Raw genomic sequence first — 72,089 nt, forward strand, 5'->3', positions numbered from 1 at the left:
CATAGCAATGAACTGCAAGTATAACAAAAATCATTAGCAGTACACCAAACCTGAGAAAGACTTATAGTTATTTGAAAAATGATAAAAAGAAAAAAGAAACATTGAAAAGAAGAAGATGAATGCTGTTTCAGTTCACGTCGAAAGGAACGTACTTGATACCCACCCACAACAATCTTGAAGTCATCTTCTAGAGATCTTTTAATGTACTTTTGAAAATTAAACTTACTTCCTGGTGCTAAATGGACCTGCAACAAGAGGAAATCAATAAGCAAAAGAACTATAATTTGATTGTAAGAAGCCTTGAATTTGTGAACCTCACCGAGATGAAACCATGGCGCATGGTCAAGTAGTCAGCTTTCCGAACTGACCTAAAAAATTGCCGAAAAAAGCACACCTGAAAATATTGGGAAACTAGTTAGAGAAGATGAAATAATAGTTCGTGCAATGGTCGTATTACAACATTTCATGGTCGTTACATTATGTTAGATTACATTATCACCAACTAATTCCACCGTATAAGTAATTGCGCAAAAACTTTAATTTAATAAACTAACCTAGTGGACTGGAACACACAAATATGATTTCCAAGCCTACAACAAGATGCCTAAAAGTGATATATGCACAACCATTCTGTTTACCCGAAAAACGGATAGAGTTGAATTTATACGTAGTTCTAAGGATACGTGATATAACTTGGTACAAATTGAAAAAATAAATAGAAATATATTGAATATTGACTGTAAAAAAGGAATGAAATACAAACTCAAATTGAGTAGAGAATGATTTATAAACGAACAAGATGAATCAATGTCCAAAGCCCAAAAAAGAATAATCTTTACTATATGTGTGTAAATCTCAATAATTTTTGAAATGTGAGAGTGTATTGATGTCTAAATGTTCAATGTGTGTTACACAAATGATAGTCACCCTTAATATAGTGGAGGAATCCTACTTTGGATATAATTAAAAATGCATAGTGGGGGTCCCATGATAGAATATTTAATTAGCTTTTTCTTGATTTCTGCCGAGAATTTCTCCGCTAGTGCGGCTACAACGGCTCTTTGTCTCTTGGCTCAATCTTGGTCGGTATTGTTATTGATCGGTCTCTGGATCTCGAGCTCGATATTGACTCGAGTTCGGTATCGATCGATCTATGGATCTTGAGCTCGATAACACCACTTCTCATCATAGCTCGATATCGACTCGAGCTCGATATTAACTTGAGCTCGGTATTGATCGGTTCATAAAACTTGGGCTCGATAACCCGACTTCGAATCACATCTCGATATTATAATGATGACCCACGGTCCATCATGTTCCAACGATTGTAGATGAAATTCCTCTCTCAAAATCGCCCACTCTCGAACCTAGGGTTAAAAAATATCAAAAAATAAAGCAAAAACCCGAATTACATAGCTGAAAACAAGCTGCAGATGTCGCATTTGCGATCCAGGGTTCGCAAATGCCAAGATTTCTTCGCAATTGCGAAGATGAACAGTGCAAAAAATTTCGCAATTACGATGAATTGTTCGCAATTGCGAACTGAACAGTACCTCGCCAGAAACCAGCAATCTTTCCTGATACGGAAATAGGCATAACTCTCTCATATGATGTTCGAATTCGACGATTCTTTTGGATATGGCTCCCTAATTACAATACATATATAATGCTTTAATCCAAACTAAATTTGGACCTCATTTGCTTAATGTGGTACCATTTATGCTTGAAGAAACGACGTCGAAACATAAAAAACAAGCACAACACAACCTAAACCTATCCGAAACTCACCCAAGCCCCTCGGGATCCCGTACGAACATACCAATAAGTCTCAAAACATAATACGGACCTGCTCGAGGCCTTAAATCCCACATAACAATATCAAAACTATGAATCACACCTCAAGTCAAGCTTAATGAACTAATGAACTTTCAAAATTCAAAACTAACGGCGAACAAGCCTAAACACTTGGGAATGATCTCAAATTTTGCACACAAGTCATAAATGATAGTACGGATCTATTCTAACTTCCGGAACCAGGATCCGATATGACATCAATAAAGTCAACTCTCGGCTAAACTTTTTAAAATCTTCCATTTTTTCGAGCTTTCGCCAATACATGCTGAAACGACTAACGTACCTCCAAATCAACATCCGGATACGCTCCTAAGACCAAAATTACCATACAACACTATTGGAATCACCAGAACACCATTTCAGAGTCTTCTACACAAAAGTCAAACTCATGTCAACTCTTTTCACTTTAAAACAATAATGTTTCTTCAAAATTGATCCCAAATCACCCGAAAACCAAACTCGACCGCACACGCAAGTCATAATACATTATACGAAGCTTTCCGAGGCCTTAAGTCGCTGAACGGGATGCTAATTCTCAAAACGTTCCATCGGGTCATTAAAATATTTGTTATACTAGTCTTAGAGTACGCGCATTGCGCGTGTATTTCATATCAATACATTAAAATTTTAGAAAAGTTACATTGATATTATTCACAAAAGTTCTGAATGATAAAAAAAAAATTAAAAATCCAAATTCCTGAGAAAAATCTTGAACGTTAATCACATTTATCTAACTCAATAAATGAATGTCTTTGCTCTACAAATACCTTTTTATTTTGACTTTCGTTAGGGATAGATTTAGGTTCTCACATCATCCTTTCTAGGTATATTTGATCATTATCATGATAAAGAGACTATACATGCTAATAAATATTGTTATTCTCCTTAGCTCGATAATAATGGGTAATATTAGTTTGCCACATATTTCCAATTTGATATTTATTTGCGATTACATGCGATATCTATCCGCTAGATAGATCTATCGACTCCATGAGATACTATCAAACTCTATGACAACACTTTTGAAAATATTTTATTTACATTCTTAAAAACGAATAGCATAAAATAACTAACATTTTTAACATTACCAACCTTAATTTTTTTAAATAATTTTAGCAATCTAAAAGTGTTCGAACCAATGCTTTATTTATGTGCTAGTTGATCTAATTAGACATTAGAAGTATATTGGTTTTTCCCCAATAACCGAATACGTTTACTTTAAATTTTCTTATCTCGGTATTTTAAAGCGGAAGACTTCTAATGTCACACAGATTATTGTTGTTTCGGGTGAAATAATAATTCCTAAAATTATAAATTCTTGAGAAAATTAACTTACTCTATTTATAGAAGTAATCTTACTGTGTTAATATTCCTAAATATTATGAGTTCCTATATAGTTCAAATAAAAAAGATTTAATAGTCAAAATTTTAGTTAATTTTAACGTTCTAAATATTAGAAAATGCTAATGAAATAATGATTTTGTCCAATCTGAAATTTACTTTTAATGATAAAAAGGTCGATCAATTTTGCATTGAAATTTTATGTTTTTATAATAGTCTAAATTGATTGAAGAAGAAAAAAAACTAAAAGAAAAGTGAAACATTATTTTCCTATAAATTTAGTAGTTTTTTAATTTTAGTCTCACATTATTTATCACATAATTAAAATAAATTAATATAGTTTATTGCAAATACTAAGAAAAGTAAAATTATACTTCAAAAAAAGAAGAAGAAATTATCCATTAATGTTAAAAAAATATTTTGTTCATCGTGAAACAATTGGAGTACCATTAGGATATCACTTGATTGCCAAAACTACTTCAAAAGAATGTCTATAACTTTTGTCTCCAAACGGCTGAATTTTTAAATGTTTATTTAAGGAAAGAATTTTAATCGATCTAAAGTAATAAATATCTAATTTAAATAAGAAAAGATTTAATAACCAAATTTTAAGGAATTTCTAAGTTCAAAATATTAGAAAAATAATTAAATGACTATTTTATATAGTGAGAACTTTATTTTTAAAGGGCAAAAAAGGCGAACGACATTTCGCTAAGGGCCTTCATGCTTTTAATATAGTATATATATAGATATAGATAGATTAACTTTTAAGTTTTGATAATTACTTCATTTAAAATTTAATCTAACTTTGTAATTACACTTGTGCAACCAAACAATATGCTTGTAATTATACTGTAATTATGTTATGACAAACAAACATGTCGTCTTAATTACTATATTGTATAATTACTAGGTTGTGTAATTAATACCCTAGCAATTACACGAATTCCAATTACCATATAGCTTTCCAAACAAACCCTAAAGTCTAATAGCTTTTTAAATTGTGGCTAAACGCTAATAGTAGGGGAAGAAAATGGGGGTAAAATTAAAAAATAGACAAATTTACAACTCGTAATTGAAAAATAGCTATAGTTTCAAAAGTAATCGAAATTTAGCCACTTTTCATGTAAAGATAAATCTAAACGAAAACACTATTTAAAATCCAAAAAATATTCCAGCATAATATACTGGATTTGCGAATTTTTTACATGTGAACTTCCAGCATAATGTACTGGGCTTCCAGTATAATATACTGGAGTTCCAGCATAATATGCTGGAAGTTCATACACACGTGCTCCAATCTCCAGCATATAATGCTGGAACTTTCCGTGTGCTGGAGTTCCAGCATAATATGCTGAAAGTTCATACAAAGGTGCATCAATATCCAATATATTATGCTGGAACTTTTCAAATTACAGCAAAATAATGACTATTTTTCAATGACTTTACAAACTCTGACTATCTTTCCATTAAAACTGGCACAGAAAATGCTAATTACCAATTTTGTTCCAAGCCCAAATAATGATACGCCTCGGCCCAAAAATTGAAGATTAAGGCATATAAATCCCAACCCTCCAAAATCCAAGTATCTCTCTGCCGTTACTTCACAAGTTTTAGGTTTGACAAGAAATGGTGCGAGCGTACAAAGTTAAAGGGGAAAAGAGGAAAAAGAAAGGAGAGAATTATGATAAGGAAGAAATAGAGGAAGCTTTGGAAGAGGAGTCAGCAAAAAGAGCGAGAACAGAACACACCGAAGCAGACACTGAGGCAGCTGAACGAGTTGTAGATTTACTGGCTGGTATTCCGGTTGTTTCAACTGATCGAAGCACCAAACCTGGTATTATTTTCATCATCGAAAGAGCTTCCCTGGAAATTGCTAAAATTGGAAAGGTCTGTCTTTTGTTTGTTCAATTTTGGATTTGATTACACAGGCTTTGAATGTCGCTTGTAGCTTATTCAGCTTTATATGCTCTTACAGTTCATCTTATTAATTATCTTTAGCATCGCATATGTCATCCTTTGCTTTGTCTTTGTCTGTGTATAAAGGAAGTAGAAGTTACCCATATTGTGTAATGATATCTTCCTCTTGTTGATGCAGACTTACCAACTTCTGAACTCAGATGAGCATTCCAACTTTCTGAAGAAGAACAATCGAAACCCTTCTGATTATCGACCTGATATTGCTCATCAGGTTAGTTGACTTTTGAACTCCAGGCGTATCTTGTTGCTCAATACTCCCTATAGTATGAACACTATGATGTTCCTGTAGACTTCAGATTTAAGTGTGTCATTTGAGACAATTTGCATGTGCAAGAAGTTGATGTGTCAAAACGTTTGTCAACTTTTGGCTGGTATTGAGTCCTGCAAGTGAATGTATGTCATGAGTAGAGACTTGATATGTTAGAATGAGTGAACTAAGTTGGTCAATTTGTCCAGCCAAAGCTAAAACAAGCAAGCTGAGATACCATGAACTTTGTACTCAGTTCTGTGTGAATTTGCTCAGGAGCTCAATTAGTTGACATCAAAACATGCTCCTTTTGTTCCAATTTGTTTGACGGTATTTTATTAGGCAGATGTAAAAATAAAATGACACATAAGCTAAATATGTGTAAGATGCCAAACGTATACTTTTTTTTTTTTGATTTGCACCGGGTGTCCAAGTCTCTTTGAGACCCGACTAATCCCGGGGGTGCACAGGCCCTCGGCAAGGAGTTTCCCGCAAGTGCACCACGGTTAATTCAGGTTTTACCCAGTCCGATGGCCCTCAAAAATTGTTTGCACCCAGTGGGTTTCGAACTTGAGACCTTGAAAGGGAGCAAACCCCAAGGCTCAAGTCAATTGCCACCAGGCCAACCCCTGAGGGTTCCAAACGTATACTTATCATAAAACTATTTGTTTGTGTCTAGTGGGACCTCCGTACCAGTCATGTCAGTTGCGAAAAAAGAATGTAAAACATTTAGCATAAAATTGGTAAATGTATCATTAGATGGTTTCTGAATATGGGAAGTTGCCAATATTTTTGGGACATACAAAAGTGGAAGAGTTTCAAACAAGTTGGAAGGAATATTCAATTAAAGAATCATATAAATGATGTTTTCTGATCCAAGTTCAAGTTGAGTCTGAGTAACCTGTGATTATTCAGTGCCCTAGTTACTAAAAAAGAATAATGATAAGGAAAGAGATATCTGGTAGTTACAGAATTTCCGGATATGAGATGTGTACAAACAATTCTACAAAGATTGTTTTTTCATATTTGGACTGAATTTGTTTATGCCTAATAGAGTCAGAGAGGTCTATGAAGCACGGGGTCTCAGGAGAGTTGATTAAGACATCAAGCATATCTAGCTTATGGCGCCTGCTTATATTTTTTGGTGTATTTGGATTGAAAGAAACCACAAATGTTATGATGGTATTCAACTTCTAGGAGCTCCCTAAAAGCTAAATGTTTGGTTAACCTTTTTAGTTGGGTGAATCTTTGCCCTGTAATTTGTCAGCTCGTTACCCTTACGATAGTTTTTGTGTTTGTAGCTGACATTTTTCCCTCTTTTATAATATTTGCATCTTCTTGATGCCTTTTAATGACATTTTCCTACCTTATTAGAAAAACAAATTTTACAAAGATGATTTCTTTCAAACTCTACAAAGATGAGTTCTTTTATTCACCCAGTCATTTATACAAGTGGGGACATCATGTGTGCTCCAAAAGTAAATGATAAACAACAAAATCATTTTCATTTGCACTATGGATCTCTCTTTTCCTTCCAAAACTCTCCAGTTTCTTCCTCTGGCAATTTTTGTTTATCAGAATGGAATCTTTACATAGTTACGCAAAACCTTTTCCAGTTCTCCATCCTCTGACAAATGCCATATTCCCAAGCGTCATGCATATGCCTTTCCGAAGTCTAACTTGCTGAAAAGGCAAGATCTTGCTTATTCACTCTAGAGTCCACTTATTCAATTCTATAATCTACTTTGCAATTAGGGCAGCATCTTATATATGCCGTCCATCTACAATTGGTATTTTGTGTCCAAGAGATCAAAAAGAAAATTCTACTGAAGAGTTTAGAGAACATAACGGAGTTGGGACTATGGATAAGTGGGTAAACGTGTTTTTCGCTTATGTGCCCAACCAACACTTAACAATTAAATTTCAGCCACTGTTAAGTGTTAAAAAGGAGGGGGAAAAAATATGAACTCGGATGCCTTCTCAACCCACCACCCCCCGGTTCTGTGCAACTCAGGCTCTTTCTCTTTATACTGATTGTTTGATTTATACATTTGAAAATATCAACTGTCGGATGTTGTCTTGTCTGTAAGCTTTATTTCTTTCTAAAGCCTCTCCGTTACCTTACATGAAAAGATGCAGTTATGGATTGGTTTGGCTGTGAATTTCCCTTCCATTTTTGCTCGGTGTTAGTTCTTTAGGGTGAGTTCGTCAGTTGATCTTGCCTCTATTCTACTTCTTTCTGGTTCAGATTCTGACTGTTTATTGTAACTGGGAGCATAGATGAAATTGCAGTGGAGAGCTGTTGCTTCCTCTTTAACCTTCTACTGATCCACTTTCTGTTAGATCCTTCTAGCGGAAGGGAGAAAGCAGGAAGAAGATCAGATGTAGCTATATTTGCTTGATCCCACCTCGGGACTTGTAGGATCTAAACATTTTAATTGATGCCCAAGCATCCTTTGTGAAAGTGCTTTCTTGCCGTATCCTCCCTCCATTTGGGACAGTAATTACTGCTTCCATCTGTTTCCAGTCTGTAGTACGTAAGCAAAATAAGTTCTAGTTCCAAAGCTAATGAAAGAAAGGAATTGGTGTTCACAAACTTCATTTGCAATTAATTATCGCAAAAAGTTCATGTTTATTTTATGAGGCAATGCAATTAGTTAAAAATCCTAGTTCGTCTTTTTCCGAAAATATTTATATAAGTTCTTCTTTCCTTTCACAGGCAATGCTTTCAATTTTAGATAGCCGAGTGAATAAAGCTGGGAGATTAAAAGCTTTGTATGTGAAGACCGAGAAAGGTGTCCTATTTGAAGTAAAACCTCATGTTCGTATCCCTAGGACGTTTAAACGATTTGCTGGCGTTATGTGTAAGTCAAATTACCTTGAGCAAATTTTTTTCACCCATCTCTTTTCATGCTTATTACAACAACAAAAACAACAACCACCCAGTATAATCCCACTAGTGGGGTCTGGGGAGGGTAGTGTGTACGCAGACCTTACCCTACTCTGGGGTAGAGGCTGTTTCCGATAGACCCTCGGCTCTCCAAGAACTCCCCACCTTGCTCTTGTGGTGACTCGAACTCACAACCTCTTGGTTGTAAGTGGAGGGTGTTCACTACTAGAGCAACCCACTCTTGTCGATTCATGCTTATTACCATCTCTGATTTGTCTAATTTTGCTGTTTTCTGATGTTGCTTCATATTCAGTGCAGCTGCTACAAAAGCTGAGCATAACTGCTGTTGGTAAGCGAGAGAAACTGTTACGTGTTATAAAAAACCCTGTTTCAAAGTACCTACCCATTGACTGTCGGAAGATAGGTGAATAATTTATCTATTTTAGTTCCTTCCTTTTCTAATGGAATGTTCTTGACAATTGACTAATACCCCACTTCTCTTATGCATCAGGCTTCTCTCATAGTTCTGAGAAGCTGGTGGATATTCAGGAATATGTTAATGGCATCAACAAGGACATGAACCTTGTTTTTGTGGTATGTTCTAGTGTAATTTTCTATAGACAACTTCCTTTTGTGTGAAGTTATAGTTTTCTGGATATTTGACATATGCAGGTTGGGGCAATGGCCCACGGGAAAATTGATAAAGATTATGTCGAAGATTATCTATCGAGTAAGCTAATCTTCCTCTTTTCTTGTAATATTTTGTCCAATAACAATTAGAGTGCTATTTTGTGTTTTTTCTGCCTTTGTCTTGATTTGCATGGCTAGTGTTTAACGTGTAGGAATGCGAACATCCGTTACTTGTGTCTGTGTGCTCAAGTTCTGACACTAGGGTACTATTGATCTTCCTTGAGAGTAGAAGTACTTCTTGAGAGCCACTTATTACTTTGGCAAATGAAAATTAAATTGGCTGCGGCTGCTGTAGAATGTAGATATGGTTGGAATGTCACATAATCTTTGATTTTGTGATGTTATTCTAGTGTATTCCATACAAAATGTATTGTAAAGTGAGAGATTGTTCTCTCCCTATGAGTTGTTTGGTTCAGTGTCACATGTCAACTCTGAAGCAATACAGGTTCTAAACTGCATCTTAACCTACTTGACCATCCTCAGAATATGAGAGGCGGAGTGTTGGCCGGTCAAGACATCCCATGTCTAGAAGATGAATGTGGCGGAGATGAGGATGTTGAGGTGGATGTACGGGCATACCGGGTTAGATAAAATTAGAAATGAAGTTATTCGGGACAAGGTGGGTGTGACCCCTGTGGAGGACAAGATGCAGGAGGCGAGACTTAGATGGTTCGGGCTTGTGAAGAGGAGAGGCATTGATGCTCCAGTGAGGAGGTATGAGAGGCTGGCATGGGAGGGCCAACAGAGAGGTAGAGGCAGGCCGAAGAAGTATTGGGGAGAGGTGATTGGGCAAGATATGACGTTGCTCCAGCTCACTAAGTACATGACCATGGATAGGAAGGTGTGGAGGTTGAGAATTAAGGTAAAGGGTTAGGTGGTCGAGTTTTGTCCTTGTTTGTAACAGTAGCTTTGATACACCACTTGGTGCCTTCCATGTTTTTTTCCGTATCCCTAGTCTTATGTTACTACTTTTTGTTGTCTTGTGTTTTGATTTTCTGATTGCATTACCTTTTGCTAGTTTCGTATTTTTGCTTTGGTTGTCGGATCGGTTTGCTTGTTATTGCCCCTCCTCTCTCCCTTTCTTGAGCCAAGGGTCTTCCGGAAATAGTCTCTCTGCCCTTTTAAAGGCAGGGGCAAGGTTTGTGTACACTCTACTCTCTCCAGACCCATTTGTGGGACTACACTGGGTATGTTGTTATTGTTGTTGTTGTTGTTATTATACATATAAGTGACGAGTTATAGTCTAGGCTCCTTCATTTCTACCTACCCTCTGGAAGCGACGTATGTGTGCATATTCTATGTAAATGCTAAACTCGGTCCATACTGTTTCTTCTATGGGAAAATGATCATCATCGCAAATTATTGCATTTTTTCTGCAGCTGAACCTCATCTCTAATTTATCTTGCAGTTTCTGATTATCCATTGAGTGCTGCATACTGCATATCCATGATCACAAATGCTGTGGAGCGCAAATGGAAGATTTTGTAGACTTGTACCTTACCCTGGTTTTTGTTGCAACATGTGCTTTCTAGAATGCTATCCTTGTTTGTTTTCTTTCTTATATGTTTTCCTGGTTGGATAATCTATTATTATGTAAAATATTTAAGAAGTGTTAAATGGTTCTCTTCTACATTTGGAATGCCCTTTGCTCGTTTACAATCAATTTGAAACGGCCATCATCTTCTCATTGTCATTCTGTGTTGGATTTTTTTTTTTTTTTGTGCGACAATCAAGCAATCTCAGAAATTTCCAGATTGGGAAATTCTAACACCTTGTGGAGGTTCTGTTTTTCTTTTATAGCCTTAATGAACCAGGGTTATGAAAAACTTAAAGTTGGAAAGAACCCTTGAGCTTTTATAATGACAATGGCGCATATTTTTTGAGATGAAAGAACGCCGTTTCAGACCTTACTTGCTAGATTTCCCCTTTTCTGGAAAAAAATGATAATGAAGGCATGACTGCAGTATAGTTTAACTGGTTGTACGAAGTTAGCGGGTTGAAATCTTTGCGAGTTTATGTAGGTTTGCCCTGCTACTACACCGTTTACCACCTCTAATTCTTTTTTGAAGTGTCTATTTAGACTCCCAATTGGAATCAATCGGATTAATTTATCCAAAAAATCCTATTATGGGTAGGCAGCCTTCAATCCCACGAGACGTATCATATCTAAGTTTACAATGGAGAGAGCTGTAATCAATTTGATCCATTTGCCGCCAGTGGAGTAAAGGTAGTATGTAAGTACACTATGAGGAGACCTTCCTTAATGCTGGTAAGATAGTAAGGACATGAGATTTAAGCCCTCACAAGTATACGTCACTTTTCTTTTAATAATAATACAAATGAAGTTTACAAAATTGAGCATCAAACTGGAATTTGGGGCAAAAAAGCTAGTTTCTCTGCAACGTTGCCCAGAAAAACAGGGTAACGGCCAATCTCCGGCCCAAGTTACAGCATTTCAAGATTAATATACGTTCCCCTTCTTTCTTTCCTTTCTATGTGACATGAGTTATCTCTGCTCATTGTCTCAATCAAGGACCTGTAAGTAGGTCAGGATTCGTGGACCGCGACCTGCCATCGTTGTGAGGCATTTCTTCTGGAATGTCCACACTAGCAACAATGTTGGCTGTTTGACTAGAGGACGATGGCTCTACATTAGACATTTCTATTCTTGATTGGTGACCACCTTTCGTGCTCGGGGAAGTTTCAGGTGAGTCCCCTGGACTCCCTAATTTTCTCGTTTCGACTGGTCCAGGCTTTGTAGGTTTCTTCTTTTTTGCATTCTTATGCCAATTCATCAGTGCCTTGGAAGTTTGATCATCAAATATAGATCTTTTCATAGTTGATCCCATCTGAAAATTCCAAAAAAGAAAGAAAATGAAGCATTTAACATGTTTTTGAGTTTATTTTGTAATGAAATAAGTAACTTTTAGCTACCTGGGTAACTAGTGCATACAGCGGAAGTGTAATGTAACTGCACATAATTTGAACACCTAACCTGACAAGCAACTCTTTTATCAGCTAGAGTAAGAGTGTATGGTAAAGGAACTTCAACTAATTGGTTGCTTTTGGAACTTAACACAATGAAGATAAGTACTTGTTCATTACCCTATAGCAACTCGCAATAAGGCGAGATAAAAATTATCATGAAAGCAGGAATGAAGCCCGAATTCATACTGCAGAAAATGGAATATCATCATGTTACACCACAAATGACAAGAAAAAAAAAATGGAACTGAATTTTTTTCCCGAGGAAAGTGTCCTTACCGATATCCAAAGGAAATAAGTGATCTCGAAAGCATTCTGCAAAACATTAAGGAAAAAAAATTTAGCTTGATATTTGCTTCCAAGAGTCATCTTTTGAAAGGTGGAAGGTGAGCCTTAGCGTAATTGGTAAAGTTGCTGCCATGTGGCCAGAAGGTCAAGGGTTCGAGCCGTGAAAACAGCGTCTTGCATAAATGCAAGGTAAAACTGCGTACAATAGACCCTTGTGGTCCGGCTCTTCCCCGGACCCCGCGCATAGCTGGAGCTGGCTGCCCTTTTATTTGCTTCCAATGGTCATCTTTTGAAAGCAAGATCTCGGACAAAAGCATTGCCCACATGGAAGATCACCAAGATTAAGCTTCCAGATATAGAAAACTATATTCTTTTATGTATATTATTTACGAAAAACATCATGAAAATGTTTTAACAGAAAAGATTAAGCTCTGTACTATATCTCTACTACTTTTAGAACCTAAATTCATTGGAAAACCCAACTTGGTCTCGCAATAATGTTGAAGTCTAAAACTGCTCTGCAGTCTCCCAACTTCCTCCAACAGTCCAGACTACATTCATGCTCTCATATTTTTAGCCTCTTAATCTCTCTCTCTCACTTGTTTTACTTGGAGTTATATACAACTCATTAATGTTATTTTTCAAAGATGCACAGACAGCAGACGTTAGATATAGGAGGTGGGGCGGAGTACCTGAAAGAGGGTGAGATGGACAAGATGAAGAATAAGCTTTGGTTTGCCAAACCAAAAATGTCTGTCTGAAACTTGGACAAGAGGTATGCCTTGGACTACAGCATGTCTTTCTTGAATTTCAAGAGCCATCTGAGCTATAATTGCTTGAAGCTTTGTCCCAACTGCTAATATTATCTTTAACCAATCCAGTGGTTAGTTCTCTCTTCATTTTAAAACAAAGTAGAATGCAACAAGTAATCAAATAATGATAAGGGTTTCTTACAACTAGAGGCAATATGGACAGCCAAAACATAGCTTGCCATCCTGAAACAGAATATATTTGTATTGGAAATTAAAACTAATATAATTCTTCTGATTGGAATTACTTTCAAGAGACAATATGTCTTAATAGAAACAATTGAGGTCACTAGAATTACCATGAACATTCATCAGAAGATAAACAACTGCAGAAAACCATAGCAATGAACTGGAAGTATAACAAAGATAAATCATTAGCAGCACATCAAAACCAGAGAAAGACTTTAAGTTATGTATACAATGAAAAAAAAAAAAGTAACACTGAAAAGAAGAAGATGAATGTTGTTTCAGTTCACGTCGAAAGGAACGTACTTGATACCCACAACAATCTTGAAGTCATCTTCTAGAGATCTTTTAATGTACTTTTGAAAATTAAACTTACTTCCTGGTGCTAAATGGACCTGCAACAAGAGGAAATCAATAAGCAAAAGAACTATAATTTGATTGTAAGAAGCCTTGTATTTGTGAACCTCACCGAGATGAAACCATGGCGCATGGTCAAGTAGTCAGCTTTCCGAACTGACCTAAAAAATTGCCGAAAAAAGCACACCTGAAAATATTGGGAAACTAGTTAGAGAAGATGAAATAATAGTTCGTTCAATGGTCATATTACAACATTTCACTCGTTACATTATGTTAGATTACTGTATCACCAACTAATTCCACCGTATAAGTAATTGCACAGAAACTTTAATTTAATAAACTAACCTAGTGGACTGGAACACACAAATATGATTTCCATGCCTACAACAAGATGCCTAAAAGTGATATATGCACAACCATTCTTTTAAGAAAATCACACTAGGAATATCAAGTTCATTATAGAACTAACTCACTAAAGCTTTAAACTGAAAAACAATAGGCTTTTACTATCACAAACAAACCTATCGAATGCCCCCATTTATAACATATTGATAAATATGCAAAAAAGAAAAAGGCGGGTGGTTTAGTTTTTCTTACACTGTAGAAAAGGATAGGGGTAGTCCCAAAACTGGTATTATCCCTAACAAATGATGTCTCTTTGGTAAGCCTGAATCTTGAGGAATCTGCATTGAAAGGACATATAAGAAAGAAAAGAAATACAGGTGAAGAATTAACGATTAAATCCCTATTGGTTTTAATGTGAAATGTAAAATATCCTACAAAGGAAGAGTTCTTAGATCACTTTCGCCTGGATGGTTAGACTTAACATAATCCAACAATTGTATAGGATAGCAAGGGGCATGGGGGAATGGCATTCAATGACAATAGTGAACAGCAAAAATTGAAGCTAATCATTGCATGATTGGAGCAAATGTATGTAACAGGAATAGCAAGATTGAATCGGAAATTGTTTATACTTTTAAAAGGTTATAAGTCATTCACCTCATCTAATGCAATATATATTCTTAAGCAAGACGTTTTCAATAGTTTTATATCGGTAAATGATTCACCAAGAAAATGCATTGTTGGAGAATATCTTATGTCATGCCACACTGAGCCCAAGGGGAAATAAATGTAATAAGGAAGAGAAATGCTAGACGAGAGAAGAAGAGTGATGGAAAGAAGAACACTTTATTAGAGAGAATTCCTTGTAACTCAATAGATTGTCAAGTGACAAGTATAAGGGGGTACATATAGGTGCCAATAGAATGTTGTAAGCTCACTTCTGCAACTGATTTTCACAATTACACACACACACACACACACACTGAACTTTACCGTATCGGAAACACAGGATTCATGCACCTACGTAACATAAGAGTCATGCAACTAATAACATAGATATCCTAAGAGTCACATGGATTACGCCAAACAGGCACCTAGTAGTTCTAGAATTTCAAGATTAAAATTTCCTAACACCCCCTTAAAAATCTTCAAACTTAACTGATTTTACAAAATATCTGTAATTTGGTTGGGTCTACTTCACCTCCCTTGGAAACATTAAAGATACCAGAACAGGGATATGTATATATTTCAATAGGATAGGTTCTAATGATTTGTACTCCTTGGTGTGGAAACTGTTTTTTTTTTTTTTTCAGTAGACAGGGTAATCCTTTATTTCTTCTAATTGTTCTTTAGATATCTTAAACTCACCCTTGCACTCAGTTACTTCTAGATCTAGCTTTAGCATCTCAGCCTCCATTTTTGCCAATAAATAGTTCCTTTAGTTCACATCTTGGCTCCAAGTTCAGATTTTAAATGGGCACTATTGTGAGTTCATCACTAAGTGCTGCAAGCATTCCATTCCAAGAAAATCATCCATCAGATTTATCTCCATAGATGCTTCTAAGTCTCTCATATGAGGTTTTTCACGTTTATGTTTATTCATCCAGACAAGCAGTAAAAGTTGTACCGGTCATGATTGTTTGTCCCCAAACTACTCATGTCGCGGCTACTAATCGCTATTGCAAATAACCGTTCTTAAATATCTAACAAACTATCAGTGAAAGATTCAACGTAAACCAAGGAAGTATCATTAGACTTGTGAGTAAATTTCACGGGTGCCATTCAACTTTGTGTTCATTACACAAGTCATTTCTTCTTCTTTTTGTTAGGTAAAAATCATTCAACTTTGTGTTCATTACCTAAAAGTCACTTTTCTTTCTTTTGTTACACAAAAATTATTTTACCTTTCTCTATTTATCATAAAAGTCATCTTGGCCATATTTTATATAATACTTTTACTTGAAAAGTCTATTATGTCCTTGACACTATAAATTCTCTCATTTATATATAATACCTTTTATATTATATACTACATAATATATTTTTACCTAGGTATTTTATTTATAATTAAAATAACTTTAATTTATTTATTATTTTTATAATATATCTATACATTTAATTTTTCCATGGCACTCAATTTGTTTAATCATATTCAAACATGAACATGTTTTAAATATAAAAATAATAAAAAACTATTTATTTTTTAATATTTATTTAAAATAATAAAAACAGATTTGTTTAACAAATGATAGTTTTTTTATAGTCAATAAAATTTTTAAAAGAAGTTTCAAAAATATTTGTGTTTAATATTAAGTTTTTTAAAGCTTTATCTGTTAATATTATTTATTTGAAAGTATTAATCTGATGTGTAATTTTGCTAAATGTGGGTATTTTATTTATTATATTAATGGGTATGACTTGGCTGATAAATCAATGAGCTTTGTTTTTTTAATTTTCATTAAACATATTTCATTAAGCATGATTAAGAACGTGGACTTGAGATTTGTTCACGGTAATGTTACTGACAAATTTAATAATGCTACTTATATATCTTCAAAATTAATATTAAAGAAAAAAATTAAATTTACAAATATAGTATAAAAATAATAAATGAAATAATATTAAGTTATTTTAATTATAAGTAAAATATCTGGGTAAAAGTATATTATATGGCATATAATATAGAAGGTACTACATAAATGGAAGGATTTATAATGTCAAGGGCATAATAGACTTTTCAGGTAAAATATTTGTAAAATCTGGCCAAAGTGATTATTGTGATAACTGGAGCATAGTAAAATGATTTTGGTGTAACAAAAGAAAGAAAAATGACTTTTGGGTAATGAACACAAAGTTGAATGACTTTTAGTAACAAAAGAAAGAAAAGTGACTTTTGGGTAATGAACACAAAGATAAATGACCACCCATAAAATTTACTCGGCTTGTGCTTTAACTGGTAGAATAAATGCCTTGAGCTTAGAGCATTCTACTTCAAGCTTAGCCAACATATTGATATATACTCTCAGGGTGTTGCTTGTTAGCCACTTCAGCAGCATGAGTGCCCAAATCCCACTCACATGTCTCGGATATGGAATCAAGCCCGAGCTTTAGAAGTGAGCTTTGTATCTCTACACAATCAATCTTACCTTGACACTCCAAGTACAAATCCTCCTTTTCTTGTGTTGCAGCTTTCTAAGTAACCTTCAAATCGACAACTTCAAAGTTGTATTTTCTTTTTTTGGGATGTCGCATGCAAGGACAAGGTATAGTGACATGTCGAGGGCAAGGCATTGGCCTATGACACTAGGCCGCATGCAACAACAATGTCGCAACTAGAGGTTTTTCGAGGTGTTGCGTGGGATGAGGACAAGGCCTAGTGACATGATGAGGGCAGGACATTGGCATATGACGCTAGGCCGCATACAACGACAATGTCGTAACTAGATGTTTTTCGGGGTGTCACATGCAAGGCCAAGGCCTAATGACATGTCGAGGGGGAAAGGCATTGGCTTATGATGCTAGGCCGCATTCAACGATAATGCCCCGTGACTTTAGGCAGCATGTGCCATACCAATGACTGACTTCTTGCTTGATGCTACTCTCAGAATACCACAGACTAAAAGTATCCTTATCGTCCTTCTTGGGTGCTAGCAACAAAGTTGTCTCTTTATTCTTGTGATCAACAAGATTGGGTCTCTTCAATATTACTACGACAGTCTTAGGAGTGATAACCAAATTTATGACAACTAAAGCATTCAATCTGAGATTTGTCATACCTCTGTTTCCCTCTGCTTCTTGCTAGTAACCACGACCTCTTCCTCTTCCCGTTCATGACCACGACCTCTAAATGATTATTAGGTTTTCTCCTCATTGTTGGATTTGTTACCATTATATCTTCCTCTTCGACAACAATAGTACGTTTATCCATATCCTCTATTGATCTTTTTCACCTCGATCATCCTTCAAAGTTGCTCGTCAAAGAACGAAGGATGTTCATGAATGTTTTCTACTTTATCTGATCCATATCTTTTCAATTTATTTCAAAAGGCCGTCATCCTTGAACAATAATCCAAAATTGAATTGAATTCTTAAAGCTTCAAAATACCCCTTAAAGATTGAAGCCTTACCTTCTTCACCTTGTCCACTCATTAAAGATAATTTTGCAAAACCTCCCAAGTTTCCTCTGAGGTGGTTGTATTGGCCGCCTTCTCAAACATAGTATCACCCAAATATTGATGGATGAGACTTGAGAGTGAGACTTGTTGATTCTTTTTTCTTGTCTTTTCCAAAATATCCTTCTCATATTGAGGCCAAATGTCCTCATTATCGGGCTTCTCAAGCCCCAGTTCAACTATTTTCTGCACAGCCAAGTATTGCTTTCATGCAAAGACACCAAATTTTCATAATTCTCTTTGTGACTCCGCGGAATTAGAAACCAAGTGGTCCATCTCTCTATTTTGTTCAGCACTCTTGTTTCTATTCCGAGGACTTTTGGCTCTACACTACTTTGTTACAGGAAGAGAACTGCTAGAGGAGAATACTTTGTTAGTGAGAGAACTCTTTGCAACTCACTTGATTGCCAAATGACAAGGACAAAGGGGTATTCATAGGTTTATAGGCGTCTCTTCTCAGCTTACTTCTTACAAACCATTTTCACATATATACACAAATTATGAACTTGATCACATTAAAAACACAAAATCCACACTTAAATAACATAAGAATCATGCACCCACATAGATATCCTAAAAATTACACGAATATCATAGAACACGACACCTAGTAGTTCTAGAATTTCAAGATTAGTTTTTCCTAACAATAAGCTACCTCATCAACTATCTAGTGCCTGCATAAAACTAGGGCATAGAAGAAACAAAAAGAATTTAGATCATGATAATTTCACGCCATACCATTGGATGCTTCATAATCATGCTCAACTTCCTTTTCCCATTCTTTCCACTCTCGAATCTGCATACCACAATGATAAAGTTTAGTCTCTGAATAATGCTCAAGCATTTAGTACATGAGCGGAAGTGAAATTAACATTGTGAAGGTGTCTCAGGGTTGGGAAACCAGTCTTGATTCTCAAACAAAGTTTCAACCACAGGAAGCAACGATATTTTTGATAGACCTAAAACGGTAAAACTTTGTGCTCGTTACACTGAAAGTGCGGGAAAACTCTCACCTTTAATCTTCCAAGAAGCATAGTAATGGCACTGTAAATAACGTGGAACACGGCCAAAAAGAATATGAAGATGTGTAGCTGATGCAAACCATTGAGGGATATTAGTGGAACGTGACCCTGTCAATGTGATTACTGTTAGCCTGTATATTTTCTGAGGAACATTTATTTAAGCAATCTAAGCAAAAAGGAAAATGAGTTAATTATAAGTCCATAACCTTCTTGGTTTAATCAATGATAACCCAGTATACTTCAGTATCAAAATAAATTTGGTAACAACTTACTGATGATTTATAGAAGCAGATAACGGAGTAGAAGAAAATGAGAAGGATGTTAGCATGTTACTACTAAGCAGATGAAATTTAGTAGTCAAGTTAGTTAAATCATGCAAAAGGTACGTCACTAGGTGTGCCGGTTAATGAATTGTCGGAGTTTAAATTCCAACATAGACCAAAAAAGGTAGGTGATTTTTTTTCATTTGCCTAGGCATTTGCGGGTAGAATCACCCGGTATTTGGGCAAATATCACTCGATAATCGAGGTGCACAAAAAGAAGAATTAACTTAAGTGTAAAAAAGATTTCACAATCAGGCTACCTAAAAAATAATTACAGGTAATCGTATGTATGAGATTTGTAACCTAGAAAATAAGGTAACTTACCTGTTACCGGTGGCGAAGTTAGAAATTTACCAAATGGTATTCAAATTTGAAAGAAGTAAAAAAACAAACCCAACAAAGAGTGTTCAATATGTGTTATATACCTCTAAAACGTAATATTTTACCTATATACACAGTGCAGGTTTTCGACGAAGGGTGATCAACTGACCACCCTTATAACCATGTAGCTTCGCCACTGCTTGTTACAACAAACTAAATTACATTGATGGTATAATTACTTACACTATTAGTGAATACACAACAATTGCACCCGAATGCCAAGAAGTTGTATTCGACTATATAAATCTTGAGTATCTATATCGCTCTATATACTATAAGTTTTAATCCAAGAAAAGGTACTCACAGGCTTACAGGCTCTGGCAGGACTATCAGCTGCTAATATCCTAAAATGGTCCCATAGAAGCCTTCGATGATGTTCTCCTGTATCGGTATGACCATGTCCATGTCCATGTCCGTGTCCGTGCTGAGCAGGACAAGGCAACATAGTGTTTGCAACCCTTACAGGTATGCATATTTTGGAAATGTAGTTTTGTCCGAACGTCAGAAGCAACGATATAAAACCCAGAACCATAAGCTCTACAACAAGATTAAAAACCATTAATAATGAGGGAATCATTAATTAGTTAAACCCCTCCTAATTTCTTGATTGTAAAAATTTGGTAAGTTAATTATTACAAAAACCCTTACCACCCTTAATCTTCTCCAGCGCTTCCACCAACGCGCTCTTTCGTCTTCTCTCAAATGTCTGCATTTCAAAATAACAAACAATGTAACATATCATATATCAATTGCTAGAGAATCAACTTCTATGTGATATGAATGTATTCAAAACTATTAGCTCGATGTATGACCTCATTATTTTCTGCTAAAGGACAACATTTTATACTTCTCTCAATGTATTTCTTTAAAACTTATCTTTTTGAGAATTCTATGACCATAACATGGAAGGGAAATTCAAGAAAGAATTACATAATAAATTTGGAATATAAAATTGTACATGTAAGGGAAAAAAGGATTTTATATATAAATCACCTCTCCAACAGCATGAAGAACCTTTTCCAATAAAATGGAAATAAGAACAATAACTGCACAGACCAAAGCCACAGCCCATGTGGGTGTTTGATCCAACTCCCTTGCACCAGGATCGGCTCCTCCTGCCATTTTTTCTTATTATTATTAATGTTATTATTATAAATAAGTTGTTTCTCTTAACTAATTTCCCCCTTCAAACCACTTTCTGAATAGATCTCATGGGGAAAAAACTAGCTCTGAATTTTCAGAGAAAAAAATACATGGAATGGGAACCAAAAATGCAATTACATTTGGTTGAGCCTAGTAACATGGACCGGTTCAGTGAGGAGGAAAATAACAGAACTGAACCGGGATAGTATTAATTATGGAAGGAGACAAATGTGGGGAATCTTGCATTGGTAGTTGGAATTGAAAGGATGGTTTTGTGCAGAAATTTGGACACAATTTCTTGTACATGTTAACGAGAGTATTAGTAGGGATTTAGTTAGATTTTGAACCATAATAGTACCAAGTGTCGCAGAAAATGTAAAAACCAAAAAATGGCATGAAGGAATGATTTTTTTTTTTTATAATTGTAGGTACGGACCAACTTATATGTATCTCAATTAATTTCAAAGTTATATGGTAACTTTGTCCATAATTTTAAATGGAAAAAAATAAGATTTAAATACGAGATTTCATGGTTCTCAACTCGTTTCATTTACCATTAGGTTAAGAGCCCGTTTGGCCAAGCTGCCAAAAACTGCTTATTTTAAAAAGTATTTTTGTTCAAATATACTTTTTGAAAAAGTACTTTTGCAAAATATCATTTTGTTTTTGGCCAATTCGTTTGAGTAGTGCTTTTTGCAAGCTCATTGTGTTTGGCCAATATTTTAAAAAGGCATTTTTAAGTATCAAATTACGAAAAAGAACATTAAAAGTTTAATTTGCAATTAGTATTATTTAGAAAATAAATATAAAATACAGTTATTCAAAACAATAACATTGAGTGTTTGGTATTGCTTATTGTTTATATGATAATTTAAATATAGCAAAATACACTATTAATTATAAATTTAAAATATACTCTTAGGAATAAGAGAAAGAGAATAAAAATATGATTGAAATAAAAAAGAGAAAAAATATGTAGTAGAAATAAAAAAGAAAAAGGAAAAAGAAAAGAAAAATATTAAATTAATGAGAGATAATTTGAAAAATATAAATTTATTGTAAGGTCATTTTTGTCTTGAATAAATTAACTTCTGTTTCTGCTTCTTGGAAGAAGCTAGAATCTGTAGCTTCTCCTCCAAAAGCAGAAAAACTGTTTTTTGCTGTTACTCAAAAGTATTTTTTTTATTTTGGCCAAACACCATAAAATTTTCAAGAAATACTTTTTTTCACTTAAAAAAATACTTCTGACTTTCTAGAAGGTTGGCCAAATAGGCTCTAAGACTCGGGGGTGCATGAAGGTACGAATTTCAATACAACTTCTCTAGTTTCTTTTTTTTTTTTCAGAAAAAAAAATCCTTTTCTTTTGATTTCTATTATTATTAAAGAAATTCTTGGAGCTCCAAGTGAGTAAAGTTTTTATTAATAAATTGAACATCTTTTTCTACATATAATAAGAGGAAGTCCTTGGTACGACGAAGGTTATTCCGGTAATTGCAGCGTGTGTAAAAAACAAGCCTAACTACGTTATACACGTCGTTGCTCATTTCATATTGTTAAATTTATGGTGTCAATTGATGGTTCCACTATTATGTGGACAGACCCACGTCACAAATTGGCTTTTGTGAATTTCTTAAGCATTTTATTTCTATTTTCATTATTCACTCTCTCTCTCTCTCTCTCTCTCTCTCTCTCTCTCGTTGTGCTTCTTCTTCAGCTTTTCTCTGTTTGCTCTTTTCTCTTTTTATGGTGGGTTCTTCTTCTTCTCTATTTCCTTTTTGTTTACTTTTAGTGTTTTAATCGTTTGGTTTCTTTTAATTTTTCTGTTCCTCCCTCTTTTACCAGTTGTATTAATTCTTTTCCCTCTTTTCTTTTGCTCATTTTTTTTGTTTTGAACGGAAATGCTGATGTATATGTGCTTGGCTTGTCATTGTAGTATAGTTCATGTGTTTCTTAGTCTTCTCTTTCTCAGAGTTTGTCTATTTTGTTGGTGTGAGTTCTCTGTTTTCGGAGTTATTTTGTGTAATCTTTTCTTTGTTATTGCAATTTCTTTATTTGTACCGTGTGTATATGAATGTTAGTTCCCTATTCTTTTTTTTTTAATAATTGTTAGATTTTTTACATGCATGTTAGTATTTGTTCCTGATTTTTACATGCATTATATCATTTTGATGAATTTTGTTACCAACAACTTATTTGAAGTGGACTATGCATCCGAGGTGTTTGATGATATGTTTGCAAGAGGTGAATCTGGACTTCAGTTTATGTTAGGTTTCTCTACTCATGATTATGTGCTGCTTTCACGATAGATGAAAATTACATTTCATTTGATTTAGTTACTCGCGTCCTTTATTAACTTGTGAAATAATCCCTGTTGGACAGGAAAGTCCATGAAGATATGTACTTGCTCAGTATCATTCTGAATCAACAAATTAGAAGGATTTCAACACAGGTACCTTTAATCTCATGGTTGCAGGAAATTATATTGTATTTTGTTTGGCTACTGGCGTTCAGCTCAAATTCAGGAGCTCAGGTATGTACTTTTGTGACATTTAAAACTAAAAAGACGGTGCATACTTACATTGGGCCTTGTAGTTTGAAATTTTAAGGGTTTCTTTTACCAGCTTGCGTGATAAGAAACTTATTTTCAGGACTCAAGGTATATACTTTTATTACATTTATAACTTAAAACACGGCGCAACACTTATATGAGGTCTTGTAGTTTGAGATTTAATGGGTCTCTCTTTCCTAGCCTGCGCAATGAAAAAGCATGTATATCACTTGGTTTAGTAGTTTGTGTTAGCATTTTCGCTATGTAGTTTCTCATTTCATTATTATTAGAACTTGATTCAGCAAATAAAACCGAAGATGTCAAGTGCCCTGAGGAATGCCCTTGCATAGGCATAAGGACCGGTACATTGAGTGTCTTAGAAATCTTTTTCCTTTCATTTTGTTATACCTTTCCATTGCAATCTCAAATAAAGTTGATAAGTTGGTCTCTTTTTGGTTCTTTTTTTAATTGTTTTTGATGATATTGGTCTCATTTGGACCAGGTTATGCCCTTAATCTAATGATATGTTTTTCCCCATTTTAGTTATAGTTGAAATTGAATTTCTTGGGATGGTTTTTTCTTTTGGGTTGATGGTGAGTGATTTTATACACCGAAGACTAATACATTGGAGTAATTTCATATGGGTGTTGACAACAATGGAAGCCCTAGAAGTTTGTACATATTCCATAAGTTATTGTTCACTCTTAAAAGTCATTTCTTCCGACCACCACTATATCTGATAATGTTATATTTTTGGTTCCATTGTGGGGTAGTTTTCCAGCTTTGAAATAAGTGAATTGTGTTAGCTCTTACTTAAAGTGAAAAAGTCATCTTTATTACAGGACATGTACAACCATACCAATGAAAGATATGGACTAAATTATTTACGTATTATGCATTCAAATTAGTTTGTCTGAACTAAAGAGATTTATCATTTGTAAATAGCCTTAGTCAACTGCAACTGATGTATTTCAATATATGTACTCTATCAAGTAGGCTGGGAATCCTAATGAGCTGGGAATCCTAATGAGTAAAAGTAAGGTAAAAGAAGCTGGGAACCCTCCTCTTTGCATTAGTATGAATCATAAGAAAATCTAAAAATTATTAGGGGAAGAGCACTTTTGTTGGTGTAATATACCTTGGATTTTCTAATTATGTACGCTATAACAGTATGAATTTTGAGATTCGAACCATCTTTCATTAGTTCGGGAAAACAAAATCTTGTGTTACTAGATTGACAAGTTTATTTGTAACTGCATTTTTTGCTGTGTAACAATGTAAAAGGCAGTACTAAGTAACATTCAAGTATGTACTGTACATGTACATGCTACGCGAAAAAACAGCACCAAAACAGAAAAAGAATTTTAGCAATAATAAATATGTCCTCTAACAGTAGTTAAATTTGTATACGGGTAAAATCGAGCTCGATATTTGATCGAGTTTCCGAACTCTTTTATTAGGCCAGGGTCAAAATATTTGTGATCGGGTGAAGTCGAGCTCAAAGATCGATCTAACGATTAACACCACTAACCGAGATCGGCACATGATTGTTATGATCGAACCCAAAGCACTATCAAAATTAGCCATCGAAACCATTAGGTTTGCCTTCGAGTTTGCCTAAGGCGTAACCGATCCTGTTTCTAACGGTCTCGAAGAAAGCTTTGCCAACTCATCCGATAAGGGTCCGTAATTCTCGCCATTAACCAGTCATTATGGCAGAAATCGTGTAAAAGGGAACCAACGATCTTCCAAAATTAAGGACTTATGTTTTTATAGTACAATTAAATAATACCCTAAAGGGTAGGTCTCCCTCAATATATAAAGGGGACTTGACAATCCATTAAACAGACGGTAACATACGCTCATAAGCAATACATTTTTCAAGCTCCCACTCTTTGATATTTTTTCTGTCAATAAAAGTGTATTCAAACTCAAGAGTGGCTAACATTCTTAGAATTGGAATCATCCAATTCCTGTGGTTTGCAGTTATTTTATCGCTATTTATTTTAATTGCAATTTAATTTTGCGCTTTGTATCAAGTTAATTCACATGTCCTTATAACCACTAACAAATTCAATTGTTATCCGATTTTGAGGGTAAACAGTTTGACGTCCAACGTGGGCCAAGGATAATAGTGGTTATTTGATACAAATATCCATAACACACACTACTTTACACTTGCTCTTTGAAGTGTCTTTGATTTCAGGCTAAAAATGACAAACTCTCAACTAGCACCCCTACCTATCGACAACGAGTCCGGTCATCATGGTGAGAATAACAACATAGTGCGCGGTAACGTAGGGCCACCCGCTGGTCCCGTAGGAATTACGATCGCAGACCCGATTGATGTTAATTCACATGTGGCGATCGGCGCCAACTTGCCTACCGACCCTAGAAATAACATCCGTGGTAGGGCCCGATCGGCGACTCGAAACACACACAATAATGAAGAAGACGGGATCTGCCTACGGATGATCTTCGAAATGCTGCAAGCTCAACAGGTGGCAATAGCTCAGTTGCAGAGCCAAAACCAAACGTCGAGCAGGGTTGAACCCGATCCGCCCCGTGAAGTCACCCGCAGAAATGAACCGGTCATAGTAAGGTCAAATGAACAAGAATCAGGTACTAATCCCGAGATTATAAAGATGCTCGAGGAGATGACAAAGCAGGTAGAATCGGGAGAAAAGAAAATCGAGGCGAACAACAAAAAGGTGTAAACCTACAATTCCAGGGTGGATCAAATCCCAGGAGCACCTTCGATATTGAAAGGACTGGATTCCAGGAAGTTCGTGCAAAAACCTTTTCCTTTAAGCGCGGCTCCAAAGCCAATCCCCAAAAAATTCCGTATGCCTGAAATACCTAAGTATAACGGAACAACCGATCCAAACGAGCATGTAACTTCTTACATATGCGCCATCAAAGGGAACAACTTGGAAGACGACGAGATCGAGTCTGTTCTGCTAAAATTTTTTGGGAAAACCCTGTCAAAAGGAGCTATGACATGGTATCACAACTTACCTCTTAATTCTATTGATTCATTTGCTATACTTGCAGACTCCTTTGTGAAAGCACATGCTGGTGCCATCAAGGCCGAGACCGGGAAATCAGACCTTTTCAAAGTTAAACAGAAGGATAACGAGATACTCAGAGAATTCGTGTCCCGTTTGCAAATGGAACGAATGGACCTGTCGCTAGTCGCTGATGATTGGTATGTTCAAGCTTTCACTCAGGGACTCAATATTCGGAGCTCGGTGGCTTCAAACAAATTGAAGCAGAATCTGATAGAATACCCTGCTGTTACCTGGGCAGATGTACATAACCGGCATCAATCAAAAATCAGAGTTGAAGATGACCAACTCGGCCCCCCCTCAGAATCTGTTTATCTCGTTAGAACCCTCGAAAGAGTCAAGAGAGACATCGACCGTGAGCCAAGATCAAACATGTATCAATATCTACCATATGATAGAGATCGAAAGAGCAGCGGGTCAGGGCCGAACCCTGTAAGAAACGACAGGAGAAATGATCATGGTCGAAGCAACTGGGGGCTCATGACCAAAAACAGCTTCGACAGGTCCATCGGGCCTAAAGAAGCGGCGAGGTTATCAGAATACAACTTTAATGTCGATGTTGCCGCCATCGTATCTGCTATCGGGCGCATCAGTGATACCAAATGGCCTCGACCTCTGCAATATGATCCGACTCAAAGGGACCCTAACCATATGTGCAAATATCATGGCACTCACGGTCATAGAACGGAAGATTGTCGACAGCTGAGAGAAGAAGTGGCATGTTTATTCAACAATGGGCACCTTCGAGAATTTTTGAGCGACTAAGCCAAGAACCACTTTAAAAACAGGGATTCTAACAAACAAACAGGACAAGAAGATACCGTACCTCAACACATCATAAATATGATCATCGGTGGAGTCGATATCCCACAAGGGCCGATGTTGAAACGCACCAAAATATCCATCACGAGGGAGAAATGAACTCGAGACTACGTACCAGAAGGAATTTTATCTTTCAGCGATGAGGATGCGGAAGGGATCGTACAACCTCACAATGATGCACTGGTAATATCTGTACTCGTAAATAATACTCGAATTAAACGTGTGTTGATTGATCCAGGTAGCTCGGCCAACATTATTCAGTCGAGGGTCGAGGAACAGCTCGGTCTACGAGACAAAGTCGTGCCTGCAGTCCGAATTCTTAACGGGTTCAACATGGCATGTAAAACCATTAAGGGGGAGATAACGTTACCGGTCAATATCACCGGAACCATATGAGAGGCCAAGTTTTATGTGATCGAAGGAGACGTGCGGTATAACGCCCTTCTCGGAAGGTCGTGGATCCACAACATGAAGACATTGCCCTAAACTCTTCACCAAGTGTTAAAATTCCCAACTCCAGAAGGGATTAAGACTGTCTACGGGGAACAACCGGCCGCAAAAGAGATGTTTGCAGTCGAAGAAGTGATTCTAATATCAGTACTCACAACATCGAAGGAACCAAATTCGGGCGCAAACCAAGAGGCCAAATAGCAGTCACCGACACCGGCCACGACCCAATCGGATAAGCAGGGGACTTATGAAGACAATGATTACGAGGTCCCCCAATCTTTTATAATCCCCGATAACTCAGACGCAACCAAATCAACGGTCGAAGAGCTGGAACATGTTATATTGGTCGAGCATCTGCCCGATCAGAAGGTATACCTAGGCACGGGGTTAACTCCCGAGCTCAGGAAAAAACTTATTCAATTCCTTGTAACTAATATAGATTGTTTTGCTTGGTCCCATCTTGATATGACAGGGATCCCACCAGAGATAACCACTCACAAACTAAGCCTGGACCCGAAAATCAATCCGGTCAAGCAGAAGAGGAGGCCTCAGTCCGAGGTCATACATATTTTCATCAAGGACGAGGTAACTAAACTCCTTAAAATAGGGTCTATTTGGGAGGTTAAATACCCGGATTGGTTAGCAAACGTAGTGGTAGTCCCTAAAAAAGGGAATAAACTAAGAATGTGTGTAGATTACAAAGATTTGAATAAAGCATGCCCAAAGACTCCTTTCCTTTGCCCAACATCGACTGTATGATCGATACCACGGCCGGCCACGAGATCCTCAGTTTTTTCGATGCCCATTCCGGGTACAACCAAATACGGATGGACCCAGGTGATCAGGAAAAACCCTACTTCATCACTAAATATGGCACATATTGTTATAATGTAATGTCGTTTGGATTAAAAAATACTGGTGCCATATACCAACGTTTAGTAAATCGGATGTTCGAAGAACAAATAGGAAAATCGATGGAAGTTTACATTGACGATATGTTGGTTAAGTCCCTGCGAGCAGATGACCATTTAAAACATTTGCAGGAAACCTTCAGCATATTGAAGAAATACAATATGAAGCTGAACCCAGAAAAATGTGCGTTCGTCGTTGGATCAGGTAAATTCCTCGGGTTCATGGTATCCAACCAAGGAATCGAGATCAACCCCCACAAGATCGAAACCATAGAAGATATCACGGTCGTAGACAACGTAAAGGTCGTGCAAAGGCTAACCGGGAACATAGTCGCTCTGGGGCGATTTATCTCGAGGTCGTCCAACAAGAGCCACAAATTCTTCGCGCTGTTGAAAAAGAAGAATAACTTCTCACGGACTCCTGAATGTCAACGAGCTCTGGAGAATCTCAAAAGATACTTATCTATCACACCGTTGCTTCACACACCAAAGACAAATGAATAACTATACTTGTACTTGGCGGTCTCAGAGATAGCGGTAAGTGGAGTCCTAGTTCAGGAAGAACGAGGTACGCAATTTCCGATCTATTATGTTAGTAGGACCTTAAGTGAGGCAAAAACTAGGTACCCTCACCTAGAAAAATTGGCTCTCGCCTTGCTAAGCGCCTCCACGAAACTAAAACCATACTTCCAATGTCACCCTATATGTGTCGTAACAACTTACCCGTTAAGGAACGTTATGCATAAGCCCGAACTCTCAGGCCGATTGGCCAAATGGGCCGTGGAAGTAAGTGTTTACGATATTGAGTACCGGCCCCAGACCACCATTAAGTCACAAATTTTGGTAGATTTCGTGGCCGACTTTACGCCGACCTTAATACCCGAGGTCGAAAGAGAGTTATTGATTAACTCGGGGACTTCTTTGAGAATCTGGACCCTCTTCACGGACGGCGCCTCAAACGCAAAAGGGTCCGGACTTGGCATCGTACTAAAGCTTTAATACCGGTCGAGGTCTTAGAACCAAGCATCAGATTCCGACATTCAACAAAGGAATCGAATGACGAGGCTATGAGTACGAGCTTGGAACTATTAGATGAAAGGCGCGAAGCCACCCTTGTCTGGTTGGTCGCCCATAAATAGCGGATCAAGAGATATTATAATCGAAGGGCCAACCTTCGATATTTCAATACCGGGGACTTAGTATTAAGAAAAGTTACACTGAACACACGAAACCCGAACGAAGGAAAATTGGGGCCAAACTAGGAAGGACAGTACCAAATTATCGAGATCACCGGAAAAGGTTCTTACAAGCTCGAAACAATGAATGGCAAACAATTGTCGAACAACTGGAATATAACTCACTTAAAGAGATATTATTGCTAAGGTAAAACACCGCTTATTTCTTTTATTTTACATTTCAAACTAACACTTGCAGGTGACCAACAAGGGATGATACGAGATCCTAGGTCTGAAAGCACGCTTTGCACTTTTTTCTCCCTTAAACCGGTTTTGTCCCAAATGGGTTTTCCGGCAAAGTTTTTAACGAGGCAACAAGTAAATCATGCTAATCTAGAATCAAAGGCCGGCTATGAACCGATAACAAATGATCACAACAGCATTCGAGGTCTTTCTTCGGTCATCCCCGAACACTGGGGGGCAATATCCTCAGATATCGAATTTAACAAGGGAAAAAACTTCGTGATTGAAGTGTCTGGACCAATAAGATTTATTGTAAGGTCCAAACGGTCAAATAAGCCATGCCCGCTCAAATCGCTCGAGCCCTGGCATAAAACATGTATACATATACAACTATTATGCACAAAAAGAAAAAAGAAGACTCTTCTTTCCACATAAACATCTTGTCCTCAAAAATGTTTCTTGCATTTCTCAAGGAATTTCCTACACCTGATCCCCTAAAGACATCTAGCCCAAGGGCCACCTTAATTCGAGTTCGAACATTCACTTCACTCGGGGACTGTAGGCATTGCCTAAATTAAAAGGCTAAGGCCGTTTCGAGTTAATAAAACTCGAGGGCATGGAGCTTATTTGGCATTTCTCAAATGGGCCAGCAAAACCCGAGGGCACAAAGCTTTTTGGCAATGCCCGAATTAAAAGGCTAAGGCCATTCCGAGTTAATAAAACTCGAGGGCACAAAGCTTATTTGGCAATGCCCTAATTAAAAGGCTACGGCCATTCTGGGCCAGCAAAACCGGAGGGCACAAATCTTATTTGGCAATGCCCGAATTTAAAGGCTAAGGTCATTCCGAGTTAATAAAATTCGAGGGCATATAGCTTAATTGGCAATGCCCGAATTTAAAGGCTAAGGTCGTTCCGAGTTAAAAACACTCGAGGGCATGAAGCTTATTTGGCGATGCCCGAATTTAAAGGTTAAGGTCGTTACGAGTTAACAAAACCCGAGGTTGCAAAAGCTTACGAAAACCTGAACAAAATTCACTCTCGGCGAGTCACATCCTAAAAAATATGAGTATTCGGGAAGAGTTACAGACATACCAGATCTTACGATGCTCTAGAGATAATAAAATCAAAGGCAAAGCCTGTTCGAACTTGACTATTTAATGCTAAGGCATTTCAATCTTTGCAAAAACATAAAGTGAAAAGCAAAGGAAGAACTCGAGAAATTATCAAAAATAAAGAATTTATATTTATAAAGTGTTGTCTTTACAAAGGCCGAGCAATCTCGACACAAAATACTAAGTACAAAAAGAAACAAAATCAATAGAGGCCGCCTGATCTTGGCGGAGCATGCCTCGTCATCTGGATTCCTGGGGTCTTCTCCATCCTCGGGTCCGCTTGATTCCTCAGAATCCTCCTCCTCGGGATAAGCTAGCTCCTTGGCCTCGGCTTCTAGCACTTTGGCATCATTGATCTCGGACGATAAGTCAAAACCTCGAGCGTGAATTTTCTCGAGGGCCTGCCTTCGAGATTGCCACTTCGTGTGCTCGGCTATATTTTTTGATTGGTCTTGAGCAGCTTCGGCATCAGCCTTGTACTGGGCCACCATTTCAGCGGCTTCGGACTTGGCCACGACGATCTCCGACTTGGCCGTTTTGAGCTCCTTGACCAAATTATCTCGATCTGAGACGGCCGAACCGAGCCGAGATTGTCACGATCCGAAATTCTCTCCTTCGGGACCGTGATGTCGTCTAACATTTCACTTGCTAGGCAAGCCAACGTTAGAATAATATTAGCCATTTTAGAATAATTTTTAAAATTAATTAATAATAAAGGAATAAATGCAGAAATAAAGTCTGAAATAAAATGAATAATCCATAATACTAGTGATGTCTGAATACCATCCCAGAATTGGTGTCACAAGTGCACGAGCTTCTAGAATAATACAAATAAGGGTCCGAATAAAATAAAGCTTTCTGAAAGAAAGTACACAGCTAAAATAAAGTAGAAGGGAACTTCAGAGCTGCGAACGCCGTGCAACTATACCTCAAGTCTCCACTGGTAGCTGAATCTGAGAAAATCTACAGTACGCCGCTGGGACCAACTCCGAAATCTGCACAAGAAGTGCAGAGTGTAGTATGAGTACAACCGACCCCATGTACTCTGTAAGTGTCGAGCCTAACCTCGGCGAAGTAATGACGAGGCTAAGACAGGTCACTTACATTAACTTGTACGCAATAATAGTAATAACAACAATAATAGAAATAAAACAAGTAACTCATTTCAACAGTTGAAGCCAACTCGACGATCATAACCAATTATTATTTCAATCAATTTTCGTGGCTTCGTGCAACCCGCTCCAACAATATAATTCTTCAATAAATTTTCGTTGCGGCGTGCAACCCGCTCCAACAATATAAACTTAAAATATAATCCATTGTGGCGTGCAACCCGATCCCCCAATATATTGCTTTTCATTTCTGTTGCGGCGTGCAACCCGCTCCAACCATATAATTTGAACAACTCTTAAATATAATAAAAATACTCCAATAAATACCACATTCAGTAAGAAATTATTAGGCAACAATGCACACAATATTTATAAATTATTTAGGAACAAGTAATGACAAGTAGCAATTAATTGTGGAAATCAGAGAGAAAATAAGCAATTTAATTTCTAATATACTAAATGTCAAGTAGCAATTAAGTCACATAAGTCAAATAAACGTGTAACAATTATAGCATGGATTAAAGGCATAATATTGAGCAAGAAATATGAGAGAAACAATTAATATAATAATTAATTCATGTCTTAAAATAATTTATGATTTTAAATAATTATGCAAACAATTAATTTGACGACATATAGTCACTCGTCACCTCACCTATACGTCGTTCACATGAATTTCATATAACAAATCATTCAAGGGTTCTATTCCCTCAAGTCAAGGTTAACCACGACATTTACCTCGATTTGCAACCAACTCAAGATTCCAATACACCCTTGTCTCGCGAATTAGTGTCTGAAAGCTTCAAATCTAGTCACAAACAATTCAATTGTCTCAACATGAATCATACGAATTAATTCCATATGAATTTTATAAATTTTTCGGATTAAAATCCAAAATTTATTTTAAAAATTGACTGTGGGAACCACGTCTCGAATCCCAGAAAAACACACAAAATCCGAACACCCGTGCTGATACGAGTTCAACCATATAAAAATTATCGAATTCCGACATCGGATTGACCTTCAAATCTCAATTTTACATTTTTGGAAGATTTTATAAAAATCTAAATTTTTCTTCCATAAATTCACATATTCATGATGTAAATGAGTATTAAATCATGAAATATAATCAATATAGGATAATGAACACTTACCCCCAATGTTTTCTGGTGAAAATTGCCCAAAAATCGTCTTACCCGAGCTCAAAATCAAGAGAAGTGAAAAATGGGGTGAAATTCCATTTCCAGAATTTAAGTTTTGTTGCCTAGTCATTTACCCTATGCGATCGCGGCCACACTCCCGCGATCGCGAAGCACAAATTTTTTCTAGCATTTTTTTACTCTATGCGATCGCGACCATTCTCTCGCGATCGCGAAGAACAAAATTTTTCCAACAGCCTTCTCCAACTCTTCCGGACAGCTGCTAGTATAATAGTCATAACGTTTTGTACAAAACTCCAAATAACAAATAATTTTACTTTCTGAAAACTAGATACCAAGATATACAACTTTAATGTTTTGGTCATCTCCAAATTCCTTATAGATTTCGTGATATAAGCTTCCAAAGTCAGCCCTATGCAACACAAATTTCTTCTTTACGATTTCCAAACATCTTCCCGGACAGCTGTAGTGTACCAATCATTACTTTTTGTACACAACTCCAAGTGCCAAATAGTTTAATTTTCTGAAAATTAGACACACAGAGTTACAATTTTTATTTTTGGATCATCTCCAAATTCCTTATAGATTGCGAGATATAAGCTTCCAAAGTCGGGTCAGTGCAACAGAAGTTTCCTCTACGCGATCACGAAAGGTCATCCGCGATCGCGAAGCACCGATCAATTTCTCCCATTTTACTCATCGCGATCGCGGGCAATTACTCGCTATTGCATAGCACACTGCTGTAGCAAAAAATCACCAGCTAAAAATGGCCTAGAAATGGTCCGAAACTACCCTGCAACTCACCTGAGCCCCTCGGGACCCCGTCAGAATATTCCAACAAGTCCCGGAACATAATACAGACTTACTTGAGGTTTCAAATCATGTCAAACAACATCGAAATTACAATTCACACCTCGATTCAGACTTAGGAGTTTTAATCTTTTCAATTTACAAAACTTGTGCCGAAACCTGTTAAATGAATCCAGAATGACTTTAAATTTGGCACACAAGTCATAAATGACATAACAAAGCTATTTCAATTTTCAGAATCTCAACTCGAGTCCAATATCAATAAATTCAACTCTGCGGTCAAACTTTGGAAATCTTTAGCTTTTATATTTCTAATTTTTTGTTAAATGGCGATAATTTAGGCTAGGGACCTCCGAATTCAATTTCAGACATACGCCCAAGTCCCAAATCACGATGCAGACCTACTGGAACTGTCAAAACACTTATCCGGGTCCGTTTGCTCAAAATGTTGACCAAAGTCAACCTAATTGAGTTTTAAAGCTCTATTTCACATTTTAATCAATTTTTCACATAAAAACTTTTCGAAAAATTATATGGACTGCGCATGTAAGTTGAGGAATAATGAATAGTGCTATTTGAGGTCTCAGAACACAGAAATAATTTATTAAATTTAATGATGACCTATCAGGTCATCACAGAGATTGAAGCTCCTCAACCCTTTTTGTTTGAACCCCGGCCCTTTCCTTGTCCTCTCCATTCATCGGTCTCTGCTTTGATTATGTCCATTTCAGCTCGGAGCTGAGCAATCCGATCGAATTTTTGCTAGACCTGCGGATTTTAGCCATCAGTCACCGAATCAAATTCATCATCACTTCGAAAACTTTTACCTGCTCGACCAAGTCAGCGTGATCCTTCCAGGCCATTTCCAGCTCGGCACAAAGGTTCTTAGTCTCCCCTTTGAGCTGCTCACTAAGAAGTTTAAAGGCATCAGTCACCGAATCAAATTCATCATCACTTACTTCGAAAACTTTTACCTGCTCGACCAAGTCAGCGTGATCCTTCCGGGCCACTTCCAGCTCGGCACAGAGGTTCTTAGTCTCCCCTTTGAGCTGCTCACTAAGAAGTTTAAAGGCATCTCTCTCTTCGAGTTGCTTCAGGTTATCCCGGTACCTCAAAAAAGCCTCGTGATGAAGCACCGAAGCCTATGAGCAAGAAGGGAAACACTAAAACATCTGCAAAATAATCTAAGTATAAATCAAAAATTCACTTGGAAAACGAGAAGTTACCCGATTCAGCGCCTGTTGCGCTTCATTGAAAAGGGAGGTGCATCCACCTCGTTCATCTTAGCTTGATCATCCTCGGTCACCAAGCACCAAAGATAGCTAGCCACCCCTACTGGGGCGGAGAGAACCCGGGCATCCTCCGGAAGTGAAAAAACAATGGTGCGCTTCCGATCAGGATATGCACTCGGAGCAGAGAATCGATCAACCAATTTCGGGATGAAGGAAGGCCTGCTTGCTTCTGAGGGAGAGCTCTTCCTCGGTATCCCTAGATCTCCAAAACCAACGGTGTCCTCTGTAGCCGTCGAATCCACACCAACGAAAAAACCACTGAAGGGATCGTTCGATCTATGGACCCCCTTGAGGGGGCGTTCTTTTGCAACCTGGGCCTCGTTAAACATCGACTCTGTGAACGAGGGCGAGTCGATAATCTCTCTCGGGCCGAGTGCTTCATGTGGGGCTTTGCCTGAATCTTGGGAAGCCTCAACTCCTGCCTCCACCTCGGTCTCCCCGACGTGATGAAATTCAGCCTCGCCTCCCCCTGGTTCGTAGGCCCCTTGCCCTTCGAGGTGAGACGACATACTTTCCACGAGATCAAAAGCTTCACCTTCCCCCTCGGATTCATCCTTCGGTCGATGGGGTGAATCCAGGGACAATGCTCGACCACTGGTGCTTCCCTTGGGTTTACGAGCCAATCCTTTATTTGGCCTTTTCTTCTCAGGGCCCGGGGAACTCAGAGCCTTTTTCCTTTCCTTTTCTTTATCCTGCTTCGGAGCAGGGGGATCGGCGTATATATCGTCATCGGCTGATGGGGGCCTCATTTCGACATCTTTTGGTAAACCTGCAAAAACGAGATCGATGATGTGAAAGTAAGATCAAATATAACTTAGAGGAGAAATTCTCACCATGGTTACGAGCCTCCCATCGGCCTTTCGAGAGCTCACACCATAAGCGTTCGGAATAAGGTATCTGTGTCACAATGCCCTCGACCCACTCCTTAAGTCGAGGAACGACATCCGGCATCTGGGCAACAACTGCATCATCACATAACATCAATAAGAAGGGAGGGAAAAGAAAAGCAATAAAAGAAATCTTGAAGGCGAAATTACACTTACATTTCATATTCCATTTTTCAGGAATTGGCATATTCGCAGCCGGGATTAAGTCCGAGGTCCTCACTCGAACAAACCGGCCCAACCAGCCCCGGTCCCGATCCTCGTCGATGCTTGAGAATAAGGTCTTAGTGGCTCGACGTGCGAGCTTGATTAATCCTCCACGATAAAGTCGAGGGCTATACATGCGCATAAGGTGGTCGAGGGTAAATGGACACCCCTCGAGCTTGCTCACAAAGAAATGAAGTAGAATAACAATCATCCAAAATGAAGGATGGATCTGCCCAAGCGTCACCTCATACCTTTTGCAAAATGCTACGATAACTGGGTCTAAAGGACCCAGCGTGAAAGGGTAAGTGTAAACACTTAAAAAGCCCTCCACGTAGGTGGTGATCGATTCCTCGGGAGTAGGGACCACTATGAGTTTATCTTCCCAGTTGCAGTCCTTTTTTACCTTATCGAGGATATCAACTGTAATAGTACATATATACCTCGAGACTGGCTCGCACTGACCCGGTACTAAGGGGGTTTGGTCGATCTTGAAGTTGGCCCCGGTTGGGCACTCCGAAGGGAAAAACGACTTTAGAAGGGGTTCCGGTGTTGATTCCTCAGTAGCAGCAGATGAAATATTTTCCGATGGCTTCGAGGAAGAAAGGTTTTCTTTATGAGGAACAGATTTTGAAGTCTTTGCCATTTCTTCTAAATGGAGGAGAGAAGAAGATGTTAGTAAATGAGGAGTTGTAACTAGCAGGTACCTTATGAAGAAATTTCAAAATAACTCACAAGGAAGGAATTTCTTAAGCTTAAAACCAGAAGGTGAGGATGATGAAATTCTCTTAAAACGCAAGAGCAAGAGTTGAAATGGAAAAGGTTCTAATGAATGGGTTGAAGGGTATTTATAGTGTTCCCAAACGGCGGTTCACATCACGGCGGTTCGTATCCCAAGATGGCCGACCATTGACTGACACACATTTAATACCTCGAAGACATGACCGACAAGATGTTTCCACTATTCTTATCACTTACGTTATGAATTCGTCGTCACGTTTTTAAGAAGTGAAAGCTCGAATCGTTTCCCATCATTTGTTCTCTGAAAAATAAGGAGATTTTGACGTCATGTTTTTGTCACTTGCGTCATGATAAATCGAAGTGAGAATCTGAGGCTCATATCGTTTCTCGTCATCTACTCTCCGAAAAATGAGGGGACTATCTGTATACAGGTAAAACCGAGCTCGATATTCGATCGAGCTTCCGAACTCCTTGAATAGGCCAGAGTCAAAATATCTGTGATCGGGTGAAGTCGAGTTCAAAGATCAATCTGACGACTAACACCACTAACCGAGATCGACACATGATGATTATGATCGAACCCAAAGCACTATCAAAATTAGCCATCGAAACCATCAGGTTTGCCTTTGAGTTTGCCGAAGGTGTAACCGGTCCTATTTCTAACAGTCTCGAAGAAAGCTTTGCCAACTCATCCGACATGGGTCCGTAATTCTCGCCATTAACTAGTCAGTATGGCAGAAATCACGGAAAATGGAACCAACGGTCTTCCAAAATCAAGGACTTACGTTTTTATAGTACAATTAAATAAATCCTAAATGGTAGGTCTCCCTCAATATAGAAAGGGGACTTGACAATCCATTAAACAGATGGTAACATACGCTCATAAGCAATACATTTTCCAAGCTCCTACTCTTTGATAATTTTTTCTGTCAATAAAAGTGTATTCAACTCAAGGGTGGCTGACATTCTCAGAATTGGAATCATCCAATTCCTGTGGTTTGCAAATTTTTTATCGCTATTTATTTTAATTGCAATCTAATTTATCGTTTTTATCAAGTTAATCCACATGTCCTTATAACCACCAACAAATTCAATTATTATCCGATTTTGAGGGTAAACAAAATTTTCGCAATACTCTTTGCCAGTAGTTAGTTATTTAACATCTTGTTATATTTTTAAGGTGTGTTTGGTACGAAGAAAAAAAAAATTCGAAAAATATTTTCTAATTTTCTCATGTTTGGTTGGCTTAAATATTTTCCTCATTTACTCATTTTCCTTCAAAGTTTTCCATGTCTAATGAAGGGAAAACATTTTCCAAAACTCTTTTTCAACCTTCTACACCATATTCAACATCTCCACCAACCCCACCCCTACCCCTTACTCCCCCCAAACACCCCATCCACCCCACCCCAATCTCACCCACCATCCATCATAAATAGAACTATTATTAAGAGTACTTTCTTTTCATATTGTAGATAGAATACTTTTTTTTATTTCAACAAACTAAGAATTATTTTATTTTAACAAAACGAGTACTTTCTTTTCATGATGTAGAAAAAATATTTTCTTTCATTTCAACAAACTAAGAATTTTTTTTTTCTGAAATAAAAAAAGTATTTTCTTTTATTTCAACAAAATGAGTACTTTCTTTTCATGATGTAGAAAAAGTATTTTCTTTTCCTGAAATAGAAAAAGTATTTTTTTCCAGCAAAATGAATACTTTCTTTTCATGATGTAGAAACGGTATGTTCTTTCATTTCAACAAAACGAGTACTTTTTTTCATGATGTAAAAAAGTATTTTTTTTCCCAACAAAATAAGTATTTTCTTTTCATGATTTAGAAAAAAATATTTTCTTTCATTTCAACAAACTAAGTATTTTCTTTTCCTGACGTAGAAAAAATATTTTCTTTCATCTTAACAAATTGAGTACTTTCTTTTCATGATGTAGAAAAGGTATTTTCTTTCATTTTAATAAACTGAGTATTTTTATTTAATGATGTAGAAAAAATATATTTTTTTCATTCAACAATATGAGTAATTTCTTTTTATGTTGGAGAAAAGATACTTTCTTTCCAATGTCACACCTCTTTTTTTCCGAGGGGATAAGGGAGTTTTTCCAATTTAAGTGACATTATTCGAAATGAGATTATTTTAGTTTAATTTTAGAGTCGCCACTTGGAATAATTGTTATAGTGTCCCAAGTCATCGGGTTATTTTAAAATCTCAAATCGAGGAAATTTGACTCTGTTTTAAAGTCTGCAAAAACCAGAAGACCGGGTAAGGAATTCTGTTAACCTGGGAGAGGGTGTTAGGCATTCCCGGATTTCGTGATTTTAGCACGGTCTCTTTAATCATACCTGGCTTAATCAATTTGTTTAATTCCGTATTTTTAGAACCTATTTGCGTTTTACCTTTTACCGCTTTTAATTATGGCGTTTTATGGATTTATCTTTGAAACAGATTACATGCGTGTAAATCCGCTTTATTTGGGGCACAAAAATCACGTCACGCGTACGTGTACGCAATTAATCACGCTTTATTAATATTAAGATTGTTTGGCCAAAGTTGCGCGAACGCGTACTTTGATTTATTTTTGGGAATCGTAATCATGTCACGCGAACGTGTACACAATCACGATAGTGAATTAAAACGCGCCTAAAGCATTCTAGCGTACATTAATTTTAGAAATCGTAATCGTGTCACGCGAACGTGTACATAATCACGATAATAAATTAAGTGCACGCCTAAAGCATTTCTACGAATGTTCAAAAGATCAAATTGTTCGGCTTCCTAGGTAGTGCGAGATCAAGTGACCATGAAATGGCCATCCTAATCCAGTGTTGGTTTATAGCTTAGGGTCGCTTTAGCTTTATTTTAAACTGCTTAAATGAATCTCTTTCACTTGGTTGGTATTTATATGAACAAACGGCAGAAACTATGCACTATGATTTTGATGAGTTATTTCATATATAAAGAGGTACAAACGGGCTCTTAAATAGAAAAGCCCAAATATCCCAACTTTTGAAAGGGGCCAACGTTGTAGGCTGCTGGGATTGAACCCAAATGAAAACGTCTATTACTGTGGATTCTAAAGCATATGCAAGAATTTTATTTTTTTAATGAAAACAACAAATTTACTTTAAGGAAAAATCGGCTATGCCCATAATTAATCACAACATACTAGAGTATTTCAAACAAATTTAAACACTGGATCAGTTTTGACTACTTATACAATAACATCACTAAATTAACATTTACATCCATACTGACGAATAGTGAAGCCATAATCTATATTTCTTGAACACTAACTATCACTCCACTGAATCCATAACTACATTCACTGATAATGAACATGAATTATTACAATTTTTGTATCAAAAAACATATTAATAACCATACCAAACTAGAATTCAATAATTACAATAGATGACCACTTTCAATTCGATAAAACTTAAAATAAGGCCAAGCACTGGCTAGATTTCCAAGTTCATCTTCACACCTTGACTCCTCACTTCTTAGGCCACAAATCTAATAAGAAATCTCGAGAACTTCACATGTATGAATCCAACAACAGCAAACCAAATCTCAACAATCATGAACCAAAATACAGAACCGATAACTATTTTATCATTCAGATTACCAACATGTACGAAGATTTATCAAACCATTTTTCTTTCAATCTAAACTCAAATTCACAGTCAAACACAAAGAAATATCCAGCATACATATGAACTAACAAAACAAAAGAAGTTTCAAAGCAATATGATATTCAAATAACTACTACATTATTTAAAGTTGTCAGCATATACCTTAACATCAACAAAGAAAGAAAAGAAGAAAATAAGTCTTTGAAAAACTAGGAAGAAAGCAGTAGCTGAAAAAACAACAAGAATAAAGAAACAACAGCAGATGAAGCTAAAGAAAACCCAACTACAAGGACCCCAGGAAGTTTTTCTACTCAGAGATGAAGATGAATGGAATTTAATTCCTGAAAATATAGTCAATTTCTGTGTAAAACACTCTCCAAAATGAAGAAAAGGAGTGTGAATTTTCAGAGTGTATTTCATGTGTCCAGTCTATCCAATTCTGCAGAGAATGCCTCTCTTATGTAGGATATATGAGAGCCTTATGAAGGAATGAGATCGGGTATAAATGAATCTGCCAGCTTTTCCTTAAATTCAGGGAAATGGCATCTTTGTACCAGCAAATGGACAGTTGTATCTAGATTCAGCATCTTTTTCTAACAGATATTGGGACAATTGTCCCTTTCTAGAAGTTTCTTTTCATTTTCAGTCTTTTAAACTTCTGAAAATTTCCCTTTTTCCAAAATCTGATTTAACTTAATCAAGTTATTGCACTTTAATCCCTCATTTAGCAGTTTCCTGTATCACTACCCTAGATTTCCTGATTTTAGTTTTCAATTATTCCCTTAAAGTTTCTATCATTACCCCTTCACCCTTTTAATTCCAATTAACAATCAATCATCAGCAATCAAACAATTAAGACCAAATCAAAGATCAAACAAAACAGAAATAAACTACTAATTAAACCTAACTAAATTACTGAACTAAATAAACTTGATTCAATTAGCCTAAAACAACATGCGATTAAACTACTAAATATGCCATTAACTAAACAATCAAATTTAATTAAACAAAACAATCAAAATTAAGACCTAACTGATGATTCAAAATAGAGAAAGAAACAAAGAAATAATTGAAGAGGAGTATACTGATTTTGGGCCAGAAATGAGTCGACGATTGAGGCGAATCGACGAACAATGATGGTGATGAAACTTGGCCGGTAAGGGTGACTTGGCCGGAATCCGGCAAGTTTCGAAATGAACCAAACTAACATAAATTTTATCTCGCGTCAAGAGCAATCGACTCATGTAAGTTTGAGCCAAAACATGCTTGAAATTTCCAGAAAAAATCATATTTAGGTTTATGATTTTCTTAGATTGAAATTGGCCGAATTTGGTGGGGATTTGGGGGAAGATGATGATAGATTAGGGTTGAGGGGAAGATGGGGAGTGTGTGGTGTAATTTTGGGGTGGTTTGGAGTGGCACCGCCTCCGTGGGCGATTTTCGGCGGCGGTGGGAGGCTAGGGCTTATGTGAGTTGAGAGAGACAGAGAATGAGAGGGTCTTGGGGGGAGGGGGGTTAGGGGCTGGTTAGGATAGTTGAAAGGGGGTAGGGTGGTCAGTTGCGAGCCGTTGGATCTATGGAGATCAACGACTGAGATTGGGGTGTGACAAGAACGACGTCATTTGGGTTTAAGTGGGGAAAGGACCGGATTTTGGGTCTGGGCTGGGGCAGACGTTGAGGAAATTGGGCCATTGGAGTTTTTGGCCCAATTTTGAACAAGACCAAATATTTCCTTATTTCCATTTCTTTGTTTCTTCCTTCTTTTCTTTTAATTTAAATCCTAGCCTAATTAATTAAAAACCTAGATTAGGTCCTAAATCAAAAATCTAATTTGTGAAATAAACTTAATTGACTATTTCTAATATTTGAACAATTAATTAACTTTAAAACTAATGAAAGGAAATTACTAATTTAAAACTAGAAACTAAAAATGTAAAAATGAACAATAGATTTATGATTTTTGTTTAATAATGCAATTAATTAACAACTTAATCCTAAAAATGGAAATAAAAAAACCTAAAATGCGATGCATGAAATATTTTGACGTTTTTGTGGTATTTTCTTGTAATTTTAAAATATTAAATATGCAACTAAATGCAAACAACAATTAACAAGAAATTCCTAAAACTTTTATAAAAATTAAAATAATTAAAACAAATCTATTTATTGTGAATTTGTAGGAGTATTTTCCGTAGGGCAAAAATTACGTGCTCACAACTGCCCCTCTTTGCTCGAAAACATGAAGAGTTTTCGGGCAAAGATAAAGTGAGCAATTACGAGCGATTGTTTGCCCGTTTGGATACTCCATAGGAAGCCTTTTGAAAAAGTTTGACTGAACCTTGCTTCGGAAGTTGCCTACATATCCTTGGCTATAAAGGAATCAGGTTAGTGTAGTTCTGAAAGTTTTGATAGCTGGGACTACCGGAAAAGCTGGGATTTCACTGTTGTTGTTGTTGTTGCTGTTGTTTACTACTTGCTGAACTCCTTATTACACCAAAATCAAAATGAAAAACTAAACTAACTAAGCCTATCGGCTATGAGTTACAAGATTCCTATCTATAAGCCTTGGTTGGTTCCCCACGCAGACTCTGATTAGAATCTTGATGCTAGTTAGCTACAGGTGCTAGTTCATTCTTCTTCAACTTTTCGGATCAAGGTGGGACATGCAAAACTTGTGACTTCAGCCATGTCTTGAGCTATGTTTTTTCTCCGCTTCTGCACTTTGGATTCACTTCTTTTCTTTTCTTTATTTTGGATTGAGACATCTTCTTTTGGTCATCTCGAACTCGTGCTCCGAGGTAAAACCTGCTCAGACACCAAAATAAGACGAATGAACGAATTTTTTTTGCCCCAGTTTTCACTAGAAAAATTTCGTGAGTTATTTGAAACAAAACTCTATACTACTTCATTATTGAAAGCAAATAAAAGGTCGGGATTGTATACCCTTGAGGAAAACAGAGACTGGGGAATGGAGACCCTATGTCTAAAATGAAAGCAATTAGGGAGTGGAGACCCTATTTTGGAAAAGCGACTAGGGAGTGGAGATCCTATGTCTAAAAATCATCAACTAGGGAGTGGAGTCCCTATGTTGGAAAAGCGACTAGGGAGTGGTGACCCTATGTCTAAAAATAAAATCAACTAGGGAGTGGAGACACTATATTGGAAAAACGACTAGGGAGTGGAGACCCTATGTCTAAAAATCATCAACTAGGGAGTGGGGACCCTATGTTGGAAAAGGAGACTAGGGAGTGGAGACCCTATGTCTAAAAAAAACTTCAACTAGGGAGTGGAGACCCTATGTCTAAAAACATCAACTAGGGAGTGGAGACCCTATTTTGGAAAAGCGACTAGGGAGTGGAGATCCTATGTCTAAAAATCATCAACTAGGAAGTGGAGACCCTATGTCTAAAATAATCATCAACTAGGGAGTGGAGACCTATGTCTAAAAATAAAATCAACTAGGGAGTGGAGACACTATGTTGGAAAAACGACTAGGGAGTGGAGACCCTATGTCTAAAAATCATCAACTAGGGAGTGGGGACCCTATGTTGGAAAAGGAGACTAGGGAGTGGAGACCCTATGTCTAAAAAAAACTTCAACTAGGGAGTGGAGACCCTATGTTGGAAAAGCGACTAGGGAGTGGAGACCCTATGTTGGAAAATCATCAACTAGGGAGTGGAGACTCTATATTTGAAAAGAGACTAGGGAGTGGAGACCCTATGTCTAAAATAAAATCAATTAAGGAGTGGAGACCCTATTTTGGAAAAGCGACTAGGGAGTGGAGATCCTATGTCTAAAAATCATCAACTAGGGAGTGGAGTCCCTATGTTGGAAAAGCGACTAGGGAGTGGTGACCCTATGTCTAAAAATAAAATCAACTAGGGAGTGGAGACCCTATGTTGGAAAAACGCAGCTAGGGATTGGAGACCCTACACTACCATGATTTTGAACTTCTTTTTATTTTTCTTTTTTTGTTTTTGTTTTGTTTTTTTATCATTTAAATCATCATTTTTTTAATTATTTTAGAGAATGAGTAAATGCGGAAAAGAATTTTTTGGATGAGACTTCCCTTTTGGAGTGGTTGCTACAAAACTGTTTCTTGCCCTTGCGCAGTTTCTTTTGGTTGCACCTGCTTCTTGCAAGGTTACTTTTGGATTGCACATATTTTCTGTTTTCAAACAAAGAACAATTTATCAGTTTGAAACGGTGGTTGGTTTTGTGGCCTTGATTGTTTCAATCACTTGATGTCAGCCCTTTCAACTGCAACTGGTTGTTTTTTGAATACCGATTGCATTTATGACCCTGGAGATTTTCTGGCTTTTCCAGACTTTGCCATAAAGGTTGGTCGCGTGGGACTCAACCTTTTCGGCTTTATTTCGCCTTCGTAGCCTTTCACTTTTGGCTTCTTTCTTCCAATTTTAATTTCAGAGCGTTTGGAGTACCTTAGCTTTTCAAACCTTGCCGAGGTGGTTAGCCACGCGAGACTTAACCTTTTCAACTTCATTTGCCCTTATAGGCATTTCAATTTGATTTTTTTCTTCCAAGAGTTTTGATTTTGAAGCTTTGGTCACCATGGCCAGTCAGGGTCAACTTGCCCCTGCCGAGACTCGGTGCCTTTTTGCATGTTAGCTTGTATCAAGCGATAATCCTGTAAATCAGTTTTGCCATCCTTTCTTTGTCTTAGTTTCGGAACAGAGTTAGACCGGAAGGGATTCAAAGAAAAATAAATAATGGAATGGACAAATGAATTTGAACAAGAGGTATCCCTTTCGGGGAAAGGAAAGAAGGACTTATCTTGTGTGCATGCGAACATCAATGAACATGACATGCCTCTTGGACTGGATGCCTGATCTGTGTAAACCGTCCAACTCTCAAAAATTCATCACAACTTTACTTTGAAACCGAGAAACCTTGCCCAGGACTGTGCCGATGCCAGTGACTGTGAGGATCCTTTTTTCGATTAGTGGCGCCCTTTGAGGGTTTTCACCAGCTGACCTCTCTCATTCCTCTTCTCGCCGTCGCCTTATAGTGCTCTTTGCGAGTTTTCACTAACAAGACTCTCTCATTTTCGAATTTCTCTACTTACCATCGCCTTACGGTGCCCGTGAGGGTTTTCACCAATAAGACTCTCTCATTTTATTTCTCTCATTTTGATTACATCAGATCCAAGTAACAGTATCCTCCAATTTTTGAACATTCTTTGCCGATCAATCGGAAGGACTTAAACTGGTTTTGGATTAAAGAAATTTGGATTGAATTACAACTTTGGAACCTTTCAGGTGAAACCATCGCCGAATCATTATAACATCTACCCCAGTTTCACTTTTGTTTTGGAGGAATTTGGATTTTTGTTTTGGTGTGACTGAACCTCAAAAAGAGGCTACCTACGTATCCTTTCGGAATCAAGTCGAACGTAGTTCAAGGAACTTTTGTTTTTGATGTCTTTTGTTTTCTTTCTTTTCATTTTCATTTTTTTTCATCTTTTTTTTTCATGATAACTTACAGGTTCCAAAGAGGGTAATCAAAGAAAGGGAACCGACTCAAAGGGTTTACAAGGGTTGGTAGTGTTTGGGTAGTGAGAATGAAAGCCTTTGTCATCCCAGCCGGAAAGTATTAAAGTTGCGTAAAGGGGTTAAGCATAATACCTTTTGACTGCATCTGCATTGACAACTGCTTCGTGGTCATTTCCTTCGATATCCCCCAAATACAACGCTCCCTTCGGCAACCCTCTTCTTACAATATAAGGACCTTTCCAATTTGGAGCAATTTTTCCTTTTGCTTCTTCATGATGCGGGAGAATACGTCTCAGAACGAGTTGCCCCACTTCAAATTTCCTAGGCCGCACTTTCTTGTTGTAGGCACGGGCCATTCTTTGTTGGTATAACTGCCTGTGGCAAACTGCGGCCATCCTCTTTTCATCAATCATAGTTAATTGTTCCAACCGGGTCTTGACCCATTCATCATCCTCAATATCGGCTTCAACAATGATTCGAAGAGAGGGGATTTCAACTTCTGCAGGTATTACGGCTTCAGTGCCATAAACCAATAAGTAAGGCGTGGCCCCAACTGATGTGCGCACGGTTGTGCGATATCCTAATAATGCAATAGGCAGCTTTACATGCCACTATCTAGAACTTTGAATCATTTTCCTGAGGATTTTCTTGATATTCTTGTTTGCAGCTTCAACAACGCCATTAGCTTTGGGCCGATAAGGGGTAGAATTCTGATGTGTAATCTTAAATTGTTCGCATACCTCCCTCATCAAGTGGTTGTTCAGATTTGCAGTATTGTCTGTAATGATAGTTTTAGGAATACCAAAACGACAAATAATGTTGGAATGCACGAAGTCCACCACCACTTTCTTGATGACGACTTTGAAAGTGACCGCTTCAACCCGCTTTGTGAAATAATCAATGGCAACCAGGATACATTTGTGCCTATTTGAAGCTTTCGGCTCGATTGGCCCAATGATATCCATACCCCAGGCAACGAACGGCCAAGATGTTGACATAGGATGCAACTCTGAAGGCGGTGCATGAATCAAGTCACCGTGTATCTAACACTGATGGCACTTCCGGACAAAACTGAAGCAATCCTTTTCCATGGTCATCCAGTAATAACCTGCCCGAAGGATTTTCTTTGCAAGGACATATCCGTTCATGTGAGGCTCACATACTCCTGAATGCACTTCGTTCATGATCTTTTCAGCTTCCTAGGCATATACGCACCTCAAAAGATTTAAATATGGAGTTCTTTTGTACAAGACTTCTCCGCTCAAGAAGAAATTGCTGGCAAGCCTTCTAATAGTTCTCTTTTGATCTCCACTGGCTTGTTCGGGATACTATTTTTTTTTTCAAAAACCTTTTGATATCATGATACCATGGCTGGACATCTGGTTCTATTTCGATTGCATTACAATAACCATGCCTTTCTCGAATTTGGATTTCCAACAGGTCAATATGGACGTTGCCCGGATACGACAACATTGAGGCCAAAGTAACTAATGCATCAGCTAACTCATTGTGGAATCGAGAAATATACCTGAATTCGACGGACTTGAACCGTTTGCTAAGATCTTTCACATGTTTCCCGTATGGGATAAGCTTGATGTCTCGAGTTTCCCATTCGCCCTGAGCTTGCCGGATAATCAAGTCAGAATCTCCCATGATTAACAACTCCTCAATATATAGATCAACTGCCATGTTCATGCCCATGATGCAAGCTTCATACTCGGCAGTGTTGTTCGTATAGAAGAACCGAAGTAGGGGTGTGGCCGGATAGTGCTGACCAGTGGGCGAAATATAAATTGCCCCAATCCAACACCTTTTGCATTTACAGCTCCATCAAAGAATATTTTTCAAGCATTTGTGTCCTCTGGAATTATTTCAACTGAGTTTACTTCCTCGTCCGAAAAGTATGTACTTAGGGGTTGGTATTCATCATCAATCGGGTTCTCAGCTAGATGATCTGCCAAGGGTTGAGCTTTCATCGTCGTGCGGGTGACATAGACAATGTCGAACTCAGTTAGCAGGATTTGCCATTTTGCTAACCTTCCCGTGGGCATTGGTTTTTGGAATATGTACTTTAGGTGATCCATTCTGGTTATGAGATATGTGGTGTAGGCTAACAGATAATGTCTGAGCTTCTGGGCGACCCAAGTCAGGGTACATCAAATTCTTTCCAACAAAGTATACTTGGCTTCATAACTAGTGAACTTCTTGCTCAGATAGTATATGGCTTGCTATCTCTTCCCGGTCACATCATGTTGCCCTAGGACACAACCGAAAGAATTTTCCATGACTGTGAGGTACAAGAACAAAGGTCTCCCAGGTTCGGGTGGACCCAACACTGGCGGATTTGACATATATTCTTTGATTTTATCAAAAGCCTCTTGACACTCATCTGTCCATTTGATTTCCGCGTCTTTCTTTAATAGTTTGAATATGGGCTCATAAGTGGTAGAGAGCTGAGCAATGAACCTGCTGATGTAATTCAATCTTCCTAGCAGACTCATGACCTATTTCTTGGTTCTCAGAGGTGGAAAATCCCGAATAGACTTTATCTTTGTTGGATCTAACTCGATACCTCTCCGGCTAACTATAAATCCCAGAAGTTTCCCAGATGGAACTCCGAATACACATTTAGCTGGATTCAATTTCAAATCATACCTGCGCAGACACTCAAAGAACTTTCTCAGATCTCGCACATGGCCTTCTTTCGTTCTGGATTTAATGATCACATCATCCACATACACCTCAATTTCCTGGTGCATCACGTCGTGGAAGATGGCAGTCATGGCTCTCATGTAGGTTGCCCCGACATTTTTCAAACCAAATGGCATGACTTTGTAACAGTAAATGCCCCAAGGTGTGGTGAAAGCCGTCTTTTCTGCGTCTTCTTCATCCATCAAAACCTGGTGATACCCAGCATAACAATCCACGAAAGACTGTATCTCATGTTTGGCATAATTGTCAACAAGAATATGGATGTTTGGCAATGGGAAATTGTCCTTGGGGCTTTCTTTGTTTAAATACCAATAATCAACACACATGGGTTTTTCCGTCTTTCTTTGGCACTGGGACCACATTAGCCAACCAGATGGTGTATCGGACCACTCGGATCACACCAACTTTCAATTGTTTGGAGACTTCTTCTTTGATCTTATCACTATTGTCTATTTTAAACTTTCTCTGCTTTTGTTGGACGGGTGGATAACCGGGATAAGTTGGCAATTTATGCACCACCAAATCGACACTTAGCCCTGGCATATCATCATAGGACCATGCAAACACGTTTTTGAATTCAAACAAAAGTTGGATCAATGCACCTCTAAGTTCTTTCATCGGTGTGAATGCTTATCATGGTTTCCCGAACCTCTTCAGGACTACCCAAATTAACTGGCTCAGTTTCATTTAAGTTTGGCTTAGGATTATTCTCAAATTGTTCCAGTTCTCGATTTATCTCCCTAAAAGCCTCGTCTTCAGCATATTCCAGTTCTTGATTCATTATTTCACTATTAGACAACGTTTTAGGATCTGGGCATGAAGTCCGCAAGCATGTCATATTATTTAAGTCCGCATTATTAGAACTGAAAAGAAAAAGATAAAAAAAAAATAGCAAAATCAGAATAAAGAAAAAGGAGACATCCATTGATGATGAAATATTGATTTCATTGAATTAAATTGAAGATAAGAGGGTTTACATCGAAATCAAAAGACAATAAAATAAAAACATTCGAGTTACACCCTGAAATAACTCGTAATGTAGAAAAGATGGCAAGACTGGACTACCGGGATTCCTGCTTGACAAGGAATGGGATAGCCTTCCAATTCTGAAGCTTGGCATTTGGTCTCATGTACAACACCTCAGCAATGCTCGTGCCTTCCCCCGGCTGGGCCATGTGGGACTTGTTCAACATTTGTTTCATGGCTTCACAAATATCCTCAATCTCTTCGGCCATGAAGGCCTCTTCTTCTTCTTCTTCTTCTACATACTTGGGCTTAACAAATGACTTGGCGAATTTTAGCGTTTTAAAGCCAACGGGCAAATGAACATGAGGAAACATGCACAGATCGGAATACGAAACACTCTTTTGGCCACTCATGCCTTGCATATTCTTAAGACTTTGTTCGAGGCTTCCGAGCCATCTCTTCTTGCTCGGGGTTTCTCACGGTTCTTTCCTGTTCCAAGGGAGACTCATACAGCGGGTGTTGAGGGTAAGAGTTTGGGGTAACATGAGCAATGTCTAGCTGAAATTGTAGGACTTGAAAAGTGACAGCTGGCAGCTCAAAGCATGGCCTGGGCACTGTTGGTTGTGCCGTAGTAGAGACTGGTGGTGCGGTGAATACGGTAGAAGATACTCCCGAAAACGGTGCCTGGGGGCGAACCTCAGAAGGCATACCGGTGAAATTAGCTGATATAGTGGGGTACCCAAACGGGATGAATGTGTTTGTTACGGGAATGGGAACGTTGGAGGTTCCACTTGTCCTGGGAAGCAGTCCAGGAAATCCGGGAATTATACTGGCCGGTTCTTTGCCATTAGACCAAGCGTCCCACATTTCTAACATCCGGCAACGCAACCTTCTATTTCCTTCAGCAACTGCTGATTCTGACAGCGGGATGACTGATACCGGGCTATCCTCAGGCTCAATAATTGGTAGATGACTTTCGGAGGCCATAGGAACACTGCCTTTAGATCTTGTGAAGTAAGGATGGGAAGCCAGATTACCACAAAACCAACCACATGAAACAGGACCTGTCTTTTGCACACAACAACAACCTGGTTAGTTTGAGGCATTTAACAGATAGGGAATCGCATATTGGGGGTGCAATGTACCTGAACAGTTAAGCGTTTCTAAATGTTTTTGCAACGGTTGTGTGTTTCATCCCGGCTTTGCTATCTCTTTTCTCAGATTTCAAATCCTGATTTCTTTTCCTTTCTCTTTTGTTGTTTTTCGCTCTCTTTTTTTTCACTCCTTTCTTATTTGTTTCTCGTTTATTCATTCACTCATATTGTCTATGGCTATGATTGAATCCGATAGAGATTGCCTACGTATCACGACGTCGCATGAATCAGATCATTACGTAGTTCAGGGAATAAATGTGAAAAAAAATAAAAAAAATGGGGTTTTTCAATATCTCATTAAATAAAAATCTTTTTTGGGGTTTTCTATTACAAAGACTCAGAAATTCTGACGTACAGACTCAAAACAGAAAAACAAACAGACTTGGAAAAGATAAACAGACTCAAAAAGGTAAAATACAGACTCAAAACCAAAACAAAGAAGTCAGGAATATATAAGAGCCTCCAATGCTACTCCGGGGGTCCAGCGGGACATCAATTGGTCTCGACGCGGGCATGCGTGCAATCTCCTGTTAAAGGTACTCTAAATCAGCCATCACCTGATGGACAAACGTCATTACAGAAGTGAAGAACATGGACCTGGTCATATCTTCACATTCATGGCACTTCATTGCCACATAATCAATGATTCCCTTAATGCTCATTCTAATGACACCTTTCTCTTGGAGCAGGCGTCCAATTTCTGAGACCGGACCTCCAACACATGCGTGGCCATGTGGATTTGGTCTTGCAATTGCTGCATGTCTTCTTCCAATCAGGAAATCAATGTTTAGCAATGTTCCTTTTCCGCTTTGAAATTCTTTGTTTGCTGGACCATTTCATTTTCAAGAGTAGTCAACTTTTTCTTTAAGATCGTGACTACTCTGTCATACTTTTGCTTTAATTGCTGAGCTAACCTTGTCCGTTCTTTCGCACTTTTCGCCAACTGTGCTCGAGTCCTTAACAAGTCTTTCTCGGCCTTTGTCAAGTCGGCCGCATAATCATGCACCTTCAACCTTAAGCTACTAATAAATTTCTCATCCTTCTCGCTCCTCACAGGCGTTTCAGCCGCTACTCTCATGTCCCGGAGTTGGGCTCGGAGCGCCTCGTTCTCCTGGGTCAACCTTCTCCTTTCACCTTCAGCTTCTTGCGACTGTAAGTCATTATCAAATGCGAGATTTCTCAACTTGTCTTCTAAGGCATGAATAGTGGCTGGATATTTCTTCTCCTTTTCTCCCCAGGCCTAACTTTCTCGGATTTTATCATCAAAAGCCTGAATATGAGGTCTCTTGGCGGGCCTGTCGGGCTTGGGCTTTGGCTCATAATTAGGACAAGACCTTCTCTCAAACCATATGGCATAACCTGGGTCCACTACTCCTCTCGCAGGATCTGGTACCTAGGTGTCATCTTTCAGATATCGGCAACCATTAAAATCTTGTTGGACTAAAGCCTCGGGTAGTGGAGCTTCTGGGTGTAGTTGAATGATTTGGGTACTCAAATTTTCATCTTCGAGCACCACTTGATATTTTCCTAACTGTCTTAAAACTCTCTGCGGTGCGTATGGTTGGACACTTCTTAAACCCATAAACGTCAAATAGCTTTTTGAAGCCGTCATGTGTATAATTTCCCTTACGGGAAGCCATCCCAAAGTCCATTCAATCTGGCTTACCTTAAGAGTTCTTAGGTGGAAGATCCAGGCTTCAACCCCTTCTGGCTAATTGTAATCTCTAACCCTCTCCTCATACCTCCCGATGAAGTTGTTCTTGCTCAGGTCATAACTCATGAATTTGGGGTGATGGCGGAGATGCTCGATCAACCACATTTGCAGAAGAATATTGCAACCTTCAAAAAGCTTAGCCCCGGCCTTACACAATGTTAATTCTTGATAGATGTCTGCCAATATCAGTGGAGCAGTCGTGTGATCTTCTTTGGCAGTGAGGACTTGCGCAATTCTGGCTATGCAGATATCTATTGTCCCTTCTGCATTTGGGAAGACTATAATTCCCAAAAACGCCACTATGAAAGCAAAGCTACGATGAATTTGCTAGGTACTCTTATTTTGCTTGTTGTTTAACCCCTTTTCATGTGTTTCAAACCCAGTTGAGTGCCCAAACCTGGAGTACAGGAAGTAAAAGGAACAACATCCTTTGTTTATATTAGTCTTCCTCATTTGCTTACTGATCTTCAAGAGATCAAAGAATCGGTGCACGGAGGGAGGCCTTGGGAATATAAGTTGTTAATTTCTTAAGTCCTTGCCAAAACCAGCATATCCGGTTATTTCTTCCAATGTGGGAGTAAGCTCAAAATCTGAGAAGCGGAAGACGTTGTGGGCAGGATCCCAAAAAGTTACCAAGGCCTTAATCAGATCATCCCGCGTTATAACATTCATAATATTTGTGAGAGCGCCCAAATGCTCTGTTACCCAATCCTGACCATCTTTGTCTAAGTCGTGCCACCACATCTGAAGCTGCAGTGGAGCCTGCTCTACGACCGTTAATGGCAAATTCTGGACAATGTTCATTTTATACCTATGAATGGTTAGGGTTAGGGTTGACTCTAGTGGACTCTTTTTGCAAAGCAAGTTTTCCATTTTCTGAAGAAAAAGCAAAGGAGGGTGGTTGCTTATGCAATATTAGCAACAAGTGGCTATTTTTGCAACAATGGCCCCTTCACACTTTCAAATAAAGTTTGAGGCCGGAGAACGGGACTTTATGGAAAAAGTGATGTTCCATTGACAGATACGTCCGTTCTTTGCGAGAATAGCCTTTTGACAATGTGAAGATGTTCTAAGGCTATTCCGGCAAAAACGGATCAAGACGCAAACGAAGCTGGGTCAGCTTATTTTTTTGACCAAAGCAAGGGACATATTTATTTTATTTTTGGTTATTTTTTTGCAAAAATGAGGCTAAACCCTATGTAGATTGCCTACGTATCTCACATCTGGTGAGAATTAGACTTGCGTAGTTCAGTCAATTTTGACATAACTAGGAAAACATGATATTGACTCATTTTGAAATGACTCATTGAGGTTTTTCAACTTTCATCATTCTTTTTTTCTTCTTTTTTTTTTTGAAACTTTTCGGTAGAGTTTCGGGACATTTTCAAATATCGGAGTTTTCAGAACCGGGCTTAATTTCTCTACTACCTCACTCTTGGTTTTTCTCTTGATTTTCTTTTCCTATCCGATCAACATGCAAGACGAAGCAAATAAATATACAAATAACACGTAAGATGCATCAGGATGGTCTTTTATTTTGGATACACCTGTCCTAGACGGACCCAACCCCTGTGTTGAGTCCCCAAAGTCAAATGCGTGTGATGCAAACAAACGTTCCTACTAGGAATCCGGGATGCGGCTATGTTATTCTTGGTTTAAAACCTGGGGTTGTGTTCTAGACATGGCTTACCCAAGCGGACAACTCGAGCCAAGGTGGGGGTAATGTACCGGGAGCACGAAAGTCTACCCCGCCTAGTTGTTGACCTAGACTCGTACTATTTGGTATGACTTCTAACAGAAAAGTTGGTCACGCGTACGTGTGCACCATATTTTTAGAAGACTCAGAAGGGAGGCGTAAGAAAACAGTTTAACACAATTCAAATAATATCAAAGTTGTAAATGAGCGGCAATTAGTACATTAGGCCCACAAACACAGTAATATCAACGAATAATAAAGCCAAGTACGAATTCCATTACAAGCTCGAATTCTGAACCCTGAACCAGAGATTCTGGGTTCGATCCCTAGCAGAGTCACCAGAGCTGTCACACCTCCTTTTTTCCGAGGGGATAGGGGAGTTTTTCCAATTTAAGTGACATTATTCGAAATGGGATTATTTTAGTTTAATTTTAGAGTCTCCACTTGGAATAATTGTTATAGTGTCCCAAGTCACCGGTTTATTTTAAAATCTCAAATCGAGGAAATTTGACTCTGTTTTAAAGTCTGCAAACACCAGAAGACCGGGTAAGGAATTCTGTTAACCCGGGAGAGGGTGTTAGGCATTTCCGGATTCCGTGATTTTAGCACGGTCTCTTTAATCATACCTGGCTTAATCAATTTGTTTAATTCTGTATTTTTAGAACCTATTTGTGTTTTACCTTTTATCGCTTTTAATTATGGCGTTTTATGGATTTATCTTTGAAACAGATTACATGTGTGTAAATGCGCTTTATTTGGGGCGCTAAAATCACGTCACGCGTACGTGTACGCAATTAATCACGCTTTATTAATATTAAGATTGTTTGGCCAAAGTTGCGCGAACGCATACTTTGATTTATTTTTGGGAATCGTAATGATGTCACGCGAACGTGTACTCAATCACGATAGTGAATTAAAACGCGCCTAAAGCATTCTAGCATACATTAATTTTAGAAATCATAATCGTGTCACGCGAACGTGTACATAATCACGATAATAAATTAAGTGCGCGCCTAAAGCATTTCTACGAATGTTCAAAAGATCAAATTGTTTGGCTTCCTAGGTAGTGCGAGATCAAGTGACCATGAAATGGCCATCCTAATCCAGTGTTGGTTTGTAGCTTAGGGTCGCTTTAGCTTTATTTTAAACCGCTTAAATGAATCTCTCTTTCACTCGGTTGGTATTTATATAAACAAACGGCAGAAACTATGTACTATGATTTTGATGAGTTATTTCATATATAAAAAGGTACAAACGGGCTCTTAAATAGAAAAGCCCAAATATCCCAACTTTTGAAAGGGGCCAACGTTGCAGGCTGCTGGGATTGAACCCAAATGAAAACGTCTATTACTGTGGATTCTAAAGCATAAGCAGGAATTTTATTTTTTAATGAAAACAACAAATTTACTTTAAGGAAAAATCGGCTATGCCCATAATTAATCACAACATACTAGAGTATTTAAAACAAATTTAAACACTGGATCAGTTTTGACTACTTATACAATAACATCACTAAATTAACATTTACATCCATACTGACGAACAGTGAAGCCATAATCTCTATTTCTTGAACACTAACTATCACTCCACTGAATCCATAAATACATTCACTGATAATGAACATGAATTATTACAATTTTTGTATCAAAAAACATATTAATAACCATACCAAACTAGAATTCAATAATTACAATAGATGACCACTTTCAATTCGATAAAACGTAAATAAGGCCAAGCACTGGCCAGATTTCCAAGTTCATCTTCACACTTTGACTCCTCACTTAGGCCACAAATCTAATAAGAAATCTCGAGAACTTCACATGTATGAATCCAACAACAGCAAACCAAATCTCAACAATCATGAACCAAAATACAGAACCGATAGCTATTTTATCATTCAGATTACCAACATGTACGAAGATTTATCAAACCATTTTTCTTTCAATCTAAACTCAAATTCACAGTCAAACACAGAGAAATATCCAGCATACATGTGAACTAACAAAACAAAAGAAGTTTCAAAGCAATATGATATTCAAATAACTACTACATTATTTGAAGTTGTCAGCATATACCTTAACAGCAACAAAGAAAGAAAAGAAGAAAATAAGTCTTTGAAAAAATGGGAAGAAAGCAGCAGCAGAAAAAACAACAAGAATAAAGAAACAGCAGCAGATGAAGCTAAAGAAAACCCAACTTCAAAGACCCCAGGAAGTTTTTCTACTCAGAGATGAAGACGAATGGAATGTAATTCCTGAAAATGTAGTCAATTTCTGTGTAAAACAGTCTCCAAAATGAAGAAAATGAGTGAATTTTCAGAGTGTATTTCATGTGTCCAGTCTGTCCAATTCTGCAGAGAATGCCTCTCTTATGTAGGATATATGAGAGCCTTATGAAGGAATGAGATCGGGTATAAATGAATCTGCCAGCTTTTCCTTAAATTCAGGGAAATGACATCTTTGTACCAGAAAATAGACAGTTGTATCTAGATTCACCATCTTATTGGGACAGATGTCCCTTTCTAGACGTTTCTTTTCATTTTCAGTCTTTTAAACTTCTGAAAATTCACCTTTTTCCAAAATCTAATTTAACTTAATCAAGTTATTGCACTTTAATCCCTCATTTAGCAGTTTCCTGTATCACTACCCTAGATTTTCTGATTTTAGTTTTTAATTACTCCCTTAAAGTTTCTATCATTACCCTTTCACCCCTTTAATTACAATTAACAATCAAACATCAGCAATCAAATAATTAAGACCAAATCAAAGATCAAACAAAACAGAAACAAACTACTAATTAAACCTAACTAAATTACTGAACTAAATAAACTTGATTCAATTAGCCTAAAACAACATGCGATTAAACTAGTGAACATGTCATTAACTAAACAATCGAATTTAAATAAACAAAATAATCAAAATTAAGACCTAACTGATGATTCAAAATAGAAAAAGAAATAAAGAAATAAGAGAAAATGAGTATACTGATTTTGGGCCATAAATGAGTCGACGATTGAGGCGAATCGACGAACAATGATGGCGATGAAGCTTGACCGGTCAGTGGTGACTTGGCCGGAATCCAGCGAATTTCGAAATGAACCAAACTGACATGAATCAATTGCTCGGGTTAAGTGCAATCGACTCATGTAAGTTTGAGCCAAAACATGCTTGAAATTTTCAGAAAAAAAATCATATTTAGGTTTATGATTTTCTTAGATTTGAAATTGACCGAACTTGGTGGGGATTTTGGGGAAGATAATGATGGATTAGGGTTGAGGGGAAGATGGGGAGTGTGTGGTATAATTTTGGGGTAGTTTGGTGTGGCACCACCGCCGTGGGCGATTTCCGGCGGCGGTGGGCGACGTTGAGCGGCTAGGGCTTCTGTGAGTTGAGAGAGACAGAGAATGAGAGGGTCTTGGGGGGAGGGGAGTTAGGGGCTGGTTAGGACAGTTAAAAAGGGGCAGGGTGGTCAGTTGCGAGCCGTTGGATCTGTGGAGATCAACGACTGAGATTGGGGTGTGACAAAAACGACGTCGTTTGGGTTTAAGTGGGGGATGGACCGGATTTTGGGTCTGGGCAGGGCAGGTGTTGAGGAAATTGGGCCATTGGAGTTTTTTGCCCAATTTTGAACAAGACTAAATATTTCCTTATTTCCCTTTCTTTGTTTCTTCCTTCTTTTCTTTTAATTTAAATCCTAACCTAATTAATTAAAAACCTAGATTAGCTCCTAAATCAAAAATCTAATTTGTGAAATAAACTCAATTGACTATTTCTAACATTTGAACAATTAATTAACTTTAAAATTAATGAAAGAAAATTACTAATTTAAAACTAGAAACTAAAAATGTAAAAATGAATTTTGGGAAAGGTGGGTTGAGGAGAGTAACATAAAAAATTAATTTTCTAAAAATATTTTATACTCTCTAACAAAATACTAGAAAATATTTTTCAGAAAAAGTTTTTCACTCACCAACCAAACGAAGAAAAATAAGTGATAAAACTATTCATTTTTCAGGAAAATATTTTCCTTCTTACCAAACACACCCTTAGTGTCAATAAAGGTATTATCAATGAATACACAATAACAATAAGAATCTCAATTATTGCAAGTAAAAAATTAAGCTTTAGCATATTCATTTACCGGCAATTAAATTTGCGACTAAAGTCATCGCATAAATGTCTTAAATTATATATTTAGCGGCTTTATTATTGTCATTAAAGTCCACTAACTTCCAGCTAGCTAGTAAAAGGGACGTCTTGTAGTGGCGACTAAAGGTATCTTCGTATATTTCTTGCATTTAACAACATTTATTCTTGCTCGTAAAAGATCATAAAAGATTTTCTTGATAATATTAATTCTGGGAAATAAAAAATGTCGTCCTTATTTTCCATTCAAGGTGATCACAACATCATCACTGTTGCTCTTAAGTGCCAGTAAATGATTTTTTTGTTGTTACAATACCAAAAATACTAATTTCCAATTGTCTTCAACAATCATTTGCATATATTAACCATTAATTACCCTTGTATTATAATTGCATGTTAATGAGTTAGCGGGATCACTCATGTCTTTACATGATGATCGACTCAATTTCGATTAATGTACTATCAAGAGCTAGCTAGAAGAACATGTAGGGTGCTACATGCAAATCAATTCCTCCGATCCATCTCTACGATTTTGATCCATTCTTCACACATCTCTATCATTTACGAGGACTTAGATAATGTTTTAAGAAACATTCGATGTACGTTAATGTAATGTAATGTTTTATTAAAGTTCTCATTTACATAGGTCTAGATTGATATTTTGTAGCTTTGGCCACTGTAAGAGGAGTTCCAACACCAGAAGCAGGATAAAAGTTGTTGAATTTTCCTATCTTAAAACAAACCAATGTGTCCATCGAAAAATTCTTTGGTTATATGTTGCAGGGGTGGACCTAGAGCATTGGCTACGGGTTCTCGGGAACCCAGTAACTTTTGTGTAGACCCTGTATTTATATTAAGAAATTCGCTAAATATTTGTAAATATCTAACTGTGAACCCAGATATTATTACATATTAATTTGAAATTACGGTAGAAACCCATAAGTTTCAAATCCTGGATCCGCCCCTGATATGTTGATGTCCATTATGTTTGATCAGCAAAACTTTGAGAGTGCAAAGCAACGAAATCCTCATATCTCCGCCGAAAATGAGCTGTGCCACCCTTGCTTCTCTCTTCTCTCTAGCGTGCATATATATATATATATATATATATATATATATATATATATATATATATATATGGCGGAGGGAGGGTGTTATCCACGAGCTCAGACGTAACTTTTTGCTTAGACCCTGTATTTTTGTACTAGAAAATTAAATATGTATAAATACTTAATTGCGAACCCAGTAACTAACTAGCTATGGGTTCGGTTGTAAATTCAGAACCCATAAACTTTAAATCCTGGTTACGCCTCTCTCTCTCTATATATATATATATATATATATGCAAATCCTCTCAAATTTTAATCAAACAAAGAAGCACAAAGAGTAAGATAAACAACCAACTCTATATATACCCTATGATGAAAATGAGTTGCCGGTCTCTGACTGACAATGTAAAATTACGTTTTTAGATTATGTTGATCTACGATAGTCATAATTTTATATCAAGTACTAATTAAATGTTAACGTGCTTATTATACTGATGGTAAATAATTACTTACACCTCCAATATATGTAACTTAAATTCAAGAGCATTAAACACATAAAAATATAAGCAATTAATTACAAAATAAACACATAAATAAAGGGGTAAGTAGAATAGTTTTTTTGTTTTTGTTCCCCTTTTTTTTGGGTGTGGGATGAAAAGGAGAGCGATCAAAGTTAGGTTAGATTGCGCTTTTTCTTTGATGCAATATGGCCTTTTTGTTGTTGTGATTATGACGTGTAAGCTAAATGATACATATATCTCAATGCAAGTTGGAAGTGCAAATTTAAATTTGATTTCCTAGAATGAGTTTTAATCATTGAATAACCTAGTTAGACCTTCTAATTAGGTGACATTACTCAGAATTTCAGCAAGTATGTTTTGCTCTTTTCCATTTAATACATGTTTGATTATCCTCTTATGAAGCAAGAAGGAAGAGAAGAAAGAAGTATATAGAGGCATGTCAAACCGTCCGATCAGCTTGAAATAAATTATTGATCATTGCATGTCGAGTTGCAAAAGTTTTCGATTTACTTTTCAATTACGATTTTTAAGTCATGATGTTGTCACGTTGGTTTAACGAATTTGTTCGTTTTGAAGAGTGAAGAGATTAGAACGAAGAAAAACAAATTGAATGAGATATATTTAATTTGCCTTAATTAGTTGACATTTTCCTTCAATTATTGATTCTTTTTTATTTTCAAATAATCAATCATATTTTATAATATAATCACATTTAAAGTACATATATAACATTTAATAATCAGGTAAAATTTTGTTTAAGGAGGCAAATTACAAGCTAACGTTGATTTTTATATATTGCCCCTTATTATTATTCAACTTCTACACAATAACTGGTCCAAAATTAATTTTACATCGCGATTTGTAACTACAAGTCAACCTTGAAAGAAATAGGAGAAAAAAGACAGTTTTGACAGTAATGCTCACACAATTATGTAATAAGGAACCTTTTAGCCTTTTTATTTTGATTTAAAATAAATATTCTTTTTAATAATCAAGAATGAATTAACTTTAGTTTTTCAAATTTGTCCTTATTTACATATCACAATGTGTCAAGTTAACAATATACAAATTTTAATTAAGGGTAATTTAGTCAAAATACTTTTTTTAAGGAGTTAATATTTCTTAAGGGGTGTGCCAAAAGCCAAAAGATCACTTATTGTGGACATGAGGTATATAATTTAGAAGGTAGACGAGTAAGGTTTGCATAAGAAAATGTTACGAATAAATTATCCGACCAAACTTAATTAAACTGAACCCTTTTGACTTGAGAAATTATTTAGACTTTGATCCAAAAGTAGCGAATTTTATGCATACAGAAAAATATATAGGACACATGAAGTATACAAGTCCCCGGTTGAAATGCTCCGCTAGCTACTTTTGGTGTGTCTGCAGCTAGAAACTCATGCATATGTGAGTGAGATGTTAGAGATGTTGAATGAATCAAGATTGAATTGCTTGCCCGCAATTGAGACGAGTTGTTAAAAGAGATAACTAGAAAATAGAAAAAATAAATGATGGCAGGAATATGAGAAAAGATTAGCCTGGAATTAATTTTCTTGGCGAGAACATTTTTTAATTTTTGCGTACGCGCTCAAGTCTCAAGATCGAGTGGTAGACATGCAATCTGCCACATCATCAAGGCATGTTTAATATGTACTGTTTACCCGTAAAACGGTACAGTTGAATTTATACATAATTTCTAGACAAGTGAACTAATTTGATCCTGAAATAATAATATAATAATCGAAAAAATACGCAATACTTAGCCTTAGAATGTAGATGAAATAGCAAAGATGGTGATTCCGCAAAAATGATTTCCGAACACAGCAACGATGAGATCAAAAAGAAAGAAAGTGAAGTTGTATAAAGCTTTGTATAGAATATAGTATATGTTCTTGCCAGAAAATTCGTGTCCTTTACCACAGTAACTGAGCTTACTATTTATAGTTATGCCTAGGGAAAGAGGTCCTAGGATCGTGCCCTCCTTTAATGTCAATTATGAGGGTCATTGATGAAGATGTAACGGTGAATATAAATGCCAAATTCTCTATAACAGACCGTCGCTCTTAATGTTGTAGAATATTCCTTAGTAAATGCTACCGGGCGCAGAGCATTTAATACACTTTTATGAACGTTATTCGTTCCGGTGACAAGCGTAGTGGCTGCGTTCGGTCTTCAGCCATTCCATCTTGGATTCCACGTGTCCTCCTTTTAGTCAGACACGTGTCATATCATATTTTACCATATTCATATAGCCCTCATGCTTTCTGGTGACATAACTTTGTGTTATCGGAAAGTTGGTAGAAACACATTTTTGGAGGAAATTACTATAATTCTCTCTCAAGGTCTCTGACAGTTGATTAGACGCACGTCTCTCCACATTTAATGCCCCGAACACCATGCGTCATCCCATGATTCAGCACAGCTTTTGCCGATTATCGAAGAAATCATGGCCCTGAATTTAGCCGCCAAAATTTTACTTATTCGCAACTTTCTTTTCCTTTACGTTTCACAATTGTTTGAGCTTCTGATTTGCATTCTTGTTTTCCATCCTTTTTCTAATTTTCTTCAAACACAAACTCTTTACCTTCTTCTTTTCCAATGGCTTCTTCCTCCAAACGTGGTGGTTCTACAAAGAATAAGAACAAACCCGAGGATTTCGTTTCTCCAACAGTGGATTCCATCATCCCAAGAAGGCTTAGTACTTCGAAGGATTTTGAAGAGAAATTTTCTACTGCTAACCCTCGCATATGGGTTGTTAGTAGGTACCCTTCTTCCATTCGTCCTTCTAGTATTCCTGTTGTGAAGGAAGACTGTCGCTGCAATGAGTTGGAAATTATCGCTCCTGATCTATCGCAACGAGTGACCCTTCCCAAGGAAGGTTTTACATACTTTTTCACGTATCCTTTACTTTGGGTGCGTTTTCTTTGAACGGAAAGCTTGATTCTGTTATTGCGGAGTTTTGCCTTCGCTACCAGGTATGTTTGGCACAGGTTAGTCCTTCAGTGTGGAGGACGATCGCCTGCCTCCGACGCTTGTGCCAAGAAACTGGAGAGGAGCTAACCTTAGCTCTTGTGATGAATCTCTATTTCCCCCAAAATCTTCCGCGGGTGAGTGATAAGCCTTTGCAAGTATGGCCACCATGCTTTGTTATTTAGCATGGATGATGACAATGACTGTGGGTGGATGGAACGGTTCGTTGCAGTTGCCACCAATGACATCATTCCGACAACGGCTTCATCCTTTCGTTGCTTGGAACCGCACTCGTAAGTTCTTTGTATAATATTCCTCTTACTAGATATTCTTCTATGGCCGTATCATCTCTTCACCCTCCGTATGTTTTAGAAGCTCAATGGCTCCCACCGGTAGTGGAAGGTTTGAACCAGTTGGTTTAGAAGATTTTAAAAATCACAACGTCCGAAACTCGTTCGTGGAAAGAAATGGCCCTTAAGTACGGGTGGAAGGCCAAAAATCATGGTAACTCTAATTTACCTTGCTTCCATTTTTGTATATGAAGAACTTGGTTGAACCCTTCTGATTTTGTTCATGGAATTAGGTCTACCTGTGGGCTCTGTTGCTGTCCCCGAGGAGGACGTTCTGGTTTATTCTGCTGATGTAGCGAGGCTGCTTCAGGAAGCACTTACTCAAACGGGTATCTCCGGGCCTGTTCGGGTGCAAATATTTCTTTACGGAGTCCCCGGTCGGAGGATAAACAAACAAAGAGAAGACATTCCTTCGCGGCCGGGGAAAAGAATAAAAGGGCAAAGATTGCTTCCCCCGAGTCATCTCCGGTGGCGATGATGACTGTTCTTCCTTCCGGGCCGGTCATAGACATTGTGATGATCGATGATGATGATGAAGCTGGTGATGAGGGAGCTTCTTTACATATAAGGTGACGGTCCTCATTATCTCAACATGATGCTCGACTTGTTGAGATAATTGCACCAACTGAAGGCGACGTCACAGCACTTTGGGGAGAATCTAATTTAGTAGAATATGTCAACTCCCGTTTTCAGGCCCAATTGTTGTAACTGGTGTCACAGGGTTGAGTATCAGGTCCTTACCGTCTTTGGTTGGCGAGCATTCAACAATTGACACTACATTTGATGCAGTTGCTTATCATTCTTCAACTCCATCAACTTTATCTCCACCTTCACCAACACCAACAACTGCTACATCATTTTCATATTTATCTACTCGTCCACCAGCGGTTGCCACACTATCTCCATTGGCCGCACCTGACCATAAAGAAGGTATTCCTCTTTCACAGTCCCCAGTTTATGGGAATTTGGGGAAAAATTATGTTGCTCCTTCTGAAGATCCACAAAGGAGGAGGAACATCACTCTTTCGGTCTCTACCGGTTGCAACCTGCTATCACGGCCGATGAAACTTGCTAATTACCTGAAGTCGTTGGCTTTAGATAAAGATTGGGAAATGATTTAGACACTCTCGGGAGAGTGTTTGTTGAACAATGCTATGCATAATGCCGCGACAGTACGTTCCTTCCTTCCTCTGTTATTTCATATACTTTCACAAGAATGTATTCTAAATTTTACCTCTTCTTATTTTATAGGCCAACTTTCTCGCTTCTGAGGGTCTTCAAAGGTTGATTCATGAGAAAGAGGAACTTATTTCTGAACGAGATCAACTTTTGGCGGAACGGGACTAGACTGTTCTTTGCCTATCGGAACTAGAAACCAGAGCTACCGAGGTCGTTGTTTGGAGGCTCGTTTGCAGCAAAGCGATCAAGAATTGGTAACCCTTAGCCAAGAAATTGGGTCGCTGAGGGTTAAATTTGATGAGGCCAAGGCCAAATTGGCAGAAATCCAGAACTTCGTTCTTGCTGCAACCGACCGCGAGGCTGCCTCCGCCAAAAGGGTGATTAACTTAGAAGCAACCTTGAATTTCAAAAGTGAAGAGCTTGTTGCTGTGGAGGCGAAACATGCCGAGCTAGAAGAGAAGTACAGGAAAACTATCGAGCATAATAGACTCTTTAGTTCAACTGTCCGCGAGCTCAACGTTAGCCTCCAATCTGTTAGATCCACCCGAAAAAACCTTTCCGCTAAGGTTACCCAGTTCAATGAAGAATATAAGCGTCGTGTGGCTTCCCTCATTGTTGTAAAAACTTATTCCATGTATTGCATGAGGAGAAAAACCTTGGAAGAGTCCAAAGTTGGTATCATTGATGTTGATGCCGAAATTACTAAGGCCCAAGAGCTTGAGTTGGCTGCAAAAAATGGGCTCCCAACGCAGTCTGATGCTCCATGTTCTTCTGATTCCGGTTCCGAGTTTTCAGAAACTGAAAAAATATCGGAAGACGATGAGGCCGAAGACCAGTTTTGGGAAAGCATTGAGCCATCGGTGGAACCACCTACTCTTCCCGTCAATGCAGATACTTCTCTTCCTCCTGATTCCGGAGGCGCTGCAATTTAGCCTTTTCTTTCTTTTCCCATTTTGTGCTTGTAATGTTTTGGCCCGTTCTTGTAAATAAAGACATAATTTTTTGTTCAAGTGTTGTTTGAGTCTTACTTTCGTTTGAATATCCATGCAAACCTTTAGCTTTTGCATTTGCTTGAGCATTCTGCACATGTTGTTCAATTCGCGCTTTACTATGTGTAGTCTCAGATGCCTTTTCTTCGAAGCATTTTGGTTCCGAGTATTATCCCTTTTACTTGAGTGTTTTTATGAATATTTGCACGAGTTTCCCTTTTACATGAGGGTTTATATGAATATTTGCACAAGTTTCCCTTTTACATGAGGGTTTCTATGAATATTTGCCCAAGTTTGCTTTTTGTGTCCTTTTCATATGTGGCTTCGGGTGTATTTTTCCCCGATGGAATTTTGGATTCCGGACATTGATTCTTCTGGAACCAACCCTTTAATTTGAGGGTTTTATAAGAGAGAGTCCTCTTATGTTTACGGTGCTCTTGAAGAGGACGTCTCATGTTCATTACGGCACTAACATTTAAAGTACTTATTTAACTTTCAAATGACAAAATCAGCTTATCGTTCAGACAAGAAACAAGATAAAAGCAAAAAGATTTCATTTTATTCCTTCTATTTTCAGAAATTACATAAGCATGTTGCTATGCAGAAAAGGAATTGCCATTACTTGTGGCTGTCTTGCACAACTTGTTTCTACGGGGCTGGCTGCATAGTTCCCGGTCCCGATGATGCATTTTGTTTGCGGATTTTTGTTCTTGGTTTACGTGGCAGTCATTGTTGTTGCATCCTCATATCATCCCCCCTAGTGTTAGAATGCGAAGAATGCGAATTGGAACACTAGAAGTCTTGTATCTTCGAAGGTCCCACCAATGAATTGCTAGGTAATCCTTCACTCTGTAACATATCTTTGTTTCCTCTTAGGAATCCATGCTATCGAGCGGAAGAATACCTAACAACCCTCTGGCAGTTTGTGCCCGTGAACGGTCAGGTAACCTCTATTCGGTAGCAAACTTAACTTCCCAGTGGGAATTTGCTATCGAACCAAAGATTACCTAATCATCCCCGAGTGGAAGCTTGTTCGTCTGCCTTGCTATCAAAGGTATTATTATTGTTGTCTCCGTAATATGCTTTCTGTCGCTGCCTCATTAAAAACCTTGACAGAAAAACCCAATTGGGACAAAAACTGAACGAAGGGAAAAAGAGTGCAACACATACTTTCTGTTTAAGAGTCGTTCATCAACAATAATATCTTTTGAGGTGTGCCACGTTCCAGTTGCTGGGCAATTTTTCCCCATTCTGGTTCTCCAACTCGTATGAACCTTTCCCAGTAATAGTTGAAATCCGGTAGGGACCTTCCCACATTGGACCTAGCTTTCCCGCGTTGAGCTCCTGGTATTTTGTGTTACTTAGAACCAAGTCTCCTACTTTGAAAAAATGGAAATTGGCTCTTCGATTGTAATATTGCTCCAACCTCTGCTTTTGAGCTTCCATTCTTACATGCGCCAAGTCCCTGCATCCCTCGAACAGTTCCAAGTTGATTAGCATTGCTTCGTCATTCGATTCTTCATTTGTATGAGAATATCTCAAAGTGGGTTCGCCCACTTCAACCGGAATTAGGGCTTCAGCACCGTACACGAGAGAAAAAATATTTTCTCCTTTACTTGATTTGGCTGTTGTTCGGTAGACCCATAGAACTCCGGGCAACTCTTCGGGCCATTTGCCTTTTGCTGCTTCCAACCTTTTCTTGAGGTTTTAAATGATCACTTTATTTATTGACTCCGCTTGACCGTTTGCGCTCGGATGATAAGGCGAGGATGCGATTCTCTTTATTTTCAAGTCTTCAAGGAACTTTATAACTTTTACACCGATAAACTCTGGCCCATTGTCGCATGCTATCTCTTTGGGTATTCTGAACCTGCAAATTATATTTTCCCACAAGAAATCGACCACTTCGCGTTCTCTGATCTTCTGATAAGAACCTGCTTCCACCTATTTAGAAAAAAAATCAGTCAAAATTAAAAGAAATCTTACCTTTTCGGGTGCCGGTGGCAGCGGTCCGACGATGTCCATCCCTATTTCATGAACATCGATGGGGACAGAACCGAATGTAAGGATTCTGCTGGTTGATGTACTAATGATACGTAGTGTTGACACTTATCATATTTTCGTACAAAATCTTTGGCGTCTAGTTCCATGTGAGGCCAATAATATCCTGCCCGTACCAATTTCAGCACCAAAGACTATGCGGCTGAGTGATCGCCGCATATCCCTTCGTGGATTTCTCTTATGACATAGTTCTGACTCTCCTAAAAACCGAGCCAGCGGACCTTGGAAAGACTTTCTATACAATTAACCTTTCCGGAAGCTATAACGTGCAGCTTTTGTGCATAACGCCTGTGATGCTTTGGGATCATCGGGCAACTTTCCGTGCTCGAGGTAGTTGATTATTTCGTTCCTCCAGTCCCAGACCAGACTAGTCGAATTCACCTCATAGTAACCATCCGTATCAAGGACTGAACTCATCAGTTGTACCAACGTTCCGAACTCCGATCCCTTTATTTACGCCGATGAACCTAAGTTTTCTATACATCCGCTTTTTCATTATCCTCTCTCGGGATATGAGTTATTGACCACTCACAGAACCGTGCCAAAAGAGCCTGGACCTTTACCATGTATTGTTACATACGTTCTTCTTTGGTATCAAAGATCCCGTAAACCTGATTTACCACCAGTTGTGAGTCACATTTGATTTTGATAACCTCAGAATCAAGTCCCCGGGCCAATTCGAGCCCTGCAATCAAAGCTTCATGCTCTGCTTCATTATTAGTTAAAGGGATCGTGTTGATGGCTTGCATTAAGGTTTCCCCCGAAGGCGTGGTTAAGACTATTCCAATCCCAGACCCTTTTACGTTCGAGGCTCTGTCCGTAAATAAGGTCCAAACTCCTGATGTCGATTCCGACACCATTACTGCCTCCTTGGTTGCCAGAGGCAGCAATCCCAGACTAAAATTGGCCACGAAGTTAGCCAAGACTTGCAACTTAATTGCAGTCCTCTGTTTATATTCTATGTTGAATTCACTCATTTCGACGGCCCATTTGGCCAATCTCCTGAGAGCTCGGGTTTATGAAGGATGTTCCTCAAAGGGAAAGTACTCACCACAACTATTTGGTGCCATTGAAAATAGGGCCTCAGCTTCCGAGCAACGACTACGAGAGCTAAGGCCAGTTTTTTCAAATGTGGGTAGTGAGTTTCTGCTCGCATTAAAATTTTGCTAACGTAATAATTGGGAAACTGCGTACCTTCGTCCTCCCAGACTAAAATCGCACTTCCCACAACTTCTGAAATCGCAAGGTATACTAGCAGTGTTTCGCCTTCTTTTGGTTTCGAGAGCAATGAAGGGCTTCATAAGTACTTATTCAGGTCCCTCAAAGCCTACTGGTACTCTAGCGTCCATTCAAAATTGTTCTTCTTTTTGAGAAATGTAAAGAAGCGATGACACTTTTCCGACGATCGGGAAATAAACCTGCTCAAAGCTGCTAACCTTCCTGTGAGTCTTTGGACTTCCTTTACGTTTGATAATTGGTTCGGGATCTCGTTTATGGACTTGATTTTGTCGAGTTTTACCTCAATTCTCCTTTGTGATACTAGAAACCCCGAGAACGTTTTGGACCTGACCCTGAACGTGCACTTTTCGGGGTTAAGTTTCATGTTATGCTTCCTCATGATATCGAATGTTTCTTGCAAATGCTTAAGGTGGTCACCTGCATTCAATGACTTAATGAGCATATCGTCTATATAAACCTCCATGATCTTTCCTATTTTCTTTTCAAACATCTTATTTACGAGCCATTGATAAGTGGTTCCGGCGTTTTTCAACCCGAAGGGCATTACATTGTAACAATATGTACCGAAATTTGTTATAAACGAAGTTTTTTCCTCATCTTCCGGGTTGATCTTAATTTGGTTGTACCCGGAATAAGCATCAAGGAAACTCATTAACTCGTACCCAGTCGTGGTATCGATCATTTGATCGATATTTGGCAGTGGAAATGAATCTTTCGGGCACGCCTTATTAAGATCTTTATAGTCTATACACATACGAAATTTATTGTTCTTATTAGGAACTATTACTATATTGGATAGCCATTATGGATATCTTACCTCCCTGACCGAACCGATTTTAAGCAAGCGGGTTACCTCTTCTTTGAAGAATTTATTCCTAGCCTCGGCAATAGGGCGCTTCTTCTGTCGTACCGGTGGCACGTTGGGATCCAAACCCAGCTTGTGCATGGCTATTTTCGTCGAGATACTTGTCATATCCTCATGCGACCATGCAAAACAATCAACGTTAATTTTAAGAAATTAAATAAAACCAGACCTGAGCTCGAGGTGCAGTCCTGTCCCCAAGTGAAATTTTCTTTCTAAGAATTCTTCGAACAATGCCACTTGCTCTAGATCCTACGTTGTGGATTATGTTGTGTATGTCTCTTCCGGAACATGGAAATATCTCGGCACCTGATACTGTTCTGATGACTCTGCCCCTGGAATAACCTCTTCTAACTCGGGAGTAGGCGTCGGTTCCTGTAATTGCTATGTCGTGCGCTCCTTCCCTTTGCTACTGGAAACTGAGATTGCATTCATCTCCCTTGATGTCGGTTGGTCACCTCTTATCTGCTTGATTCCTTCGGGCATTGGAAACTTCATCAATCGGTGATATGTCGAAGGTACAACTTTCATCTCGTGTAGCCATGGCCTTCCCAAGATGATGTTGTATCCCATATCACCATCTACAACTTCGAAGAGAGTTGTTTTCATTACTCCTTCAGCGTTCGCAAGCAACAGGATCTCTCCCCGGGTCGTCATGCTCGCAAGGTTGGATCCAACAAGGAGTTTTGTTGCCGGGATAGTGCTTCCGGTGAGTTTAGCTTGTTGTAATACTCTCCATTGTATGATATTAGCCGAACTTTTTGGATCCACTAGAACGCGCTTAATTTTAAAATCTAACATATTTAAAGAGATTACCAGTGCGTCATTGTGTGGTAACAGCAATCCATCTGCGTCTTCCTCCGTGAAAGTGATATCGTCCTCCCGGAATCTTTTGTTGTGAGCTATCGATACTTTAGTCTTCTTTGTCGCCGAAAAGTGACCATGTTAATCTCGTTCCCCCCAAAGATCATGTTGATCATTTGGCGTGCGGTTTCTTCTCATGCTTTCGAGGATTCCGTGTTGTCTTTGTTGCGACCATAATTGTTCTTAGCTCGATCACTCAAGAATTCTCGGAGATGAACATTCTTTAATAGCGTTGTCACCTCCTCCTGAAGATGTTGGAAGTCCCATGTCCGGTGACCGTTCGTCCCGTGGTATTCGCACCATGAATTGGGATCCCTCTGGATGGAATCGGACCTCATAGGTCTTGGGAATCGTGCTTCTTTAATTTTTCTCATGGGTGACACCAGTTCCACTATACTGACATTGAAGTTATATTCTGACAACCTGGGGTAAGAAATATATCGAGGCCCCGACGTTTGTTTAACTTGAAGTGGTCTATTGTTTCGACCACGATTAGTACCTCCAGCAATGGTGAACTTGTTTGCTGCTAGGAAATTTCTGCCATGGCCTTCGGTATGCTCGTATTGTAAAAACCGACCCCTCTAAATTCGCTTATCCATGTCGTAGTCATCTTTTGATTTTTATCTGTTCTTCTCCCGTCCTTTGGCCGATGATGTAGAACCAAGCTGGTCATCTTCGATCCTTATCTTTGACTCGTACTGATTGTGATCATCTGCCCATGTTATTGCTTGAAATTCAAGCAGGCTCTCTTTCAGCTTCTGGGAAGTGTTTGAACTTCTCGGATTCAATCCTTTGGTGAATGCTTCAGCTGCCTATTCATCAGGGACGGCCGGGAGCAACATTCTTTCTTTCTGGAATCAGGTAACAAACTCTCGTAATAATTTTGATTCTCCTTGTGCGATTCTGAA

The 72,089-nt window shown here is 38.1% G+C and overlaps 3 protein-coding genes and 1 long non-coding RNA gene across 4 annotated transcripts; 3 read left to right on the forward strand and 1 right to left on the reverse strand.

Annotated features, from left to right (window-relative positions):
- The first annotated feature begins 4,766 nt into the window (after positions 1 to 4,766).
- Positions 4,767 to 10,695, forward strand: LOC104084548 (uncharacterized). The gene is made up of 7 exons (XM_009588437.4): positions 4,767 to 5,085; positions 5,294 to 5,386; positions 8,142 to 8,286; positions 8,626 to 8,736; positions 8,824 to 8,906; positions 8,985 to 9,042; positions 10,411 to 10,695. The coding sequence occupies exons 1-7, from the start codon at positions 4,825 to 4,827 to the stop codon at positions 10,488 to 10,490; spliced, it is 831 nt and encodes a 276-aa protein (XP_009586732.1). The 5' UTR covers positions 4,767 to 4,824; the 3' UTR covers positions 10,491 to 10,695.
- Positions 10,696 to 11,293: 598 nt separating this feature from the next.
- On the reverse strand, positions 11,294 to 21,288 carry LOC104084545 (MLO-like protein 9). The gene is made up of 15 exons (XM_009588434.3): positions 20,864 to 21,288; positions 20,519 to 20,576; positions 20,175 to 20,407; positions 19,158 to 19,274; positions 18,883 to 18,940; positions 14,225 to 14,310; positions 13,740 to 13,814; positions 13,577 to 13,665; positions 13,384 to 13,433; positions 13,230 to 13,270; positions 12,968 to 13,141; positions 12,267 to 12,302; positions 12,108 to 12,175; positions 11,937 to 11,997; positions 11,294 to 11,851 (listed from the first exon to the last, which is right to left on the reverse strand). The coding sequence occupies exons 1-15, from the start codon at positions 20,990 to 20,992 to the stop codon at positions 11,531 to 11,533; spliced, it is 1,596 nt and encodes a 531-aa protein (XP_009586729.1). The 5' UTR covers positions 20,993 to 21,288; the 3' UTR covers positions 11,294 to 11,530.
- Positions 21,289 to 22,527: 1,239 nt separating this feature from the next.
- On the forward strand, positions 22,528 to 24,010 carry LOC104084544 (uncharacterized). The gene is made up of 2 exons (XR_683638.4): positions 22,528 to 22,759; positions 23,393 to 24,010. It is a non-coding gene; the product is annotated as an uncharacterized lncRNA (long non-coding RNA).
- Positions 24,011 to 26,044: 2,034 nt separating this feature from the next.
- On the forward strand, positions 26,045 to 27,394 carry LOC138897763 (uncharacterized). Its single transcript, XM_070183774.1, has 2 exons — positions 26,045 to 26,183; positions 26,616 to 27,394. Exons 1-2 carry the CDS (start codon positions 26,045 to 26,047, stop codon positions 27,392 to 27,394), a joined length of 918 nt encoding a protein of 305 aa, XP_070039875.1.
- Positions 27,395 to 72,089: the final 44,695 nt, after the last annotated feature.

Source organism: Nicotiana tomentosiformis, chromosome 8 (assembly GCF_000390325.3).
Source record: "Nicotiana tomentosiformis chromosome 8, ASM39032v3, whole genome shotgun sequence".
Lineage (NCBI taxonomy): Eukaryota > Viridiplantae > Streptophyta > Magnoliopsida > Solanales > Solanaceae > Nicotiana > Nicotiana tomentosiformis.

Bases quoted from the DNA above. Each gene is read 5' to 3' on its own strand.
- LOC104084548 (XM_009588437.4), top strand. From the start codon at position 4,825: ATGGTGCGAGCGTACAAAGTTAAAGGGGAAAAGAGGAAAAAGAAAGGA. The intron at 5,387-8,141 runs GTTAGTTGACTT...TTCCTTTCACAG, and splicing joins GACCTGATATTGCTCATCAG to GCAATGCTTTCAATTTTAGA. The intron at 8,737-8,823 runs GTGAATAATTTA...CTTATGCATCAG, and splicing joins CATTGACTGTCGGAAGATAG to GCTTCTCTCATAGTTCTGAG.
- LOC104084545 (XM_009588434.3), bottom strand. From the start codon at position 20,992: ATGGCAGGAGGAGCCGATCCTGGTGCAAGGGAGTTGGATCAAACACCC. The intron at 14,311-18,882 runs GTATGGCGTGAA...CTTTCAATGCAG, and splicing joins TGATTATGAAGCATCCAATG to ATTCCTCAAGATTCAGGCTT. The intron at 13,271-13,383 runs GTAATTCTAGTG...ATTCTGTTTCAG, and splicing joins TCTTCTGATGAATGTTCATG to GATGGCAAGCTATGTTTTGG.
- LOC138897763 (XM_070183774.1), top strand. From the start codon at position 26,045: ATGCTGCAAGCTCAACAGGTGGCAATAGCTCAGTTGCAGAGCCAAAAC. The intron at 26,184-26,615 runs GTACTAATCCCG...CTATACTTGCAG, and splicing joins GTCAAATGAACAAGAATCAG to ACTCCTTTGTGAAAGCACAT.